Below are 72,089 nucleotides of genomic sequence, written 5' to 3'. Positions count from 1 at the left end.
ATCCTGTGAAATTCACTAACCTAGTACCATTTACTGACCTAGTACCACTTATAATCCCACTTTAGTATGCTGTTTTATCATATGCTCAATTGTCTTTAAATGTTGAAAGAAGGTATATACTGTGCTCGACTAAGTATAAGAAAATATACTTTTAATAAGTTCAGCATGAATGTGATGAGTTCTTTTGGTCCAACTTTTAGTGTTTTGGAGCTGGTGGATGCTGCAATCCCAGGAAAACATCTGGAATCTATTAAACAAACAATACTTCAAACTGAGGGTGTCAAGGTAAGTTTCAAATATGATTTGCTGGAAAAGTTGTTGGTATTCCTTGATCTTTAACCTTAATTTGGTTATTTGTTTTGTATGGGCTATAATTGTATATTTGTGGGTTTTATTATTATTATTATTATTATTATTATTATTATTATTATAGAGCACCACTACTCGCCAAATTAGTTGTTTGTTACCTGATTTGTGGTTACACTTTTACTGGTGGGCATTTTGTATTACTACATATGTTTGAGGTTAGAAATATGGTTGATTCTTTAGTAAGTGTTCACATCATATTGGATTAGCTTCCTCTATTTGCTTATGAAACTTTCAAATCTATCTAAATTTAGATTGAGCCTAATTGGATGATAAGGCAATTTGAATTGTCACTAGGCACCCTTAGTATGCCAGCTTTGTCCCTAGCTTGGTTCAATGAACTGGTTGGTGCAATGTAATTGTAAGGTTGAATTTAATCAACCATTTTATTGGCTTTATTCCGTGCCAAATTTGCTTGTATTTCAGCATTTAGTAACCCTGTATTTAGGTGGGTTTGTTGTAAGGGTAGTGAGTGAGATAGAGTGTTGATTGATTAAGAGTGTGCAAGAAAACAGAGACTCGCGGCTTGTTCTCGCAGGTGGCTCGCGGCTTCAAGCCACCAGACGCAGCACACGTGCCAAGCGTGCCAGAAGGTAAACAGTCATGCTAGCTGGAGCACTACAGGATAAAATAGGACAACTGGCCATACGGTTATCTCGCGACTGGATCTCGCGACTCAGTCAAATCGCGAGGTCAAGCTGCGAGCCACCCCTGTTTTGTGAATCCTGACGTTTCACATTCCTCTCTCACTCCAGTATAAATACCCCTTATACCTACAATTAAAAGAGAGCTTCCAGAGAGAATTTTGAGAGAGAAACCCTAAAGAAAAACAAGATTGATTCACCTACAATCTATACATTAGAGTCTCGTCAAATTCCTCAACTCTCTTCCTCTCCATTGTCAAATCCTTGAGAGGCATTTTACCAAACCTTGTTCTCACCATATTCATCACTGTGAGAAGGCTATTTGGATTTTTGGGAAGCAGTTAGGAAGGAACCAATCTTCATTGGTTGATGCTATGGTCTAGTAGCGGAATCCGGGAAGCTAGAAAAGAAAAAGGTTCGGCGCAACCTCGTTGGAGCAAGAAGCTTGGAGGGCTTAGGTGCACTGGGTAGATTAGGCTTGGAGGGTCTATTGCTGTCCTTGAATCCCAATTACATTTTCTAGTGGATTGTTTACCGCTTGGAGGGCGGCGGAGAGGTTTTACGCCGAGGGCTTCGGTTTCCTCTTCAATAACACATCGCGTGTTGTCTTTGTGTTTGCATCTTCCTTCCCTTTTATCTTTGCCTTTTATTATCTGCTGTGGGTTGTGATTTTAATTTGGCTTAGATAGTTTATCAAATTCTATATTATAGGTTATGTTCATTTTCCGCACACTAGTTGTTTGACATAAAGCTTGAATTGGTTAATTTGTAAATTGGGGGGCTAAACGTTCAAGGGTGTTTATACACATATTTGAACTTTCAGTAATGGTGGCCGGATGGTTATAATAATGTTTGAATGGATTTGTCTGCTCTCTCTCTGCTCTCTCTCTCTCTCTCTCTCTCTCTCTCTCTCGTTGAGGATTCTCTGTAATAGTTTCTTCAAAATATAACGAAACATATGGAAATCTATGATATTTTGGAGCAAATAAAAGCCTTGTTATTTAGATGTCACTTTAGAACTCTTTGAACACACATGTGAAATAATTTCTTAACTCTTTGTTTAAAGTTGTATGTATAAAAAATTGTATGAAGTTCTGAGGAGTAATCGAACTCTTACAAGCTGACTACAAGTTCCAAAGAATGGTACTGGAGATTATATTTTTCCAACATAATACTATTAATATTGATCACAGTTTGAATTGGAATGGCCTCTAGAATTCCTACCATACCTTTTGAGGATTAATTTCTTTTGCTTACTGAACTTACTTTGCCATCAGTTTGCCCATTTCTGTTGATATTTTCAGTTAGGATCATGCTTTTCTGAATATGTGCTGACATTGTTTATAGGGATGCCATCGGATGAGGGGAAGGAGGGCTGGTTCATATCTGTATCTTGATGTACATATTGAGGTTGGTTCTCCTAATTATTACAATCTTTCATGCTTTATAGTTTATAAAGCTGGAAGTTTGAACACAAAAACTACATGTATGATATTGGCAATCATATTAAGTGCTACTTTTGCTTGCAGGTTGACCCTCTTTGTAGTGTTAGTGCTGGACATTACATTGGTGAAAATGTTCGTCATCACATTCACAAATCCCACCCTGAAGTAGCTGAAGTTTTCATACACAGGTATACTGATTGGTTTTTTTCTTTTTCCTAAATTCTCCCAGACAAACTATACAGGCTGGTGTCAGTGGTCTGTAAGTTCTGCAGTAGCAAAGAGATTTTGGAATGAAGAATAGATGGATGTTAATGTCACCCAACTGATCATTCTTATTCGGAGATGTATTCTAGCTAGGTGGTCACCCAAGTGTTTTTCCCCCCTCTTTATATGCCAAATGATTATAGAGGTCATTGGTGGTGATTGCATCATGGTCAAAATTTTTATTTTTATTGTATAGAAAATAGAATTAGTACTCTAGTTCCTCTTCTCATTTTTATGTTGCCATACTGTAAATATCATATAACAACCAGAAACAATAGAGAAAAGATGCAAATCCACAGCTAATTAAGAGCAACGTCTAATGTTTGATCCGCCATATGCCACAACCAATCAAGGTAGACAACTACATTGAAGAAGACATAATATCTATTTAAGTATGCTTGCATATCTGGCTAATAAAAATTTGTCATTTTATCCTTTTTTTTTTTTTAATTCTCATATATCTTTTTACTGTCATGTTATGTCCTCATCACTTGTTCTAATTCCTTGTGGATCCTGCAATTTCACAAATCTCTGCGAGTATAGCTGACCAGCAAGAAAGTTCTATGGGAACCATGCAAAATATAAATATTCCTGCAAAGGATAAAGACATTGAAGTAGTTGTTTCCAACGTCATCTTGTCAAGGTTTCCTCACTTCATGCAAAATAAGTTTCTTGTCAACTATGCTTTACTTTGTAATGATGTGATGATAGATGAATTCATTGGAGACCTATGGGCTCCACTCTCTGTGGTTTTTGAGCATTTCATACTAGCATGTTCTACGTCTATGAAGTTAGTAAATTAAGCTAAAAACTATCAGGTGGCCCTTTACTTTTGTTTAGCTCCTTTGTTTCCTTTCAAAAAGAGTTGACAACATTTTTATATAGTTTGAGTTATATTGAACATGAATAGTACAATTTGAACTTTCTTTGAATGGTTTTTGAGTCTCATGCCCAGTTATAGGTGCAAGATATAGTGATGCACTGATGCTGCTTCAACCCTTGTCTGAGCTAGAGGCTTTGGTGCAGGGTGTTTCCAAAACCCATGGTTACATAGTTGGAAGTTGGTGTCGAGATCGTAGAGTAAATCAGGGTTATGTTATGACTTATGAGCATTAGATGATAATTGGGTTCTATTTGTCGCCCCACATCAAATGTGCTTTAGTAGGGAAAAGTACTAGTAAAAGACAGCTGCACTTGCCGTTACACCAAATATGTTACATGAAAATGACAATTGTGACTGGGTTTCAGAAAATGGTTGTTGAGCGCGTAACTCACCACTTGTTGCAAGGCAAGCTTTTACTCCAAATTGAGGTCTCTATGCCACCAGAAATGTCGATACGGTAAAGCTTGTAGTAATCCAACCTTATTGATTTTCTTCAAAATGATGTTATAGTCACAAACTCCAAAATATTTGATCCTTACTTTTCCTTAATCCCAGGGATGCAAAGGAGATGGCAGAAGAAGCAGAGAATGAGATTTTGAAGGCAGCCTCAAATATCATTCATGTAAGCATTCAGCTACGTTTGGGGCATCCAATTCCACAGTTGAACCTTTGAATAGCAAAAGTGTCACAAAGTGGAAAAAAGACACAATATCTAACCTAAATAGTTAGGGTCAAGTAACAAATAAGAATGCTGAAGCACTAACATACTATTATAGGCATCTATTCCTCAGGACAAAAGGGGTATAGTGGGGAAGAAAATTATGCCAAAATGAGGCGTGACAATCCAGAGAGATTTAGTTTATTTGGAATTGTTTATTTTGATAAATATTTTGCCCTGTTGAGGCAATTTTACATGTAATCTGTTCATTTCTTTCACATACTGTAGAGATCCAATTCCTGTACTGTGGGGACGTTGTGAGATTTGTTCACCTCCAAGCTTGTTAATAGTCCATTTTTAACAGGTTAAAATGAAATTTTAAGTTTTTGGTTACATGTAATGACTAGTTTTGTTCAAATTGTGCATTTTCTGCTTGATGGGTTCGTGTTTTTAAAAAATTGTACATAAGAGCTAAAGGCTGAGTCATTTTGTACATTTAGTAAATAAAATTACTTGCTCATAAAAATACAAATATATATATATATATATATATTCATAAGGAAAAAGGTTTTATCCGTCTAGTTTTAACTTATGAGCGTGGTGCAATTTACTATTTTTCTATGCATTCTTTTCTTTCTAGATATTAAAGATGTATAAAGCCAGGCTTTGAAATCTAATTTGAGGTATGACAGTAACTAGTTCTTGATCTAGTGTCTTTTTAATCTTCTACATTCTTTAGTTTACTTTTTACCACTTTAATTAGCAATAATCAACTTACATTCTCCAATCCACTAAATTTTGAGACTTTTCTCTCTTTAATCTTCTACACTTTTTTTGTTTGTTTGTTTACTTTTTACTACTTCAGCAATTATCATATTTCATTCTCCAATCCACTAATTTTGATTCAAAGAGAAACCTCAGTCCGCTACAAAGTCATAGATTAGTGGTTTTTTTTACTGTAGCATAACGCCTAAAATATTCAGTAATCATGTTTTTCAATTGGTTTCCCGACAAATTATAATTTACAATTAATCTTCCACCTTTAATCTTTAATATATACTTATTTCAAACACAAAATAGAAAAGTCCTGGCTTTCGTTCTGTTATACTATTTGCATTAGCAGCCCATAGATTTCACTCGCAGACAACCTTTGTCTTCTACTCTGCCTGTTCTAGATTATTAATAATAGAGAAAACAAGTTTTATCCTCTCAATCCCCAAATCAAAAAGGCAAAGCATGCCTTTTTAGCATAATGATAGAAGTTCTATAATTACATTGCAAACTATAAAAACTGTTACGCTCTCTGCATAAACATAGTTTTACAATGCAAATGCACTTACATTGCAGCAAAAGCTGCAGCTCAATATATCAACATTCTAAACATGCCCAACCACGCTTAATTTGCAGTTCTAACCATACTACTTAAATCACAGTCTTCATAGAGGTACATTGGATAGAGAATTACAAGTACATTCAACAAAAACCAAAAAGTTCACATAGAGCCAATACAACATAGTCACTTTTCCTAAGATCGGCAGTCCGCACGACAAAAATGTCATCCATGGAAGCATGCCTGAAAAATGTAGAGTAATCACGTTAGGAGACAAGATAGTAAACATTAGGTAAACATCAAATGAACAACAATTATTTAACCGATGCATAACTTTTTGCCATCTACCTACCTAGTGTGGAACATGACCGCTTGTGGAAGCGCCAAGGGACTGCGGACATTTTTTTCAGTTATGCCCGGAAGCATGACACAATCCATATGTCTGCTTGGGTTGACTCTCTATCAAATCTGCGTCCTCCCTCCGCCATCCCAGTTCTCAATCCTTATTCCTTACTCCATCCATCTCATTTCTTATTCTTGACTTCACTAGTCGACCTTTGGCCCACAACAATGCTAGATTAGGCAACCACTTTGGCCCCATGGGATCCCTCCACAATGACTGTGACTTAGGAACCACATATGCATGCTCATAAGTGTTAAGGGCATTGTTCAAACCTTAACATGGGTGAATATATGTGGTTGAATCAATATGTAAATAGTCACATACTCTAATTGCATGTGAACACGGGATCCCTATGTTTTGCCATTTCCTACAACTGCATGTTCTTTCCCGTAACTAAACTTCATAACTGTGGTTTCCCCCTCCTGCGCTACATGTGTTGAGTTGGGTAACTACTTGAAATATCAGTTTTTCATTGCTAAATGGCTTGAGATAGTGTTTCTCAGATTTATGCTTATTTTCATCCCACATGGATAAGGCATATTCACTCCATTTCTTACCCTCTGACAACTCATAATAGTATTCTTTACGCCGGTCGTGGAAATATTGAACAAGTTTGTTCCAAGTGAACTCAACCAACGTGGCAATAGGAAGGCCCCATGCACCTTTCAGTACAACATTGAAGCACTTTGATATATTGATTGTCATTGCCCCAAAACGTCTCCCACCATCATGTGCCTGGGTCCACATACCCACAGACTCGCTCATTAGGTATGTGTATGGAAGATAATCTTGATTCTTTTCCTTGCCATCCTTCCTCGTCACCTTCTTCTTATTCCTAATGGCCTCAATTTCCACTTGCTTAATGGACTCCATTATGGTATCAAATTTAACTACCTGACTAGCATATCCCGCTTTCAACGCTGCTGACTTTAAAGTTGAGTTCTGAAAATGGGTGTTAAAGTTGCTAGCAACATGTCGAAGGCAATATCTATGAAATACCCGTGTTCTTCCATCATCCCCTCTAGTCTAGTTTGCAATGGCGTTTTTGATATCGAGATGTCGGTCAGAAATTATGCAAATGTCTTCGTCAGGTATCACGTGGCCAATCATTTCTCTGAGGCACTGTAAAAACCACCTCCAATTGGACCCTGACTCACAATCCACAACAACAAAGGCAAGAGGGAATACCTTGTTGTTAGCGTCGGTTGCCATTGTGACTAACAACTTTCCCTGATATTTACCATACAGATGGGTCCCATCAATACTGATAACTGGCTTGTAGTATTTGAATCCTGATATGCATAGACTGAAAGACCAAAACACATAATGCAACAATACAGTGTCATCTTCATCGATGGATGTGATACGATAGAACACCTGGGTGGTCGGGTCCTGATCAATATATGCCATTAGTAACTTTTGCAACCTTTGGTAAGACTCTTCCCAAATTCCAAACATCTTCGTAATCGCCTTTTGTTTTGCATCCCATACCTTGTAGTAAGAAGGCTTATGGCCATTATATTTCATCTCCATCATAGATTTGAGATGCTTAACTGGGGTAGTGTGATCCTCACATAACTTCTGATGGATGTCTGATGCAATAAAATTACAACTCATCATTCTACCATCATTTCGCACCCCAATCGGTATACACGTGTGAGGACTCACATACACGGTGACCATCCATAGTTCGTGGAGATTGGGCTTTATAATTGCGTAGACATACCACTTGCATGACTCATGCACGCATTTTGCACAAAGTTTTTTTGTCGTCGACCTAGTGATCGTAAAATGTTTGTTTTCCTTGAGGGCACAAATTATTAATACGCGCTTCACCTCCTCTTTATTGGCAAAAGTCAACCCTTTGCACAAATTCATCCCCTTTCTCCAAGTAGACACAAATGACATCTCAATATGTGAAGGATCAACCATATTTTCCCAAGTATTTGCAGAGAATGACAATGCAGGAGGTGTGTAGGCAGGGATTGTGGTCATAATGTTTTGGACACTAATAACATTGTTTGCATAAGGTTCACTATTGTCCAATGTCTCATCGTCATCAATGTCCCTCTCAAAGTCCCCAAAGTCCCCTCTGTCAATCATGTCTTCATACTCATCTCTATCATTAAAATCTTCACCGTTAATGGCAATATTCTCATCAACATAGTCGTCATCATCATCGTCATCATCATTGTTAATGGCAGTAGTCTCATCAACATAGTCGTCGTCATCATCATCATCATCATCATCATCATCATCATCACCATTGGCATGAACATCATCATCCTCTACATATGTAGAATACTCATATTTTTTGAGCATCCGGAACCGTAACCTATAAACTTGTGGTTGTTTGTTGGATATCCTCTTGCCAGACTGCACGCGGCTCCAATTGTATGTACAACTCAATGTTAGTTACTTCAGGTATTCTCTCTAACTTGTCAAACATGATCTTTACATGTTTGTCTATTTCTATCGCCATATACTTGTAATTAATCCAGTGCTTCAGGATTCCATTTGGCATACAATAAGTAATTTGTATGTTGTGTACAACAAGATTCTCACACAACTCTTCTATGACAATCATCTTCAATTCGTCAAGGGTCTTCAACCTACGATCAATTTGGGTATAATAGGTCTTTATACTCGGCCCTTCAAATGGCAATCCCTTGTTCGCATTGATATTCTTAAGCGAACCACCGTGGTATAGGATTATATCAATTTCAGGCATTGTGAACCTGTTCAAGTCAAGTTACTATGTTAGTTAAATCACATAGTTGTAAAATGGGGGAAAAAAAGTAATGTAATCTTAAGGCTGAACATATTCAAGCCAGAATTTTCATAGGTAATTACTAGTTTTATAGCCATTATGTAACTTGTGGTACCCATGGTTCTAAGTTTGGCTTCAGAAGCAAATTTGAAACATATCTAGTGGAAAAACCCCGAAAAATAAAAGGTAAGGAAAATATATATATTTAAAGAATACATAGAACAAGAGGAGACTTTACAAAGATGATGTAGCATTAACAAAACATATTAAATTAACAAGACTAGAGTATTCCATATCCTTAAGGCTTAAATGTCATTACCAAATACCAAATTGTTTCCAAAATGACCAATTCTTATACTTTTTTTTTTTTTTTTTAATTTTATATAATGATCATTTCCTTATACAGTCATGTATTGTAGGTCAGTGCATTTTAAGAATTACTTTCAGGAGTTTGATTATGATACCCATTCATTACATTCATTCACTACCTATTTCATACCCAAAACAATGATGAATAAAGTCAAAAAAAACTTGTAAGATCATGATAAAATAAATGCCTAGAAATGATGAATAAAATTTTGATAACAAAAACCATGCAAATAAATACTCAAAAAATTGACACTAACAAAACAAAGTTCTATAATTCACAATATTGGTAAATTAACTAAGTTATGTTAACTATCTACAAAATAAATAGTCAAACTCTTTAACCCACACCCATAGACAACTAATACCCAACTACAATGACAATCAAATTATGCAAACCCTTACCTGAGGTATGAATTTGTTGAGAGGGAAGAGCAGTGAGAGAGGCAGTGTGGTGAGTGAGAGTGAGAGGCAATGTGGTGTGAGAGTTATGGGTGAGTGAGAGTGAGAGGCAATATGGTGTGAGAGTTATGGGTGAGTGAGAGTTAGTGAGGGTGAGAGTTAGTGAGGATGCTCTGTTTTTGGGTGAGAAGGCTGTGTAGAGGATAGCTGTGTTATTATATACAAGCTGAGTGTTATGCACTTTTTTATTATTTTGCCCAGTGGAACTTGAGTCCATAAGACTTGAGTTCTATGCAAATTTTAATTAAATAATGTGAGTTGATGGAGGCACGTTTTTTCCTAAGAAAATCAAGTCTTAAAGACTCGATTTTTATTTTGTACAAATCGAGTCTTTAAGACTCGAGATCCAGCTGGCATTTTGTCCAGTTCAGCAGGCACAAAGCGAGTCTCTGAGACTCGATTTTTAATGTAGATCTTGAGTTTCTAAAACTCGAGATACTACTTTCCATTATTCTTTCAAACATTGCCTAACTTACTACATAGAAGCCCCTCACAATGGTAGTCTGCCCATTCCCCCCAAAAACTCCTAAACCAACCACAAAAGTCAAAACATACCAACAGAGAGAGATACAACAGAGGGCCAGCAACACTTTCGTTGAGTCCGCCTATAGTACAACCAGTGAGTTGAGGTGCAAAATAATGACTTGTGGGGGCAAAGTGTTGCGATATTGCAGCGTCTAGGTGTTAGAATTTTTTTGTGAATTTTTTTTTTCTTTTTCTTTTCAAGTAACATTAGATTTGTATATATGTGTTAGAATTTTTGTTCATTTTTTGTATTTGGATGGGTCCTTATTCTTGATTTACATGGAAGAGGAATCCTAATTTGGAAGGGATTATTTTTCCTAGGCAAATTGTATTTTATATGGGTTGTTTCAATTGAATATTTTTTCTAAATATTTTCTTATCTCAGATTCTGGGGGGCTAGTAAGTTAATTTCCCTAACAATTATAAAAATTTCCCATTTTATCATATTATAAATGGAAAATTTGAAAATTCAGGGGGGACCATGGCCCCCGGCCCCTTCTAACTCCGCCCCTAGTGTGACCCTTCAATAGGCACCTTTAGTGAGACACCTTGGTTTGTTTTAAACACCATAACAAGCTCTTGGAACTTTATTTGCCGTTTGAAACGTTTTAGAACCGTTATTTGAAAATTCAGTGAAAATTGTTTTCCCAGGTCTTGACCAATCGAGCTCATTCTTCGACTGGTCGAACTAAAAAACTAGATTGATTGAACTACAATCAAGAAAACATAAATGTTAGAATGCCAATCCACTAAGGATTCAATCAGTTGACTAAATGAGATTAAAAAAAAAAAAAAAAATCAGTTGACTAAAGGTTCTATTGATGGAGACCTTCCTTCAACATCTCTTCTGAAGGATTCGCACAAAATCTTTAATTTAATTCTCAGGGTAATTATATTTTTCCATTCTAAATTATACTCCATTTTACACTTTTCCCCCCTAAGTATCAAAATGCACTATTGATCTTCTAAAGTTATAACCTTGTAACACATAACCCTTGGCTGTTTGTTTTGGTGTTAAGTCCAATAGAATGTAGCATTTAATGACCAATTTACCTTCCATCGCCTCTTTTGGAGGGAGGAGTAAATTGGTCTTTCAATGTTAAATTCTATCAAACTTAACTCCAAAATAGAGAGTGAGGATTAAGTGTTACGGTATTATAACTCTGGAAGGTTGATCGTGCATTTCGATAATTAAGGATGGCAAAGTGTAAAATGTGGCATAGTTTAATTTGATGCTTAAAGTCACAATCTTGTATTAGATAAATATTGTTTTTATCTTAAGTTGGTAGCTCATAAAAATGTAAATATTCTTTGACAGGAAATATTGGATGGTTTCTAAAATATAACATTTTGGTGTAAAAGATAGTGGAGCATTCTTGGGACAAAATGGGCTTCTGCCCTTTTCTACAAAACTAATTAGCCTTTTGCCCTTCTTCCCAAACTAAATAGGGAAATGCCCCTCTTTTGAAACTCGACTTTTTCAAAATCGAGTTAAACCCTATAGTGACGTTTTTAAGGACCTATAGTGACGTTTTTAAGGACCTATAGTGGCGTTTCGTAACTTGATATCCATAAAATCGAGTTATAGGCAATTTTATTGCCTATAACTCGATTTTGTGAATATCAAGTTATAAAACGTTACTATAGGTTCTTAAAACGTCACTATAGGTCCTTAAAAACGTCACTATAGGGCTTTAGAATTTTTTTTTTTTTAACTCGATTTTGAGAAAGTCGAGTTTCAAAAGAGAGGCATTTCCCTATTTAGTTTGGGAAGAAGGGCAAAAGGCTAATTAGTTTTGTGGAAAAGGGCAAAAGCCCATTTTGTCCAGCATTCTTGAGAAGAAACTCCGTTCAGACTCATTCTAACTCAACGAAACTAATAGAAATGTTGGTTGCTAATTTTATATGTTCCTTTAAGTGGCCTCTCTGAGAAGCAAAGTACACGCATGAAGTGACGTGAAGAATGAGAATCATATTTAAATATTCTACTTCTTTTAGGTTTGAAACTTTGAATGCATGCAAGGGGAGAATGAGAAGTATGTTTAATGTCAAATGCAGAGTTTAATAGATGTGATAGCATATGTTGGTAATTCTTTTTCCTCTCTTTTGCTTACTTAGTATTGGTGGTACTAAAAAGTTAAATTGCTATTTTTAACACCACAAACTACAAAATTAGAGTTGCATTAGTGGAGTCAAAGCAATAATTTTTTGTGTGCACAAATATCTTTGCCTGTGCACTGTAACTCAAATGTTATAAAAAAAAAAAATTATTGTGATCACACTGTAGGTCAAATTATTTATTGCGTTCACACTGTGAATATATTATTTTATTGTGTTGTTTATATTATTTTATTTTGTTGAAAGCTAAAATAAAACTATTGATATTGAGTGTTTTGAAAGATTAGATGTTGAAATAGATAAAGGGTCTGTTTGGATTGAACTTATTTTTGCTGAAACTGAAAGCTAAAAACACTGTAGCAAAATAATTTTTAAATGTGTAAATAGTGTCCGCAGGACCCGTGAACAGTGCATGAACAGTGTTTTCTTTCCCCTGCACAATAAAATCACATGATTTTACTGTTCACGTGCAGAAGAAAAAAAGAAAAAAAAAGGACTGAAAACGTAAACGCAAAACATAAACACCAAATTCAATGCAATCCAAACGGGTACAAAGTAGCTTTTTGTGGTGCAAAATGGCTAAATTTTTGGTGTTGCCAATCCTTATACTCTAAGGAGTTAGGTCTACCACCATTGATCAGCTATGTGTTACAAACGTTGTGTGGTGTATTTCCACTAATGGCGAAATTAGAGGAGTGGGTATGAAACCTCAAAGCAGAGAGTTGCAAGTGATAATGTGATTCAAATTGGGGTATTAACTAAATCTGTTGGTAGAGATGCAACTTCTCTTTAGATAATTCCCTTTTGTGCTCTACCTTAAATTTAAGAAGTTTTTATATTTACGGGAAGAGTGTCCCTTTGCATCTTTGAAATAAGAAAAGAAAAGAAAGGGAGGGAATTTGTAGAGTAGCTGTTAATAGAGATTCAAAGTAGTAAGTTAGGAACCATTTCAAAGTTTTAAGAAAAGTAACATCTCGAGTTTTAAAAACTCGAGATTCAATTAAAAATTGAGTTTTATAAACTCGCTTTGCAGTTGTTGTAAACTGCTGAGTTGGCTAAAAATTGCTATGTAGATCTCGAGTCTTAAAGACTCGATTTTTACATAGCAAAAACCGAGTCTTTAAGACTCGAGATTCAATTAAACACATGCCTATTGCTTAATTAAAATTTGAATTGAACTCAAGTCTATAAGACTCGAGTTTCTCTGAGACTAAATCAATAAAACACGTGTTCTACAAAAAATGATATAGTCCTACACTCAGCCTCACTAACCTCTCACCCAAAAACAGAGCATCCTCAACTCTCACCCATACACTCAGCCTTACTAACTCTCACACCTCTCACTCTCACTCACCACATTGCCTCTCTCACTGCTCTTCCCTCTCAACAATTTCACATCTCAGGTAAGGGTTTTTTGATTTGATTGTTATTGTAGTTGGGTATTAGTTGTCTATGGGTTTTGCCACTAAGAAAACTTTCCAATGGTTCTTAGTTTCTTTCGATCCATGGGTATTAGTTGTAGTTTTCTACCAGATGGTTCTTTGTATTTGATTAATGGGTTAAACATGCTGCCAGCATTTTCCATAGCAGTTGCAAACTTGGTATCGTTATTTTTTTGATATCGTTATTTATTTCTAAAATTTTAATTTGTTAAATCTTTTTGGGCTGGAGAGGTGATGCTAAAAGAACAACATGAAGTGCAAAATATATGGGGTTAGCATATTGGAAAACTTTTGATTGTTTTTTCTTAGTGAGTCAGCCCTTAGCATATTGGAAATTCCTCTTAAGATCAACTTTAACTTGCTTTCAAGCATGTAAGAAGTAAATATTTGTCCAATAGCAAGGTTAGAAATTAGACTTTAAGGTAATCAGGGTTCTAGTATCTTCCTTTTGTTCAATAATAAGCTCTCTACTTCTTTTTGATAAAAGGTTAGAAAATAAGCTATCTACTTCTAGTACAAGTTAATATAGATGTGTATGTGTGAAAAAAATATTATGGACTTTAATCTTGTAACGACTTTTCATGGAATCATTACCAAAGTGCTCTGTACAGAATAGCAGAGGTCCTCTTATTCTTTTTCGAAAGGGCTTTTGTTGAGAACAGTCACAATCTTGAAGCATATTTAATTTGTAATGAGTGTGTACCGTGTGTTCATTAGGCTAAAAGGTCCACTCTGATGTGGTTATTAAAGCTAGTCTTGGAATCTAATAAAATGGTTGACTAGGATTTCAGTTGATACTAATGTCTTAAGCATGAAATATGTTGGAAATACTAAAAAGGTCTTGATTCTTTTTTTGGGGGGGGGGGGGGGGGTTGTATGTGTTACAAAAAATTTTGGCTGTGTATGTGTTACAAAATTATATGATATATCTTTTGCAATTATTTAGTCCTCCATTATCTTTTGCAATTTTGTATGTGTTACAAAAAATTGTGTTTGCAATTATCTTTTGCTTTACATGTCTTTCCCTTTCATACCATCCTGCTATAACTAGCTTCTTGTATATAGGAAGGACATATGGATTTGTATATGTCCAATTGTTAAATATAGTCGTACTACAGCCAAAATTTTAGGAAAAAATGTTCAGTTTGTATCATGAAAGCAAATTAAAAAAATTTCTTGGCCGCTTCTTTTTATTAGAAAGCTAAAGACTTGCTTCAAGTTTCTTTTAGATCAGGGAACTTGAAAATGTTTTTTAACTAACATAGTAACTTGACTTTAACATGTTCACAATGCTTGAAATTGATATAATTCTATACCATGGTGGTCCGTTGAAGAATGCCAATGCGAACAAGGGATTGCCATTTGAAGGGTCGGGTATAAAGACCTATTATACCTAAATTAATCATATGTTGAAGACCCTTGACGAATTGAAAATGATGGTTATGGAAAAGTTGTGTGAGAATCTTGTTGTGCACAACATACAAATTACTTATCATATGCCAAATGAAATCCTGAAGCACCGGATTAATTACAAGTATATGGCGATAGAAGCAGACAAACATGTGAAGATCATGTTTGACAAGTTGGAGAGAATACCTGAAGTAATTAACATTGAGTTGTACATACAGTTGGAGCCACATGCAGAAGTTGGTATCGAGGAAATCCAACAAACACAAACAAGTTTACAAGTTAAAGTTTCGGATGCTCAATATGAGTATTTTACACATGTAGATCATGATGATGTTCATGCCGATGATGATGATGATGATGAGGATGAGGATGAGGATGATGACGAGGATGAGGATGATGATGATGATGATGATGATGATGATGATGATGACGACTATGTTGATGAGAGTATTGCCATTGACGGTGAAGATTTTGTCGATAGAGATGAGATTGAAGACAGGATTGAACAAGGGGACTTTAGGGACTTTGAGAGGGACATTGATGATGATGAGACATTGGACGGTAGTGAACCTAATGCAGACAATGTTCTTAGTGTCCGAAACATTACGGACACAATCCCTACCTACTCACCACCTGCCTTGTCATTTTCTAAAAATACTTGAGAAAATATGGTTGATCCTTCACATATTGAGACACCATTTATGTCTACTTGGAGAGAGGGGATGAATTTGTGCAAAGGCTTGACTTTTGCCAATAAAGTGGAGGTATAGCGCGTATTAACAAAGTGTGCCCTCAAGGAAAACAAACACTTTATGATCAGTAGGTCAACCACGACAAAACTTTGTGCGAAATGCATGGATGAGTCATGCAAGTGGTATGTCTGCGCAGTCATGAAGCCCAAGTTCCACAGACTATGGATGGTCACCATGTACAAGGGTCCTCACACGTGTATACGGATTAGGGTGCGAAATGATGGTAGAATGATGAGTTGTAATTTTATTGTAGGTGACATCCTTGAGAAGTTATGTGAGGATCACACTACCCCAATTAAGCATCTCAGATCTATGATAGAGTCGAAATATGAGGGTCATAAGCCTTCTTACTACAATGTATGGGATGCGAAACAAAAGGCGATTGGGAAGATGTTTGGGAATTGGGAAGAGTCTTACCAAAGGTTGTAAAAGTTGCTAATGGCATATATTGATCAGGATTCGACTACCAGGTGTTCTATCGTATCACATCCACCGGTGAAGATGACATAATATTTTTGAATTATGTGTTTTGGTCTTTCAGTCCAAGTATTAATGGATTCAAATATTGCAAGCCGGTTATCAGTATTGATAGGACCCATCTGTATGGTAAATATCAGGGAAAGTTGTTGGTTGCAATGGCAACCGACGCTAACAACAAGGTACTCCCTCTCGCCTTTGCTATTGTGGATTTTGAGTCAAGGTCCAGTTGGAGGTGGTTTTTACAATGCCTCAGAGATGCGATTGGCCATGTGATACCTAACGAAGGCATTTGCATAATTCCTGACCGACATCTCGGTATCAAAAATGCCATTACAAACTGGCGTAGAAGGGATGATGGAAGACCACGGGTATTTCATAGATATTGCTTTCGACATATTGCTAGCAACTTCAACACACATTTTCAGAACTCGACTCTAAAGTCAACGACATTGAAAGTGGGATATGCTACTCAGGTAGTTAAATTTGATACCATAATGGAGACCATTAAGCAAGTGGAAATTAAGGCCATTAGAAATAAGAAGAAGGTGACGGGGAAGGATAGCAAGGAAAAGAATGAAGATTATCTTCCATGCACATACCTAATGAGGGAGTCTGTGGATATGTGGACCTAGTCGCGTGATGGTGGGAGACGTTTTGGGGCAATGACAACCAATATATCAGAGTGCTTCAATGGTGTATTGAAAGGTGCATGGGGCCTTCCTATTGCTGCGTTGGTTGAGTTCACTTGAAACAAACTTGTTCAATATTTCCACGACTGGCACAAAGAATATCATTATGAGTTGTCAGAGGGTAAGAAATGGAGTGAATATGCGTTCTCCACGTGGGATGGAAATAAGCGTAAATCTGAGAAACACTATCTCAAGCCATTTAGCAATGAAAAGCTGATATTTCAAGTAGTTACCCAACTCAACACGTGTAGCGCAGGAGGGGGAAACCATAGTTATGAAATTCGGTTTCAGGAAAGGACATGCAGTTGTGGGAAATGGCAAAACATAGGGATCCCATGTTCACATGCAATTAGAGTATGTGACTATTTAGATATTGATTCGACCACATATATTCACCCATGCTATGGTTTGAACAATACCCTTAACACTTATGAGCATGCATTTGTGGTTCCTAAGTTGCAGTCATTGTGGAGAGATCCTATGGGGCCAAAGGTCGACCAGCGAAGTCGAGAATAAGGAATGAGATGGATGGAGTGAGGAATAAGGATCGAGAACCGGGATGACGGAGGGAGGACGTAGATCTGATAGAGAGTCAAACCCAAGCAGACATGTGGACTGTGTCATGCTTTCGGACATAACCGCAGAAAATGTCCGCAATCTCATGGCGCTTCCACAAGCGGTCATGTTCCACACTAGGTAGGTATATCGCAAAAAGTTATGCATCGGTTAAATAATTGTTGTTCATTCGATGTTTATCTAATGTTTACTATCTTGTCTCCTAACGTGATTACTCTACATGTTTCAGGCATGCTTCCATGGACGACGTTTTTGTCATGCGGACCGCTGATCTTAGGAAAAGTGACTACGTTGTATTGGCTCTATGTGAACTTTTTGGTTTTTGTTGAATGTAATTGTAATTCTCTATCCAATGTACCTCTATGAAGATTGTGATTTCAGTAGTATGGCTAGAACTACAAATTAGGTTTGGTTGGGCATGTTTGGAATGTTGATATATTGAGATTGCCTTTTGCTGCGATGTAAGTGCATTTGCATTGTAAATCTATGTTTATGCAGAGTAACAGTTTCTATAGTTTGGTGCCTATTGAAAGCGCCTTTTGATGTAATTTAAGTACATTTACATTCTCAGCTTCTCTGCCTCTCAATGAGTGTTTATGGATTACATTCTTAGCAATTTCCCAGTTTCTGGTTTGCCTATTGAGTAGTTTTGTATGTCCAAGGGATTTAAAAAAAAAAAAAATTTCCCCAGTGGAACTCGAGTATTTGAAACTTGAGTTCCATTGAGAAAAACAGAGCAAAACACATTGGACTCTCGGCCTAAACAGAGCATTGAGGGAAAAGAATTTCCCCAGTAGAACTCGAGTAGCATTGAGTGAAAAAAAATTTCCCCAGTAGAACTCAAGTTTCAAAAACTCGAGTTCTACTGGGGAAATTTTTTTCCCTCAATGCTCTATTTAGGCCAAGAGTCTACCAAAATAGAGCATTGAGGGAAAAAAATTTCCCTAGTGGAACTAAAGTTTCAAAGACTCGAGTTCCACTGGGGAAATTTTTTTTTCCTCCATTCTCTCTTTAGGAAAAAAATTTTGCCAGCGGAACTCGAGTGTTTGAAACATAGATAACAAGAAGATGGTTCATAGTGAACATATATTGCACAACAAAATTCTTCGAAATCCATTTTCTGTATTGACTAGAACTAATCTGTAACATGTACTAGTAGATAATCAGCCACCATTCTTATCAGTACATATTTTTTTAGGAAATAAATTAATTAAATTAAGGAAATCAGTAGTAACAAACTTATGATTTTTTTACAGCATTACCATGTTGGCATAATCTAGGGCCCAAGAATTCTTCATTGCATCAGTGGAGTTCTTTACCATACCCTGCTAAATCCACCAATATTTATAATGGCTCCATAGAGTATTAAAATAAGAAAATATAAGATTGGGAAAAGAGCTGACCGACTTAAAGTTCTGCATGGAGATGAATCCATTTTTGTTAGGACCTAATAATGTGAATTGTTCCCGCACACTTGCAAGCTAAGCTACAGTTAATGTCTTTGCAAGAGTTTGTTCAATTCTTTGCTCCATGAATCAAGTCTCCTCTTCTTGGTCTCCAAGAGTTTTTCTTGTTCTTCAAATATCCTATGAACATTATCACGAGGAAGCCTGTCTTTCTCTTCAAGCATCCTACTTAAGGACATGGCCTTTTCATTGTATTTATACTGTAGCTCATTCAGATTTTCATTTGTAATATCGATTTCATTGGCTAGGTCTGCCATAACATTGATTCTGCTTTGTGCTGCTTCCTTGTCAATGTCAGAAACTGTTCTTAATTGCCCTTTACTGCGAAGGAAATCACCAATTGGCCCTTCAGCATCATAGTCATCAGCGCGTGCACGCCACCCATAGCAGTTAGGGCCAAGATTTGTTTTTTGAGCATTCCACTCCTTTTTGCCATGATGCTCAATTTCAAACAATTTCTCAAATTCAGCACAATTCATGAAACCTCTCCAATCATTACTAAAATTTACAATGGGTTGTCCCATGAGGTCCTTCTCATCTGGGAATACTACAATTTCCACCGGTTAAAATTTCTTGAACCTTGTCAACCAGTGTTAAGAACCAAGTAAACTGTCTTTATTCTCATTGGTACATACAATGTTAACAACAATGCCCATCCAAGGCCATACGTATAGATCATCAAGCTTTGGAAGCAGAGCAACAAGTTGTGGCAAAACTAGACGTTGCTAAGGTCCAGTTCACCTGCTAGATCAGTCTCCAAATACTTTGCCAGGGCAAGGTGGTTTGCATTTTGTTTTGTAGATCTGTTGGCAGAACCCTTACCCACTCCTGAAGCATGTTGAAGCAAGTCCTTGTACTTGTAATCTTGCTTCTTCTTCCCAACACGAAATGGACATCTAAGGTTGCCATTCAAACCTTTGACTTTAAACTTTCCAGCTGTCAGCTCCTCATATGGTTTATCGATGTAATCATTGATCTGAGATTCACTGATATCTGACTATTCAGAACTGTAGTCTATTTGAATTTTATAAATAAATCCAAAATCAGTGTTAGAAGAAGAAAGAGTTTCGAAGTGAAAATAAAAACACTAGAAATCACACTGGCACAACTCTCGCATAATTTATTGTAAGGACCCAAGGAAAAGCGCTAGCCACATCTGCGCTATACCTCAAAAAACCTAGTCACAACTGAGGCTCCTTGTAGTTGTTAATAAAGCCCAGTTCAACCCAGTAAATACCCGACGTAGGACTCATCACACACCCACACACATCACACAATCAATCAAATTGAGGCATCACAATCTCCTCCACTTAAATCCTTAACGTCCTCGTTAGGGCCCACTTTGTGGGGTAGTGTCTCTGAGCTCACATGAGATTGCTGGGCTGGCTCTGATACCATATGTAATGACCCAAGAAAAAAAGCTAGCCACATTTGCGCTATATCTCAAAAGGACTAGTCACAACTGAGGCTCCTTGTAGCTGTTAATAAAGCCCAATTCAACCTAGTAAATATCTGATGTAGGACTCATCACACACCCACACACATCACACAATCAATCAAATTGGGGCATCACACTTATAGTCTGCCAAGCCATGATGGAAGGTGCCAGCCCATGATCAAACTTGCTCAGCCAATGATATGCTTCCTTCCTTCAGAAATTTATCTGTTCCTTCATTGTACATCATACAAATTTGAATATTTTAAAATAAAAATTTTTTTTCTTCACATAATCCTTTTTTATTATTAGTTATCAATGTTACACTCCAGTTTGTGTAACCCTTTCCTGGAATATAATATGCAGAAAATGGTATTGACACAAGCTAGAGTTTTATGGGCTATGTAGATTGCAAGAGAAGGGAGGGAGAGTAAATTTGAGTTGGCTAGATATTAATTGGTGAACTGGATTAAGCTTGCACTGAACATCTATTTTGATAGAAAATACGATGTTTTATCTATTATTTTTCTTAGCCAAACCAATGTTTGATTGATTTCAATTAATCTCACTAATGCTTAGAATAATTTGGAAAATACCTCCCCATATATGTGAAAGCCCCATCCATATAATTTCTTCTTCTTTTTTCTTTGTTTTTTTTCCTTTTTAATAACAGTCCCCACAGTACAGGAAGAAATTGCGTAGTTTCCAGTGTAGATGCAGAAACACATTGGACCACGTACAATTGGTGGGAATATAACAGCAATCAAACACTATGATGGCATAGACATTTACTCAAATGATTCCAAGGCCACATTTCCAAAGATATTTTTATAAATTTGTTGTGACTTAATTTGAAAAATGGATGAGAATCCAAGGTGACACCAACCAATTTAGCTCCAAAAAAAGAGTTGCACACCCAACAAGACTAATAGGTATCACTAGCAAAGATCTAGCCGGAATACATTTTATATCTTTTCCGGCATTGATAAATCAATTTACAATCATTTTTTAGAAATCTAAAATGTTTAATTACAAACAAATTTTGAAATTGACTAACTACAAAGAATTTTGTGCATGACAACAAATTTGGAAGGAAATAGAACACTATTTAGTAGAGCCTTATTCTGGTTTCAATTTTCCTCCTATATCTTGGGCATATCTCAAGGTCTTCTCCACAATCGCAACATGTCTGCATACAAAGACATTTATAGAAGAAATTTGTTAAATGTTAATACATTTCCCTCACTTATCTCTTCTAAAGAGAATGAGCAAATGGAAGAGGAAAATTTACCTGGTGTCCACAACCATAGGCCATGTCCTTGTACGCTGACCACTAGATAGGTGTCGGTTCATATATTCACAACCGACTTGAACAAGCCCCCCCCCCCCCCCCTCCTTTTCTTCCATAGCTGTCCATACCACCAATATTGCAGTTACTTCTCTCTTTTTATAATCTCATCATAACATAAACATAAATATTAATGGAAAATTGAGGTGGCAAGAATATACTAAATTATCTATGGGTTAATGCTAATTAAATGATAGAAATCATAAATGGAATTCACCCTTCTAATTGAACAATAAAAAAAATACACACTGATAATGTCACATCATATTCAACAAGAAAATAATGTCACGCCAAATTTAATTTAATTAATTAAGGAAAAGTAATTTGAAGATTCAGAAAGAAATAAGCATTAAAATTTATCTACGAATGTTCAGTTGTATGTTTTGTGTGTAACCATTCTCCTGTTCAATAATGCAGTCATTTTTTATGACAGTAATCTATTAAATTATATTCCTGATCTATAACATGTAACTAATCTCAGTTAAATATAGCGATATCCAACAATTTTGAATTGGCTATACATATATCCTAAAAAGCACGTCAAAATCCAGAAAGCTAATATCTGACTTACTGAACAATCCAAACTAATCTGCAACTCCAACTGGTCTGTCACAGAGCTCTCAAAAGGAAAATATGCGCATCCATGATCCCTTAGCACCAAGAGGAACCTAACAATATTTATTATTTTAAGAAAGGGTTTAAGAAAAATTTGACCAAGTACATGCTCTGTAGAAGCCATTGCACAATATAACTTAGCAGATACCTGCAACGTCCTTCCCATTACTACTTCAACCTCTTGTGGACTAGCTGTGTGCTCCCCAATCAGTTGCTGGAACTTTTGCCTGAGAAAGCCAGATATGTCTTTGCCAATGAAGTATGACGGTTTTTAGACCCCTTAAAACCAATTGATTTAACCTAGGTAATTGGCCAAGTTGTTACTTAGTCCAATTTAACAAGTATAGATAATCACAATAATAAAGATCAAATCAAGCAAAGCAGCAGAAAATAAATAACAAAAGATATGATCACCCAGGAAATCAAACCAGTAAAAATCTGGAGAGGATTTAACCTAGCTATCCTCAAGGTAAAAAGCAAATCCACTAAAAAGAATCGAAGTTCATAGAATAAGACTTACAAGCCCTCACGCTCGACTTCTTATTGCTACCAACCAGTAGAACTTACTGACACGACCACGTGTAAGCTCCGAATCCACGGACTTCTTCTTTCTTTGGCCTTTGCAAAACACAAACACCCCCGTTTGTGACTTTGAGATCTCACTCAAAGGTTTAGCAACACAAACTCTCCTATTTGTGACTCCAAGACCACCCTTGAAGGTTTAGATCATCAACACCTTTGATGACTAGAGAAGGCAGCAACTTCTACAATACCGGATCTTGAGATTCTTCAAGGAATAGCACCGGTAGAAGACATAAGAGAGCTTTTTAGGAACAAAACCCTAAATACAAAAGAGGCACACTATTTTCTCTCTGAAAAGTCTAATAAAAATGTGCTTAGGGTTTCCTTTATATACTGGGAGAAGTAGATTAGAAACCCTAATCCTAAATGATCTTGAACCGCTGTTTGGGTTTAATTAAAATTCTGCAGATACGACTTTCGATCGATCGAGCCTGTCTTTCGATTGATTGAACCAGACAGATTATGAAATCTTCTTCCTGCAGCTTGTATGTTCTTGAATTTTGACTTGAATCACATTGAGCATTGTCTAATAAAACCTATAGACTCTAAGATCTATATCTAGACAAGTTTGTATTCACGATTTGCCAATTGTTCTAAACATTTAGAACCTAACAAAGTAGAATCCTTGGTCTACCTGCAATTCAAGGCAAACATGAAAAGTTAGAAATCTATAGTAAATAGGAATTAGTGGCTGAATATGTAGACAAAACTTTATATATACATACAACCGAGCTGATATCATACCAAAGTCATCTTCCGATAGTCTATTGATGAACCAATTTGATGAAATATACATCGTTCCTACACAATAGAATTTTAAAATTTAGCATGTTAATACTAAAACAACAACAAGCAAGCCCCATTCCCGAAACTTTGGAGAAATGCTACTCTTTCGAGTCTTTGCTTTCTCATATATATAAACAAATGCATCATCAGACCATCGCTTCCTTAAAAATCACATGCATAAGTGGGGAATAGCACACACAAACTCAAAAGAAAACTTTTGGTCACAAAACAAGTGGCTTGGCATAGAGGTTATTAGGAGCACAATTTGAGGTGAAGACAAGAATCTATACTTACCTTCCACCAGAAACACAAACATACGATTGTTATGTTCTCTTTCAGAATAAATGTACAAGTTCAAAATTGTAGAGCAAAGAACGCAAGAAAACAGAGGCAATTAAACTACTTACAACACCATTGCTGAATAGATGTCTAAACAAACTGTTTAGTATCAATGCATCAACGACGTCAGTCACCTATGGGGAGCCACATTACAAAGGAAATCAGGATTTTTATAAAATTACAAAGCAATTGGCTGTGATATACAGAGGCAACTTTTTTATGATAAGTATGATATACAGAGGGAACTATATGACAACTAGTAGTATTTTACCATAAATTCATCAAGACATAATAAAATTGCTTCATCAGTGTAACGCCCCAAAATCATAGGCAATAAAAATCTATTTAATCTGAATAATCCATAAAAATATTAAATAAAAGAAACTAGCAACCTTGAAACTGATTACAAAAGTCAGAGCTCTAATTCACCAAATACAAAACATCCTCAAAATAATTCTCCAATACAAAGTTTAATGCCATAAAATAATAATAAAATCCTCAATTCCACAAAAATAGTTTGTAACATCTGTCTCCCAAGAATCTTTACTCCAGTAATCCACCTAATGTATCTGTAATGGGAAATAAAGGGGGATGAGATAACTCAATAAGTGGAATTCACTAACATTGGGGTGTGGGAACAAACCTTTCAAATAAATAATTCTTTCAACAGATTCACAACTTATAACTCACCAATATTTTGTCATCAACTATTTCATGTAAAAGAAAATAATATCTTTATATTGTGAGCCATCATAATATATATATTGATACCATCACATAAACAATTCCCTAGGCTTTTCTCGTGGTCAACGTTTACGCCCCGTTGACAGGATTGTGCTGTCCCCTTTTTGGGACTGGAACCTCCTTTCATCCCACTTCTCAAGGATGGCTCCTTTGGAACCTAAAGGTACACTCCCTTGCTAAGGAGCTTCCTTTTGGATCCTCAATAGTATGCTCTCTTGCTAAGGAGCTATCAAATGTGCACTGTCCCCTTTTGGGACCGTCCCTTGCTAAGGACTAGCTGCAGCATGATTGTCCCTTGCTAAGGACTAAATATCATACTGAGCTTCTAATCACGACTTGCCATAGGTTTTCAAAACATATTCAATATGCTCACAAAATAATCCATTCATACTTCTCAAAATATAAAGACATATTCACACATACAAGTTTAAATAAAATTAGGTTGTCCCACAAGTTTTTCATAAAACGAATAGCCAATGTGCACATCAAACATTTGTAAAATATTCATTTATATATAGAATATCAACATATTCTTTCATATAAAATAGTTTAATAATTAACACTGTTTTGGGAAAACCCCCAAAATTAGTAAACACCACTTACCTCTTTAGCTGCAAAAATAAAGGAAATCAACCTCCCTTGAATCACAACAATTCACTAGAATTAGAACCTAGCAATACCAAAAATAAGTTCATCAATACGCAATTTCCCACTTCAAAATTTATTTTTACACTTAAACGGTTTTATCCTAATCAATTTTAATATATCCAAAATCCTCAATTTATTCACTTAACTATCAAATTTACTATTGGAAGCCACATATTGTCTTAATTTATTGCTTAGCATTCCCTCTTGATGCCACTAGATGTCCATTGACTCTAACCATTATGTATATAACTATATATATTCAACTTAACATTGAAGGCCACGCGAGATTGCTTTAATCCATCAATCTAGTGCTAGAATGCTCCCTTGATGCCGCTAGGCATCTACTGACCTTAATATTACATATATATATATATATATATATATATATTAAACCAAAGTGAAAGCTACGTAAACAATCAAGCTTGGACCATGCTTAGTAGGGAAAAGCATGGCAATACTTGAGGTAGCATGTGTAGCATGGCAAACGGTCAGAGTTTATTTATTATTCTTAGTTTTTCAGCCGCAATGTTGGACTTAGAACTACTAGATCAGTGCAGCTATGTAAACAATTGCTAATATAATATTGAACCATCACTACAAGGACCCAAAATCTATTACACGTTGAACTAGTGTGAATGCAAAATAACCGGTCAACAATTGTGGCTTAGTGTGAATGCAATAACATAAGCAATCTTTTCACTTTAACATGGTGACCAAGTCCACACTTATTACTCTATTTGGCTCAATTTCAAGTCTGTATCTCTGCCTGACATATTGACCAAGTCTTTATCTAATATAATACAATTATAGGAAACCCTTTTCTATTAGTATAATGATAGTCTAGGTTCCAATCAATTGCAAGCTATTGACCATACAAACTTTTTAAATCTTGAGCTTGAGAAAAATCATACCTGAAGACTCCCACCAACGCCACAGTGGAGAAAGGCAGAAATTCAATTGTCGGCTGAAGCAAAAAGAAATCCCATCAGAAAAACACGTGTGACCTAAGAGGAAAAAGGCTAGGGTTTTCAAGGCCCATATATGTACTTATGTCACCTCACTTGGGCTTCATATTTCATAGAATTTATCTTCTTTTTTAATACATTAGGCCCAAATTTATTTAATCCATTTTAATTTTAGGCCTCCATTAAAAATTAACGTATAGTCATTTAATTGGTATCAAATTATGGGGTGTTACATCCTTCCCCCCTAAAAAAAATTTCGTCCTCGAAATCGTACAGGCCTTCGTTAATGAACAACTCTGGATACTTTGATTTCATCTCATCTTCTCGCTCCCAAGATGCCTCCTCCACTGTGTGATTCTTCCAAAGAACCTTAACCAATGTTATGGTCTTGGTGCGTAGCACATGGTCCTTACGGTCAAGAATTTGGATTGGAACTTCCTCATAAGTCAAGTTGTCTTTGATCTTGAGTGGCTCATAGTTCAAGACATGTGAAGGATCCGGGATGTACTTTCTCAGCATGGAAACATGAAACACATTATGCACTCCTGCAAGTGTAGGCGGTAAGGCCAACTCATAGGTAACTTTACCAATACGTTTCAGGATCTCAAATGGACCAACAAATCTGGGACTCAACTTCCCTTTCTTCCCAAATCTCATCACACCCTTCATTGGGGAGACTTTCAAAAATACCATATCTCCAACTTCAAATTCTACTTTCTTCCTTGAGTGGTCATAATAACTCTTCTGTCGACTTTGTGCTGTTTGCAATCTTTTATGAATCAAATCAATCTTCTCAGATGTCATCTGAATGATTTCTGGTCCCAACAATTTCCTCTCACCAACCTCTTCCCAACACAATGGGGACCTGCATTTTCTACCATACAAAGCCTCATAGGGAGCTATCTCAATACTAGAGTGGTAGCTATTATTATAGGCAAATTCCACTAAAGACAAGTATTTTTCCCAATTCCCTTTGAAATCCAATACACAAGCCCTTAACATATCCTCCAGAGTACGAATAGTCCTTTCTGATAATCCATCAGTTTGTGGGTGGAAGGCAGTACTAAAGCTAAGATTAGTACCCAAAGCTTTATGTAGGCTTTCCCAAAACCTTGAGGTGAATCTTGGGTCTCGATCGGACACAATTGATGCTGGAACTCCGTGAAGACTCACAATCTCATCAATATATATATGTGCTAGCTGATCAAGTGAGTAAGTCATCTTAACAGGAATAAAATGTGCTGTCTTTGTCATTCTGTCCACAATTACCCAAATGGCCTCATGTCCCTTAGGAGATCTTGGCAAACCAGTCACAAAATCCATACATATACACTCCCACTTCCACTCAGGAATGGGAAGTGGTTGCAGCAATCCTGAAGGTTTCTGGTGTATTGCCTTAATTTGCTGACAAGTCAAGCATTGTTCCACAAACTGAGCTATCTCCCTCTTCATGTTATTCCACCAATACGTTTCTTGAATGTCATGATACATTTTAGTGCTACCAGGATGCACTGAGTATGGGGTACGATGAGCTTCTTCCATAATCTCCTTCTTTATTGCAAAATCATTTGGCACACAAAGTCTTTTTCCAAACCGCAAGACACCATCATTAGACACATTAAATTCTGGTCTCTTCCCTTCTTGTACTTCTTCTATGATCTTTATAACTTGTGCATCATCAACCTGTGAACTCTTAATCTTCTCAATCAAAGTGGGTTGTATTGTCAAACTAGCCATAAAGACTTGGGAATCACCCACGACAATTTCAATTCCCAACCTCTCCAAGTCCTTAATAATCTCCTTTTGAGTAGTTAACAAGGCAGCTGAGAAACCAGAAGACTTCCGACTAAGCGCATCAGCTACCACATTAGCCTTGCCTGGATGGTAATTGATTGAGCAATCATAATCTTTAATCAACTCAAGCCACCTTCGTTGCCTCATATTCAATTCTTTCTGAGTAAAGAAGTACTTCAAGCTCTTATGATCTGTATAAATCTCACACCTTTCACCATACAAATAATGTCTCCAAATCTTCAATGCAAACACCACTGCAGCCAACTCCAAATCATGAGTGGGATAATTTTGTTCATAACTTTTTAATTGGCGGGATGCATAAGCTATGACTTTACCATGCTGCATCAACACACAACCAAGCCCTTTTCTTGAGGCATCACTATAAATAACAAAGCCCCCCATGTTGCTGGGGATGGTTAGTACTGGTGCGGTGACCAACCTTTGCTTAAGTTCTTGAAAACTCTTCTCACATTCATCTGTCCACTCAAACTTGGCATTCTTACGAGTTAGGTGAGTCAAAGGGGCTGCAATACGGGAAAATCCCTCTACAAACCTTCTATAATAGCCAGCAAGGCCCAAAAAGCTTCTAATCTCACTCACATTCGTCGGTCTTGCCCAATCAACCACAGCTTCAACCTTACTAGGGTCTACAGAAATCCCTGCCTTAGATATCACATGCCCTAGGAACACCACTTGGTCAAGCCAAAATTCACACTTCTTAAACTTGGCATATAGCTTCTTCTCCCTTAAAATTTGAAAAACAATTCTCAAGTGCTCTTCATGTTCTTCCATGCTTTTGGAGAAGATTAGAATGTCATCAATAAAGACAATAACAAAGTGGTCTAAGTACTCATGAAACACCCTATTCATCAAGTCCATAAACGCAGCAGGAGCATTGGTCAATCCAAAAGGCATTACCAAGAATTCATAGTGCCCATACCTAGTCCTGAAAGCTGTCTTGGGTATGTCTTCACCCTTGATCTTCAACTGGTGATACCCAGAACGAAGGTCAATCTTAGAGAAGACTTGTGCCCCTTGCAATTGATCAAACAGGTCATCAATACGAGGGAGAGGGTATTTGTTTCTCACAGTAACCCGGTTCAACTCACGGTAGTTAATACACAACCTCATAGTCCCATCCTTCTTCTTCACAAATAAAACTGGTGCACCCCAAGGAGATGCACTTGGTCTGATGAACCCCTTATCAAGAAGTTCTTGTAACTGTTCCTTGAGCTCCTTAAGTTCAGTTGGTGCCATCCGATATGGTGCTTTCGAAATAGGAGAAGTTCCAGGGAGCAAATCAATAGAGAATTCAATCTCCCTATCTATAGGTATCCCTGGTAGGTCTTCAGGAAAGACATCAGGGAACTCCCTTACAACAGGGATATCATCCAACTTCAATACATCTTTCCTAGTGTCCGCCACATGAGCTAGGTACCCTTGGCATCCTTTCCGTAAAAGATGCTTAGCTCGAAGGGCTGATATCACCCTAGGTAAAGCATGCATCCTAGAGCCCTTAAACCGAAATTCATGTTCTCCTAGAGGCCGAAACACCACTTCTTTTCTAAAACAATCTACACTAGCATGATAAGCCGCCAGCCAGTCCATGCCCAAAATTACATCATAGTCATACATGTCCATCACAATCAAATCTGCTAACATTTCCCTATCCTCAATTTGGATGACACAAGACTTAAGCATAAAATTACACACCAAAGAATCACCCATAGGGGTGGCCACAGACAAATCATAATCCATAAGTCCAGGTTTCTTATCACATAACTTAGCATATTGAGAGGAGATGAAAGAGTGTGTAGATCCAGAATCAAATAGAGTTTTAGCAAAGTTTGAGAATAAAGGGAGGATACCTGTAACCACAGTATCCGAAGCTTGGACATCTTGTGGTGTGAGTGCAAACACTCTCCCTTGTGCTTTCCTCCTCTGATCATTCTTTCCAGGTTGTGCCATTGAGTTTTGTTGAGGAGAAGTACAACTTCTAGCTAAGTGTCCTGTCTTTCCACAGTTATAACAAGCCTTTCCTTCAAAGAAACACGGCTTATCTCCATGAAACCTTCCACATGTAGGGAAAGCATTCAAACTTCTACCTTGAGCATTCTGGGGTGGATTCTTATTTTCTGGCTTATTTGATGATGAATTACTCCCAGACCTCCCAAAAGATCCTTTCTTGTTCCAATGACCTTGAGCATTGCCTTGATGAAAGCCTATCTGTCCAGTGTTTCTAGGTGGGTTCTCCTTCCTAACATTGTTCTTGAAATCTTCCTCCAGTCTCATAGCTCTCTTCACTGACTCTGCATAGTTATCAACCCCTGCTGCAATCAAATGGTGTCGAAGTCTCTCATTCAACTCCTTTTGAAATCTGCTTGCTTTCTTCGCCTCAGTAAGGATTAAGTGGGGTCCAAAGCGAGATAACTCGATGAATTTAGCAGCATACTGCTCAACAGTCATACTTCCTTGCACCAAATCAGCAAATTCCATCTCTTTTCGTTCTCGAACCACCTCAGGGAAGTAGTTATCATAGAAACCCCCTTTAAATTTCTCCCAAGTGATGGGATTTCTCTCAGTGTCCATTCCCTCCAAAATGGCTTTAGTAGATCTCCACCAACGCTCAGCTTCTCCTATCAACTTGAAAGTTGCAAACCGCACCTTCTAAGAGTCAGTGCAATCTAAAGCTTCTAACAATTTCTCCATTTGCAAGAACCAATTCTCAGCTTCTGTAGGATCTGGCTTCCCATCAAAGGAAGGGGGATTCTGCTTCATAAAAGTCTCAAAAGAGCAACCAGCCCTTGCCTCTACTCTACCTACGCCTCTACTAGCAACATGGGCCAACCTGTCCAACAGTCGGGCAGCAGCTTCATCCAAAGGATCAGTGCGTGTCACCCTAGGACGTTCATTATTTCTCATGTCTTGAGTGACTTCAGCCTCAGTATTAACCCTTGCTTTGGTTGGCCTTCGCAAATTAACAATAGGTTCCTCGCTATTGGAATTAGCTACTCTCTTCTTTTTGGGTGGCATGATACCTAGTTAACAAAGAATCAAGAAATATAGATGGTGCAACAATTATTATTACTACAAATAAGAAGTACACTGCTAAAATTATTTAAAATATCTCATCAAACATAACCCAAAATCCAAATGCTCTAACAAAAATCAAGATCATAGCCTAGTTTCAAGTGTCTATAAAATCATAACCTAGTTTTCAAGTGTCTACAGAATCATATCCTAAGCTCTGATACCACAAATGTAACGCCCCAAAATCATAGGCAATAAAAATCTATTTAATCTGAATAATCCATAAAAATATTAAATGAAAGAAACTAGCAACCTTGAAACTGATTACAAAAGTCAGAGCTCTAATTCACCAAATACAAAACATCCTCAAAATAATTCTCCAATACAAAGTTTAATGCCATAAAATAATAATAAAATCCTCAATTCCACAAAAATAGTTTGTAACATCTGTCTCCCAAGAATCTTTACTCCAGTAATCCACCTAATGTATCTGTAATGGGAAATAAAGGGGGATGAGATAACTCAATAAGTGGAATTCACTAACATTGGGGTGTGGGAACAAACCTTTCAAATAAATAATTCTTTCAACAGATTCACAACTTATAACTCACCAATATTTTGTCATCAACTATTTCATGTAAAAGAAAATAATATCTTTATATTGTGAGCCATCATAATATATATATTGATACCATCACATAAACAATTCCCTAGGCTTTTCTCGTGGTCAACGTTTACGCCCCGTTGACAGGATTGTGCTGTCCCCTTTTTGGGACTGGAACCTCCTTTCATCCCACTTCTCAAGGATGGCTCCTTTGGAACCTAAAGGTACACTCCCTTGCTAAGGAGCTTCCTTTTGGATCCTCAATAGTATGCTCTCTTGCTAAGGAGCTATCAAATGTGCACTGTCCCCTTTTGGGACCGTCCCTTGCTAAGGACTAGCTGCAGCATGATTGTCCCTTGCTAAGGACTAAATATCATACTGAGCTTCTAATCACGACTTGCCATAGGTTTTCAAAACATATTCTATATGCTCACAAAATAATCCATTCATACTTCTCAAAATATAAAGACATATTCACACATACAAGTTTAAATAAAATTAGGTTGTCCCACAAGTTTTTCATAAAACGAATAGCCAATGTGCACATCAAACATTTGTAAAATATTCATTTATATATAGAATATCAACATATTCTTTCATATAAAATAGTTTAATAATTAACACTGTTTTGGGAAAACCCCCAAAATTAGTAAACACCACTTACCTCTTTAGCTGCAAAAATAAAGGAAATCAACCTCCCTTGAATCACAACAATTCACTAGAATTAGAACCTAGCAATACCAAAAATAAGTTCATCAATACGCAATTTCCCACTTCAAAATTTATTTTTACACTTAAACGGTTTTATCCTAATCAATTTTAATATATCCAAAATCCTCCATTTATTCACTTAACTATCAAATTTACTATTGGAAGCCACATATTGTCTTAATTTGTTGCTTAGCATTCCCTCTTGATGCCACTAGATGTCCATTGACTCTAACCATTATGTATATAACTATATATATTCAACTTAACATTGAAGGCCACGCGAGATTGCTTTAATCCATCAATCTAGTGCTAGAATGCTCCCTTGATGCCGCTAGGCATCTACTGACCTTAATATTACATATATATATATATATATATTAAACCAAAGTGAAAGCTACGTAAACAATCAAGCTTGGACCATGCTTAGTAGGGAAAAGCATGGCAATACTTGAGGTAGCATGTGTAGCATGGCAAACGGTCAGAGTTTATTTATTATTCTTAGTTTTTCAGCCGCAATGTTGGACTTAGAACTACTAGATCAGTGCAGCTATGTAAACAATTGCTAATATAATATTGAACCATCACTACAAGGACCCAAAATCTATTACACGTTGAACTAGTGTGAATGCAAAATAACCGGTCAACAATTGTGGCTTAGTGTGAATGCAATAACATAAGCATTCTTTTCACTTTAACATGGTGACCAAGTCCACACTTATTACTCTATTTGGCTCAATTTCAAGTCTGTATCTCTGCCTGACATATTGACCAAGTCTTTATCTAATATAATACAATTATAGGAAACCCTTTTCTATTAGTATAATGATAGTCTAGGTTCCAATCAATTGCAAGCTATTGACCATACAAACTTTTTAAATCTTGAGCTTGAGAAAAATCATACCTGAAGACTCCCACCAACGCCACAGTGGAGAAAGGCAGAAATTCAATTGTCGGCTGAAGCAAAAAGAAATCCCATCAGAAAAACACGTGTGACCTAAGAGGAAAAAGGCTAGGGTTTTCAAGGCCCATATATGTACTTATGTCACCTCACTTGGGCTTCATATTCCATAGAATTTATCTTCTTTTTTAATACATTAGGCCCAAATTTATTTAATCCATTTTAATTTTAGGCCTCCATTAAAAATTAACGTATAGTCATTTAATTGGTATCAAATTATGGGGTGTTACAATCAGATATTTCATCGGTAACAGCTTCAACTGAATCTGCCACACCCCTGTGCTTCTGCAAAAAAAAAAAGAAAAAAGAAATAAAAAATCCATGACAAACTTCAAAATCTGCATAAGACTAGGTGCCACGTAAAAACTAGAGTGAATGAGATGAACTCTGGACCGGGAAGTGATAACAAATTTCACAATGTGTTCGTAAGAGACAAAATTTGTGGGTCTAACTAAACTGAAACATTTAGCTTTCTAGACCAATTTCTCAAACTACCAATAAGATAAGGCTGGAAGGACCAAAGAAGAAAAATAGTTCATCAATATGCATGCCAGTTAGAGGTTTAAAACAGCCTGGTCTGTAAGCCTATTGATATTAACCATCCAAGAGATTGCTCACTAACCCATTGTATGTTTTGCCATTTTTGAAAATTATCTAAACTAGTCGCGGACCCGCACGTTGCGCGTGATAAATTTTTTATGATAATGATATATATATACATATATATATATATATATATTTCAGGATTCATGGTGATTGGAGGTTTTGGTCTTTGAATTAATTTTGTATTATTAAAGATTAGTATTCGGAATAGAATGAGGAAATTTTATTGTAGATTTCATTTTTGAAACATAATTTCTGCCATTGTCTAATTTGTACATTTCCAAGTCAATTGAGCACATTTTGCATGTTACATGTAATTCTTCATTTCCATAAGGGTAAGGGCATTCACGATCCCAATGACCCACTCCATTTTTCTTGCATGCTTGGTTATTTGGGATGCAAAATGTGTTTGTTCCAAAAGTTGTATGTCGAAGGATTTGTTGATAGTTTTGCGGCAATAGTTTTCCATCTGGTTGGTTTAGAATTGATAACAGTAATTGTATTCCCTCATCATTTGATTTGCATAACAGCGCAATTGCCAATCTGTATTTTGCATTTTTGTCTCCTTCTATGTTGGCTTGAAAAAGATTTCTTTTCCCGCTTTAGTTTGATCTTGTACAAAATATTTGTGAGCTTCGACTCAAAATAGTGCTTGCTTGTTTCCAGCCCTAAAGCATTGATGAATGAGTTTTCCTTCCTCCTTTCGAAGGAATAGAGAATTTTGGAGCAATCCAGTTAGATTGATGTCATGAAGAACTTTTTTTTTTGGCTAGCCAATTGAATAGCTTGCTGCAGCTGTTTTTTGTAAACATAAACACATTAAGAAGCTGATGTGCTTAAAAAAAAATCAACTGATGACAAAACATTTCATTTATCATATACTAAGGATGACACATGAACATTGTTATCATCACAATTGCAATATTGGATCTATGAAGTCAAAAAAAAATTTTTTCAAAAATATATCAATGACTCTAAAATTGTGCATGACTTCATTGTATAAAGTTTATAAAAAGGGAAAATATAAGACTACAATATTTTGTGCCACAATTTTGGACGTTGTAGATTGTGATTAGTAGAGAAAAAGTGCAAAGTTGACGTTGCTTTAAAATTTTGGCTATTGTCTTCCCACACTGAATAATATTTTGACCAATAATTCTGTAGGTAATTCATGTTACATGCGCATTTTTGTGATTGTGTAAAGAGTATTTTTGATATTTTTGGTTTGTATTTTTGAAGTTGTTTAGGATTGTAATTTATAGTATTTTTCTAGCTTTATGATGAGTGAACAGTTTTAATTATTTTATTCATAATTTTCATCGTTTAGTTATAAATATGTAAATTAAAGCATAAGAATACGTAAATGCAAAGTTAAACATAAATTTATAACCATCCATGATAAATATATATAGACAATTTTTGCTTTTTTTTATTGTTGCATAAATTATTATTTAATTGTCTAGTTATAAATATCTAAATTAAGTAGATGAACTTTTTCCAAAAAAAATAAATAAATAAATAAATAGATGAATATGTAAAATCCTCTCACACGTTATTCTTACAACCAAAGAAGGTGCCATTTCACTCATTTGTTTACTTCATGACTGATGATCAATATTCTGATCAAAGAATCATAGATCAACCATTTCAACCAACTAACATATAAATGAGAGATCCAAATCCACATCTCAGTCTTTCTGATTAATATATACATATAAAAGGCAAAAAAAAAAAAAACCATCATAGCAAAGTCTAATACATACCAGAAGCAAAGCCTCTCTAGAACACAGGGATCCTGAGGTATGAGGCAGCCCTTGAAGCTATGTTTGAATGAATAATAAATTGGTAGAAACCAAAAGATAATGTAAAAATATAAAAATATTTTAACATGGCCTTTTCATTTTATTTATAATTGGGAGTTTGACATACTTGAAAAAACAATCCAGCTTTTGAACTTGCAATTTAATAGATAGTTCGTAATCAATTTGTAAAAATTATGAACAACCTACACAACCAAAAGATAATATAAAAAATATTATAGTAAGTTCACACAAGTAACATGAAGAGCATTTTTCTAAAACTATTTGGAGATTCTTGCCTTTATGCAGTTCCATTAATAATGAAAACATCATAGGGTAAGACCCAACCCAAATGCTTAATCCAACCTCGTTTTTTTATTTTTTATCTCCCTTTATTTTTACTCTTTCACTTTGTGTTAAAAGCTTCTACTGCCTATTTTAGCACTACCCTGAATTCTCACCTACATGCTATATATGCTTTTTTTTTTTCTTTTCTTTTTTTACCGTTCATAATTTATGAACCCAACAAAGACAACTGGAGAACCCTTATTCCCCTTAACTTTTATTCTCTCCTAACCTATCCATTTCACTGATCAATGACATATATTCAACCTCATAGAAATTCAAGCTCTGATTGGTGCCTTATAAACAATTCCAGAAGTAGCAACATCTCTTCATCGAATGTTTTGGCTTAATTATCATTTTTCAGTCAAATTATAGAAAGCCATTTGATTACACCCACCTAAAAATCAATTTCTAACTAATATTTAGAGATACTTGACTATATATTCCAGCTTTTGAACTTGCAATTTAATAGATAATCCATATTAAATTGGTAGCAAATATGAACAACCTATACAACCAAAAGATAATATAAAAAAATCTTAGCATAGCATGTTCATTTTATTTATAATTGAGAGTTGGACACATTTGAAGAAACAATCTAGCTCTATTTACAATGGGATTTCCCAGCAAAGCAGCTCATTCAACAATGTCCTATTTCTTTTGGTTACATAAATTGTTCGGGCAACAATGGAATTTCCCAAAAGGCATATGATGCATGGCTGATGCACTTCGGTTATTTATTGTGAGCTACAAAAGAGAATTTGTAAAATCACATCCCAAAAGGAATATGAGATACTATGGAAGGACTCTGATGTTGCACCTACATCACAGCTTGTGGCAAGATACACTGGTTCGAATGAAAGTTTACAGGTATAAATGCCGTATTGGGAAATTTTCTTCAGACAATCTTGAAAATTTTGAGCAATTGTGCTATGTATTTCATTTAACTTTACATCAATCTGGGGTAATCTTATAGATCTACTAACAATCTCAAATTTGATGGCCTACGATATTATTTTACTGAGTTTCACATATATGGAAAATGATGCAAACGTTTTGACTCCAAATATTCATGGCCATTTAAGCGTATATTTTCGTGAATACATCCCTGAAGTGGACTCAGTTAAAGTCAAGTTTAAGGTAAGTACTCGATTTCCTTCAAAGACAATATACTGATATAGGGAAAGTAACCTATCATAGAAACCACACTCACATAGTTCTCCAAAATGCAAATATGATCAGAATCTTGATGTATTAAACCATGCTTTGTAACAAAACCTGTATTTAGCAAGTTGTTCAATGCAGATAATAATAATAAAAATATCCAATAGGAAAAAAAGAAACCTGAACATTTCAAGCAAAGAGTAACATGGCAATCAGTACATATTTCATCAAAATACATGCTTAAATATATATAGCTCAATTGGCACTTCTTTCTCCTATAATAATTAGTTGAAAGGTGAGGTCAAGAGTTTAAAACCTGCTAGGTACATCTGTAACTTACCAATAAAACAAAATGGAACAGGTGAAATGTATTGGTTGTAAATTGTAATATGTGATTCCCATATTTATTGGGATGCCTTGTGAGGATATTTTGTGTTCTTAATGTTTCTTAGATTTGTTTCAATGAATTACCTGCCTGAAAAAGAAAAATGAATAAGTAAAAAAATATGCAGATAGTAGAAGTGTTTAGGATGGGGCCATGAAGGTATCAATTCTACATATAGTAGGATCACTACTTATCAAGAGGCATATTTTCTACTTACCAAATTCTATAGTCATATTGATTGTCCATGATTTAAAGTTGTCCACTGGGTGGAGGAGATTTAATCCAAGACATTGGAATACCTTTCAGAAGATCCAACAATTAACAATTATGCAAATCTCTAATATCTATGGAGTGGCTTATATGAGAATTCTTTGTATTTTTTGCATTACGAATATGAAATTTGCTCACACACCTACACAATAACATGTTCCATATGACTATGGCTTTACAATTACATAACCTATACATTAGGTTGAACAATAACATCCATATTAGATTAAGTTCCTTAGCTGGAGAGCAAAATATATTTCCCACTCACATAGATATTTTGTAACATATTGTAAATGTGAAGAATCTTACATTTTTTTCTTTATTGAAATTTCAACATAGATAGAAAAAGAAAGATATATGAGCAGATGGTGGCCAAAAAAAAAGAAGAGCTAAGAGGATTTCAGAAATATCTTTAGTAACATCGTAGCCTATGATTCATAGGAAAGAGAAATAGGATTCAAATTCTTTTCTTTTAAATTAATTATTATAGTGGAGTACAAAAGGACGAATTTGAAGGGCTTAAATAGTCAGTTGTTTAAGGCGGCACATAAATATTGGAGAACCATCCAAATTAGTGAAAAAACTTCACAATGGATCTCATAAAAAAGAAAACACAAACTCTATACTAATTTAATGGCCACCATTTCATACAGCCATGAGCTGTACAATTTACAAAGCACACAGCATCCCTCATGTCTTTCATTAAGAGAACATTCTCTTCGATATTCCTTCCCATGACAAGTGTGGTTTGGTGCTGACCAATCAATATACTTAAGCCAAGGCTTAAATCCTATCGGCCCAGACTGTAGTAATGCATATATATATATTATGTTACAACATAGATAGGTCTACAATCACCCATTTTAGATGGCTTGGGAACCTTAGTAATTCATGAGAAGATGGTGGTGTTTACCTCCTTAATAATTAGTACCTGACCTGAAAAACAATTGAATGGCACTTGTAACATCTTGCACAACACTCTACGCCTATTTAAAAAGGGGACTGAGAAACCATATGGAGTTATACCAGAGGGTTTTATCTCCATCCATGCAAATGTCAAACCTTTTAAAAGGTCTAACTCACAAGGAAAATGTAAAAACAGGTCTAGTCCAATTCACACATGGCCAAAATCGAGTTAGAATCCTAAAGACTCTTCACCTCAAATTGGATTATTTGAATCCTGGGGTAAGTTTTCTCTTTAAACAATAGAATCAATAGAAAGAAAGGATATATAAAATTTTAAACCTTTTTTTACATCGATAGTTGGGGTGGGGGCATTTGAATTCTAGAATATGATTTCTATAAAATTAAAATTTTCTCCTTGACCCCAATTAAATTTGTAATCAATTTCTTAATCCAATTTATTTATTTTGGGTATCAAAAGATAAGGCATTGTTTGAAAGTTAATCCGGTGCATTGGTGTAAAATTCATTTTCAATGAAGTCCTCACTCTTTTCTTAAGCCACCACTTGGTTAATCAGAAACTTTTTCTGGAACCTTTTTAGTGGAGAAAAAGTAAGTACTTCACCATTCTTGAAATAAGATGTCCAGGGAGTTCTATAATATATATTGAAAAGAAATCCTTCAAAGTAAAGGTGGAGGAAGCGGGATTAGTCTTTATGATGAGGATTATTGAAAGAAGTGATGATTTTCTACGATCAGTTTGTTCTGGGAAAAGGTACAAGAGGGTTATTAGCATCTGTGGAGGATTTAGCCAAAGCAGAACCATCACAGTGTTTTTTCTTAAGGAAGATTGATGTGCAGTAAGATAGCAAGTGAGACATGAAATGGATAATATGTAAGATGCAATATTGTTAGGCTATGAAATTGCAGTACTGTCAGGCTATGAAACAATCTTTCTTTCATGGGACAACTATCAAAGATGATTAGATGATGGTGATTTGAAACTCCAAATTTTGATTACCAAGTGTGAGCAACTTTTTGACATGATACTTGAACTAAATGCCAAAAGTTTCAACAAAAATAATAAAACACAACAATTAAGATAATGTAATCCTCTCATCCAGGTTCATCTCACCATGTAGAAGAAAGTTGAGTTGAATTGACATTCATAATAGGGGGAACCATGCTTTATTTTGTTGGAGGAATCATTCAGAGAGTGGTAAAGAAAAAGAGAGAGACAGAGAAGAATCCACAAAAATGTATTTCTGAAATTAGCATATGCAGGTTTCTACTCTATCTGTACTGAAGAATCCACAAAAAAAGTATCTCAAGTACTGAAGAATATTAAAATAGATATATACAGAATGATTCTTTTAGGGGTCACAACTCAAACAAGGGAAAGCTACTAAAATCATGACATTCCAAGTCACTTGGTTCTATAATATAACTGCACATTCTCTCGCATGATTAAAAATCCTGGATGTGACTCAAGAGGTTTCAAAGAAACCCACGCCAATTGTTTGACCAATTCTAGTAAAAGATGATAGAGTTAATATATAGATTCAATATAGTTAGAAAATCAGAATGAACATACCCAAAAGAAGCAGTGCTCCAATTAAATAACCCAGCAGTAACAAATTCAACACCTTAGGCAGAGACAAACGTAGAAAGGAAAAAAAAAACCATCAAGCAAAAGAATAGAGCACAACACGAAATAGTAAAAGGTGACAGATTCAATATATAGATTCAATAGAAAATCATAATGAACATACCCAAAAGAAGAAGTGCTCCAATTAAATAACCCAGCAGAAACAAATTCAACACCCTAGCCAGAAACAAATGTAGAAAGGGAAAAAAACCATCAAGCAAAAGAATAATGCACAAAAGAAATTGGGATGTAGGGATACCTCAACTGAACCACCCACTTACGTCAGTATTTATGTAGATGTGAGGAGAGGAAGGAAGGAAGGAAGAAAGAGGGGTTGCCGTTAGAAGCCGAAACAGAAGCTGAAACTGTAGAACAGGAAGATGAAACCGTGAGTGAAACAGTAGAACAGAAGCTGAAACCGTGAGAATCAAAAGGTGGGGAAGGGGAAGGGACTAAGCCTGAAACAATGAATCAAAACGTGGGGGACAGGAATTTCAATCGTGTAACAGAAGGAAAGGGAATAGTAACTGTGAAAAAACATCAGGTTTGACAAAGGGATGTAGTTGAAAAGGTTTTGGGCGTGGGCGGCTTGGGCTCTATTGTGGGATTCAATGTATAAAAATTGTACTTTAAAGTAGAGATAAGGCTGGAAATAAATTTAGTTTTGTTAGTATTTTAAAATTAGTAAAATCTATTTTAAAATTAAATTGAAAATTCAAAAAAGAAGATGGGAATGACATGGCTGCTGATGTGGCTTAATGTGATCGTAGCAACATTAAATGCTACGCTTCAACTTTTAGTAATATATTGACTACTAGTGGCGGGACTACCTGACAGTTTACTAATAAAATATATATATCAGCTTCAGGAAACATAGAGCTAAGCATGAAAAATATATATATATATTTTTTTTATTTTTATATAAGTACCGAAAGTGACCTTCTCAGATTCCTGACCAATCATTACATTATTAAGTACAACTCCAAGATTTACAAAAGCTTCCTGATTCTTGAGGCGACAGCAAGATGTATGTGTCCCACACACTAAGTAACACACACACTAACTCATGCTTATGCATATCTACATTACTAGTATGAGTTAATAATTTTATGAAGCTAAAATAGAAAATTTGGATAGCCAAAAGCCTTATAACTCAACTGACACCTATTGGTGTTTCTATCAAAGATGTTTAGGGTTCAAATCCCCCAACCCCAGCTATCAAATTATAGGGAAAAAAAAAATAGAAACAAAAAATTCTGGATGGAGCATACCCTGCAGTGCCAAGGACAACATCCTTTTGACTATATCAGTTGAAGAATCTTCTACAAGTGTGAGAAAATGATTTCCAGTTGCTTTATCAACAGCAAGACCAGTTAACTCTGCAATCTTTGTATTCCACCCATTTATCAGCCCATCAACATCAACTGCTCGAATTGGCACTGTGGCTGTTTCAATTAAATGGACCATCTCACTTGTCACTGCTTCCAATTCTTGCATCCCTTCAATTTTGAGGTCACTAAGCTTCATGTTAATTGCATTGTTACTTATACCCGTTGCTTCAACATCATTAAATGCATTCCTCAAGATAAGCTGTAAAGAATGGATTGCATCCATTTCATAGTCATTCCAGGGTAAACTCCTTGTCTTGACAACATCAAGGAAAGCCTTGAAGAAGACATTCTCACCCAAACTAAATTCCCAAAAAAAAGAAAAAAAGAACCCATGAATGAGAACATATCAAAAGGGCTGCCAAAATTTATTCTAGTAAATAATTATATAGTTATTATTGTGATCATTGTCATTGTCATGATATCCATCATCATCATCGTCACAGTAGCATTAGTATTACCAGTAAGAATAACAATAGCGTCTCACTAGCACAGGAAGTATTATGAATATGCTCTAAAAACATCAAAATTTTCTAAATATCTTCCTCAATCATTCAATATAGGGAAACTGTGTATACAGATAAGGGAAAAATCTGTTCAAAACTAAATCAATAGTACAAGTCTTTCTCCTTAAGATTAGTAAAACAAGGATGCCTTTTGATTGTATGAAGCATATTTCCATTAGTTACAGCAACATAATAAAGAGTAGGAACAACAAAGATTCCTTGTGATTATCTTTGATTCTTTGACGCATATTTGCATCAGTGACAAGAACACAGTTAACAATTTACAGTATCAACAGATGACAATAGAATGTAATATTGCTTTTGTAAAGCACACCATTTATTGATCAAGTATAAAGCCACATATATAAAACGTTGACAGACACTAATTTTTAAACCACACACTAAAGAGTAGTTGCAGTTCAGCAAAAACAAAAGTCAAGAAAGATAAGGGGTACTAGTACAACAACTGATAAATTAAATTGAGAAAACGAAAAGTTTAACGCATACATGGGCTATGACTGACAACAATTTCCAAAGTAGATGCTCAATCCGAGTAAAGAAGTAAGTTTTTATAGAAGATGTAAAAGAAAGAAATGGAAAAAACTCTAACCTCGTTTTTTAAAGCTTCAGGAAACAAAACCCAGATGTCTGAGAATCAGTCTGGCTCAAACTGAGATACAAAGCAGGTTGGAGAAAGTTCTATTAGAGAATCCAAAGTGTGTCCAGTAAATCCCAACCCCATTTCATGGAAAAAATCACCTCATCTCGATCACCACCTCCACTGTCTGTGCTTTGCCTTCAATCCCAGCACTTAGCAGGGACCACCTGTAGCATCTGCATGAGAAGGCCTATAAGCCGTTGACATTTCACTGTAATCCTGAAAATTTTATAAGGAAATGCCAAAAATATGTTAACCCTCCAAAGCAGTTGTTTATCTTCATAAACATTTCCTCCTCACACCCATTATGACTTAATTATCTACCATCAAATACTCACGTGTCCTCTCTGATCAGTATTGGGCACAAATTCAGATATTGGTGTGCCAGTAGTTACTTCTGCAGTTGACAAATCATGTGTACAACCAAAAAAACAAGAATCTTAGCCGAGCACCATGACTCTGACCAAATTTATCTGAATAATAACCAAAACAAAAATCTTAACCTGGCCTCCTCGACACAACAACTTCTACAATTTAATCCTCAAAAAGAAAATTTCCATCATCAAAAGATATCAGTACCTCAGTAACCATAACTACTTCCAACACGCAACAAAGGCATCTCATATAAGTAAAGGACACATTATCATCAGCAATGAATAGAGCAAAGCTAAGTCTACAACAACCAATACCTTCTGTCAAGTTTAACTTGCATATCAGCTTCTGATAAGGGAAGTCTAGGAGGGCATCCATCAATGATGCAACCAACACCACCTCCATGATATTCTCCATAAGTTGTTACACGAAAATAGTTTCCATATGTACTACCAGCAGCCTGAATCTCTGTGATTCAGCAATAACCATGTCAAAATCCAAAATTTCAACTTTTAATCCTATTCTCCAACCCCAATATTGTTAAATTAAAAAACCCAAATCTGTCATATCAAACTCCTATCTCCTCTCTAATTTTGCAGCAACTGAATAAAGCATAAACCTTCTCCTATTTTTCATTCACAATCATGAAATGTATTTAATTGTCTCAACAGCCTATATGGTCCTACCATGATGGTAAACTGTTACAGATCAGTACTGAATTATAGACAGCAGCACTTAGCCATATTATTGGCTACATTTTTGAAGTCTCTCTTAACCCAAACAAAAGAAAAACTTAAGATCAAAAAGGCATGCAATATAAAACTTTCATCCAATGCCATGTACAGTGGCAAATTCATCTAGAGCTTACCATCTCTATGGCATTACTAACAACACATTAAATGCACCAGAAGTTATTAAAATGTCTATGAAAAATTTCTCCATAGTGGATATCACATGACACTATCTATAATCAACAATCAGTTCAAAGTGCATTTCAGGAATTGATAAAATAAATTTCAGCCTAGAAGGATATGCTTGATTCATCACTATGATAATAAATTCTCAGAATCTAATCTAGACACTCTGTACAACTCTTAAGTTCCCTCGACTGATTTTGGGGGTGCAATCGTTCATTCCAGAAAAATATGATTAGCAGCTAAACTACTTCATTTTCACCCAATTAACATACAAAAAAAAAAAAAAAAAAAAAGCAATTGTGTATTCCACCAAAAGCTAAAATTCTACAAAAACAGGTAACCATGCTAGTCTTCATCAGAAAGCTTTTGCTTTTTCCACTTATAGGTAGCTTCCAAGATTTTAAGATTAGTCGTCTGAGTTTCCTCAGGGAACATATAATCGATGTATTCCTCATGCCTACCAATTTAAACTTGTTAGTACTGCCAAATAAGGAAAAGCCTAAAGAATGTAAGGAACACAATAAATGCAAACCTTAATAAGACTTTTATAAGTTAATTAACATACCCAGCCAGATCATCCTCATACACCATCTGCCTCCTCTTTTTCAGCTTCTTTGGCAGCTTATCCTGGACTAAACTAATATCACCAAGCTCCCCAAAACTGCTCTCCATGTTCAGCCACCATTCTAGTAGCATTGCTCTTTCCTCTTTTTACCCAGGTGCAGATGTTCTGTAGTAGTTAATGGCTTTCTCAAAAACCCTTGATTCATAGAAAACAAAAGAAAAGGGATAGAGCTTGTTTTATTTGTGATGGAATTTAAACACAATCAAATTATAAATTAAAAGAAGTAAAAAACAATAACATTTTGCCAAAAAAAATAAATGTATTATTACCAATTATCTAAAAATCAAGTTAGTCAACAAGCTTTAAAAAGGTATGCCAGGTGCATTTACAATCAAGTCAAATTGCTACACTAGTAACCAAAAAAGTGAACATCACATCCGCAGAATTATGGGATATGAAGTGGCAAAATAAATCAGACTATACGACAAAATTGACCCAATTTTGAAAACAAAAAGAAATGAATGAACTCCATTTATTTATCAGATAGGGCCCCTTTTTCATTATTTCTGGAATAGCAGGATTAAGAATCAAGAAACAATAACTTCTTTCATTTTTATGAGTAACAGAAAATTTACTGAAAAACTATTGCATGTACCTTCCACAATAACACTGGCATATCCAGTGCTGGTTGGGCAATTGCAAGCTCAAAGATTGCCCTAGCTCGCTCAGTCGCACACAAAGATCTCTCTAACTCCGCATACTTGCTCCATGCATAACAGTTTTCAGGCGCCCACTCCAAATACTTCTCACAAAGCTTTCGGCCACAGTCTATATTTCCAACCTGAAGCTCTATCTCAATATACTTGTTGAATATCTATTGGGTTAAAAAGCAAAATCAAAAGTGTAAGAATATGTGGAATATGCCAAATATAGTACATATTTAAATTCAATCAGTAAATGACCTTATCTTTAGGAACTTTGCCAATTGCATTTCCCAGGATTTGTCGTGCAGCCTTGAGATGTAGCTGCCAGATCTCAAATTGAGCAACTAGAAGCCATAATTTTGTAAAAGAGAATCTCTCATGAGGAATTTGCTTCAGACACTCCCTGGAAAAATTAACAGTAAGTGAGCAATCTCTTCAAAGTCACTTGGGTTTGTCCACTCGTGTGAATCATACATAAGAAAACCAGTTAGAAGTGCTGTTGTGAATGACTGTTTTTTTTTTTTTTTTATAGGTCAAAAACATGTATATTCAATAAACTGCTAAATGCAAAGAAGCACTAGCATATCAAACATACAAGAAAAGAAAGAGAAGTACAAACATAAGAGAAGAAGAACGCTAAGAACAAAGAAGAAGAGAGCATTAACAGATTTCATATAGTAATTTTTATAATGAATGTACATCAGAGAGATTTCCAAGTTGTAAACACTTACAATTCCTTATTAATTGGTCATAGGAACCAAAAAGCCATTCCCTCACTCAAGACCTTTATTTTCTTTGATAAGTATATTCAATAAACTGCATGTTTACACCCCAAAAAAGAAAACACTTCAAACAAATCTCTCCCGGTGCTGCAGTTGGGGCAGGAGGTTGAGAAGCAAGTGGTGGTTGTGTCACGGTAGGAGGGGAAGTATTTGTCACAGTAGGAGGGGAATTACTTGCAAGTTGAGCCTACACATTTAAGTGGCTCAATTAGATCAACTTAAAATGGCAACATTGACTATGATGCTGACGCTAACCATATAGGCAGAATAGACATCAACAACATCATCCATAATTACCTGGCTTGTGGGTGCAGCTGCTGTAGTTGAGGTTCCACTTGATGAGACCTTACTCTAAAATTGTTTCAACAAGTATTCATTAGCACAAACATTAAAGCAACCAGCAAACCAAATGTCTCTAAGAAGAAGCAACTTCAAGAACATCAAAAGCCTTAAGACATCCCCATAACTCTTTTCTAAGTACATCTTGTGATACAGAAAACCACCATATATGAAGAGTAGATATAAATACACTTGTAAATGACACCATGAAAGTATGGTTTCCAGTTCTTTTTAAGTGAACTTGATAACTACAAATTTGTACACCAGAGACATAAATGGCTGTCAAAGGGTAAGACCACATCCAAGTCACCCCTCCTCCAAGGACCCCATTGAAGTGGGACCAACAAAATGACCATTTATTCTAGAGACAAACTATGCCTAGGTTGCATATAATCTTTTGCAGGAACAATTCCAGCACAAATAGAGAATAAAGCCTGTAATAACTAATAAGGCACGCAGCCAATAAACTAGAATTTGAAATTTGTATACTAATAACACTGCCTAGAGTGTATAAAATGTCTTATCTTTTACACAGCCAACCCCAACCAGATAATGTTGTAATTAAATAGGCCCCTAAAATCAGACTCGGACACTCTATGAATACAGTAAAAACATTATGGCTAAGAACTTAGGAAAACACATGCATCTAGCAAAAACTAGTTCCAACCGGAGTAGTCCTTTTCTTTTCCTTTTCTAGAGAAAATTGAAGCCTAAGAACGACTTTGACTGCACACCAACGTTTGAATCTAACAAAAGGTTCTGTTGAGTTAACAAAGTTATAAAATGGATAAAAGAATCATATGAGAATGTTTTAGATGGTTCTCTGAAAAATTAAAATAACAAATCGACATGAGGCCTACTGATTGATAGGCCAATAGTGAGCCTACTGATAGGCAAATTGACATGCAAATAAGATAGAAGATTAAAGAAAACACTCTTGCAGCCATTATTTTAATTACTATAACTGAATCCTAAATGGAAACAACAGTTTTCTTGTATCCATTTGTTCTTTTTACCTACATCTTTCACATCTAAACATAAATCCAGAATTTCCCTTCTTTTGTCAATATAACGTGAATTCTATAACCCCCCTATAAAAAAAAAAAGGAATTCTATATACCCACCTCCCCCACACAGAGAGAAAAGAGAAATGAAGAAAATAGAAGTTTTAGTTTATATATTTTTTAATCATAGTCAAGACCAGAAGAATTTATTCATTTGCCAACTTGAATGGTCTGAAGATTTCTTTGAATAAGTTAAAACTATAATTCTCCACAACTTTCTTTCCTTCCATTTCTACAATGAGAAGGACAAACCCATAGAACATAATCAAATTAACCTTGGTTAACATGATGACAACAAACCTGTTCTCCGCAACTTTATTTTCTTCTAGCGTTGTGCCATCCTTAGGAGTGTTTCACCATTTGTTGAAGCTCTCTTTATGCCTGTGATGATAAAAGTTACAACACAGAACAGAAGGTTTAGTCACCCAAGACATGAACTTTATAGCATTCACTGAAAGAACATTCACCAAAAGACTGATCTAGTTTCATGTCCAGTGCAAGTGACAGTAAGGAGATATATATAATTAGATGAATCCTAGATCTTCTGAGCTACTCTTCTCTATCTTCCCATAAGCTGTCTTTATACAACATGACCTAGACTTGGAATTAGCTTCATTAAAAGAGTAATTTACATTTCCCACCGGGATGGTTTTTGAAATTAAAGTTCTTAATGGGGGGGTAAATTATGGAGTTTTTTCTTTTTACACTTAGTTTACTCAGGTTATATAGTCTTTATAGTCTTTATTTGTGAAAGTTCAAAAACGTGTACAAAACACCTTTGAACGTTTAGACCCCCAAATTACAACTTAACCAATACAAGCAATATGTCAAACAACTAGTATGCGGAAACTTAACACATGCTATAATACGAAATTGGTTAAAGACTATCTAAGCCATAACAAAATAAAACCACAGCAGATAATAAGAAGGTAAAGATAGAGAGGAAGGAAGATGCAAACACAAAGACAACACGCGATGTGTTATCGAAGAGGAAACCGAAGCCCTCGGCGTAAAACCTCTCCGCCGCCCTCCAAGCGGTAAACAATCCACAAGAAAATACAGTTGGGATACAAGGACAGCAATAGACCCTCCAAGCCTAATCTACCCAGTGCACCTAAGCCCTCCAAGCTTCTTGCTCCAACGAGGTTGCGCCGAACCTTTTTCTTTTCTAGCTTCCCGGATTCCGCTACTAGACCGTAGCATCAACCAATGAAGATTGGTTCCTTCCTAACTGCTTCCCAGAAATCCAAACAACTGTCTCACAGTGATGATGATGGTGAGAACCAGGTTTGGTATAATGCCTCTCAAGGATTTGACAATGGAGAGGAAGAGAGTAGAGGAATTTGAAGAGACTCTAAGGTATAGATTGTGGATGAAACAATCTTGTTTTTCTTTAGGGTTTCTCTCTCAAAATTCTCTCTGGAAGCTCACTTTCAATCGTGGGTAAAAGGGGTATTTATACTGGAGTGGGAGAGGAATGTGAAACGTCAGGTTTTACAAAACAGGGGTGGCTCGCGGCTTGACCTCGCGGCTTGACTAAGTCACGAGATCCAGTCGCGAGTTAACCGAATGGCCAGTTGTCCTGTTTTGTCCTGTAGTGCTCCAGCTAGCATGACTGTTCATCTTCTAGCATGCTTGGCACGTGTGCTGCTTCTGGCGGCTTGCAGCCGCGAGTCACCCGCGAGTCTCTGTTTTCTTGCACACTCTTGAGCAATCTTCACTCTATCTCACTCACTACCCTTACAACAAACCCACCTAAATACAGGGTTACTAAATGCTGAATTACAAGCAAATTTGGCACGGAATAAAGCCAATTAGATGGTTGAATAAATTCAACCTTACAATCTCCCCCTTTGGCTATTCCGTGACAAAACCCTAAAACAGACTCTAGACTTAACATGTGAGTTGGGAACAGTTGAACAAAACTCACTCACACCTAACTCTAGAAGCTGTGAAGCACTTGAATCATATGAACATAATACTCCTGAAACACAACAATACACCATGATCATTGTAAGCAGAAAATTATAAATGCATATGAAACAGGCAATATGTGATCAAGCAAAGATGGAGTTAAGAAACAAACCATGGCTTGATCAACCAAGTGAACACCACAAGGTAGTGATCACAGTGCTCATTCACACTTGGAATGAACACAAGGACATACAAGTTAACAAGCACAAGGCAAGACACTTGTATGCTCAACACTCAACCAATGCATAACACACAAGGCATATGCATCTAGGAACAATCCTACAAGGGCACAAGAGTGACAGTACATAAACCAAAATACAGAACATTTAGATTAAAGTACTGATTTCAACATAGCATAAAGGCTGCATTAAGCAAGGTACATACCATAAAGCCTACAAACTATGCATAAAACATTAACCCTAAAAGCTTACAAAAGCACATGGGTACAAACCACAATATAACTGAAAATAAACTTAAACAATATAAACTAAAAGTGTATAAAGTTTCTCCCGTTCAAAGTGATGATAAGCTGTGATGCACTTGGAACATATATACTTGTAACCTGAAACACTTGCACAAAACACATTAGACCCTCAAGGTAAAGCAAGTAATAGAAGGACAAGTATAATGTAACAAGTAAATTGCGATCAAGTAAACATGATGTGAAACATGTGAGCAACTTGATCATACACCAAAACAATCATAAAAATGACTACAATGATCACATAGCAAAGCAAAAGATCATCCGAACAAGCATTTAATGAAGCACAATAGCATAGGGATATATGCATGTCCAAAACACAAACACGATGCAATATAAGAAAACAAACATAAAGAGAATGTCTTCTCCCCCTTGGTATATGCATCTCCCCTATGGAATATCTCTCCCCCTACAAATGTGCATGAGAAATAGAATTTATCCCCCTAAGGATGTGCACAAGAGTCATATAGAAATGACAAAACACTCCGACATACTCTTTAGAGTATACTCTCTCCCTTTTTGTCAGGAATAGACAAAGGGTCAAGGAGAAACGAGGGTAAGAGATGAAGGTAAGAACAAAGAGAATGATGCAGGAGGGAAAAATGAAAATTTTTTGAAAACAACTTTGAAAATAACCCTCAATATGCAAAACACGCGATTTTCGCGACTGAGTGAGTCGCCACAAAGTCGCCAGTTCAAGCCGCCAAAACACTCAAAGACAAAAGATTGAAAATTTTTCTAAGTGTTTTTCGCGACTGGAAGGTCTACCCGCAAGAGAGTCGCGAGCTGAGCCGCCAAAATCTCTGAGTAACCCTCGCGACTGGACCTTCCACTTGCGAACAAGTTGCCAAAAATGACCCGCGAAGACGCGACTGAGTCTCGCGACTTGACTTACCTGCGACTGAGTCGCCAAAACAGGGCAAAACTGGGTTTCTTGAAAAAATTCAGATTTTTTAACAAAATACTTTCCAAAAACACCTAAAACACTCAAAAATGTTTTTGCGCTTGAATTAACAAAGATTGAGCATGTGAAAACACATTTCATCAAGTACAATCACACAAATGAATATGGCATTTATTGAACATAAACTTGTGTGTTATGTGTGGATATCAACAATGAGATAGTCCTTAGTCTAATGTGAAGCTTCAATGATCAATTCAACCAAGGCATACACAATTAGCACTAGATCAAGTGATCCATCTCAATTATAGAAATATGTATATATGACCTCCCACAAAACTTGATAACATATCTTGGAGCTTTAAATTTGACTCCATAACATTTGATCATTTTGATCTCTTGAGACAATCACCTCTCATTGTGAGAGTGATATTTGATATTTCACTTTAATGAACAAGCCTTTGGCTTTTTGAATAAACATTCTCTTTAATATAAGGTCGCTTACCCTTTTTCCTAGTCGAATACTAGAATGTGCGATAGGCTTTTGCAGCTCAATATCTCTTTTCATTTGGAGATTTACATTTGGTGAGCTCTTCTTAGCAAAAACAAAAATAAAGAGTGGGAAGATATATAGACACAAATCTATGCAAGTTTCAAGATCAACATAACCATTTACTAATCATTCATGACAAGTTTGAAGATCTATTTACAACAATCACATAGATTTCAAGATTTCTCCCACAGTGATATGAGTGCAAAGAAACAAGCAATGCTCGAAAATGCACAAAGCCATTAGCACAAAGGTACAAGGCAAAACAAGTTTTGAGACAAAACTCAACAACGTCGATCAAACTTTTTGATTTTCTACTTTTTATGTGGTTTTGGATTTTTACACACACAAACCAAAGACATAAAAGTAAGATCAAAACAAAAACAAAACAATGCATATAAAGATATGCATGATGCACAAATGCATGACAATGAAGCATCTAATGCATGAAGGGTCCTACAAAGATCGAAAGAATTAGATCAAGGACCAAAGGAACAAAAGCTCAACCATAGGAACCCTTCCTCATCCAAACAGAACAATTGTTTGGAATGAGTGTCTCATGAGAAGTGAGACGAGGGTTGAAAGAATGAGAACCGGAGATGCACATAGACAAGGAGTTAAGAGCATTAAACACTTTCTTTAACAACATGCTATTATCACTAAAATCCGGTTTATCCTTTTTAGCACAACTTCCAAGAAGCTCAAGTTTTTCTTTTCTTTTGATTCTTTTAAAAGCATGAAACTTAGAGCATTGAGGTCTTAGATGACCAAAGGCACCACAATGGTGACACACAATGTGTTTAGGTCCACTAGGCCTTTTGGGAAGGGATCTAGCAATATGATTTTGTTCCATTTTCAACTTATGACATTGAGGTCTTATATGACCAATCACACCACAATGGTGGCAAGTTGGAACAAACTTAGATCCATTCAAAACCTTAGGTTGAGACCTAAACGAAGGCTTTGACTTAACAGCCTTTCTCTCCACATTTTGATTTCTTTTGTGTGGAGGAACGTACACCGATTTGTCCTTAGAGGTAGAATACACATTAGGCACAAGATCGGGTACCACAACATGATTGCAACACATATTATCATCTATTTTATCAATGGGTTCAGCAATCAAACACTTGGCATGCATCTTAAGAGATTCATTTTCACATTTTAACTCATCAACAAGTTTATTAGACAAAACAAGTTTAGCATCCAAGTCCATATTCAAACATTCAAACTCTTTTAGCTTTTCAAGAGAATCTTCAGCAAGTTTTTTATATTTCACAACCAATTTGTTGGATTCATTGAGCTTAGCAATCAAATCATCCTTTTCACAAAATAACTTGCTTAAATTCTTTTGAAACTTCTTAGCATTTTTCTTCAAGAGTTTGTCAACAACACCCATAGATTCAAATAACATGTCATCACACTTATGAGGATTAACACTCACAAAGGCATTTTCACAAACACGTGACATGTTACATTCATCACCAACCAAATCATGCAAAGAGGCATACAAAGCACAATCCATGGCAAATAAACACAAGGGGTCAAGGATCACACTTAGGTATTTAAACCACAACAAGTGTACCTGCACTGATACCAATTGAAAGTTCAAAAACGTGTACAAAACACCTTTGAACGTTTAGACCCCCAAATTACAACTTAACCAATACAAGCAATATGTCAAACAACTAGTGTGCGGAAACTTAACACATGCTATAATACGAAATTGGTTAAAGACTATCTAAGCCATAACAAAATAAAACCACAGCAGATAATAAAATGGCAAAGATAGAGAGGAAGGAAGATGCAAACACAAAGACAACACGCGATGTGTTATCGAAGAGGAAACCGAAGCCCTCGGCATAAAACCTCTCCGCCGCCCTCCAAGCAGTAAACAATCCACTAGAAAATACAGTTGGGATACAAGGACAGCAATAGACCCTCCAAGCCTAATCTACCCAGTGCACCTAAGCCCTCCAAGCTTCTTGCTCCAACGAGGTTGCGCCGAACCTTTTTCTTTTCTAGCTTCCCGGATTCCGCTACTAGACCGTAGCATCAACCAATGAAGATTGGTTCCTTCCTAACTGCTTCCCAGAAATCCAAACAACTGTCTCACAGTGATGATGATGGTGAGAACCAGGTTTGGTATAATGCCTCTCAAGGATTTGACAATGGAGAGGAAGAGAGTAGAGGAATTTGAAGAGACTCTAAGGTATAGATTGTGGGTGAAACAATCTTGTTTTTCTTTAGGGTTTCTCTCTCAAAATTCTCTCTGGAAGCTCACTTTCAATCGTGGGTAAAAGGGGTATTTATACTGGAGTGGGAGAGGAATGTGAAACGTCAGGTTTTACAAAACAGGGGTGGCTCACGGCTTGACCTCGCGGCTTGACTAAGTCGCGAGATCCAGTCGCGAGTTAACCGTATGGCCAGTTGTCCTGTTTTGTCCTGTAGTGCTCTAGCTAGCATGATTGTTCATCTTCCAGCATGCTTGGCACGTGTGCTGCTTCTGGCGGCTTGCAGCCGCGAGTCACCCGCGAGTCCCAGCCGCGAGTCTCTGTTTTCTTGCACACTCTTGAGCAATCTTCACTCTATCTCACTCACTACCCTTACAACAAACCCACCTAAATACAGGGTTACTAATGCTGAATTACAAGCAAATTTGGCACGGAATAAAGCCAATTAAATGGTTGAATAAATTCAACCTTACAATTTGACACATAGATTTTCATGTTATCAGAACCAATTCCTAAAACTACAAGCCACATCATTTATTTTTTGCTATATTACAAGCCACATCTTTAAGGCATTAAAACGCCACAAATTTGTGAAACTCAGAATCTAGTACTACCTCTTTAACAAACCTCTTTTTCATAAGTAGCTAGTTGGAGAATATCAAGTCCAGTGATTCATCAGAAATTTACCTATTTTTCAAGGTTCACCAATTTTGCGTTTTTTAACCCTCATGTAATGTTTGGGCGGGGGAGGAGGCTGCGGGGCATCATCCTTAGGCTGATCATCGTGCTGCAAAGACATTAGATGCATACAATAAATATTTGGTGTACTGATAAGAATAAAGTGAACTGCAAAATAGGCCTATACATCGTAATTAATGTTATCATACCATAGAGCTGCCTTTGTGTCTACCTGTCCCATAAGTGGGTGCTCTTCTAGCACGTTGCAATCTACCTCGTAGGAGTGAAGGCTGATGAGGGGGATGCTCGTCTGGTACGTCAGTATCTGGCAGTAGAGTGTCAATCCCAACCAGAGGTCTTAGAGGGTCAGATGAGGATGAGGTAGGTGGGTAATGATGCTCGGTGTAGAGGCCAGGAGTGGGGATCATTGTCATGGGTTCAGTACAGGGTGGGTCTATGGGCAAAGTGGGTGCACTGGAGCTGGTGGGTGGGTATGAGGGTGTCTCAGGGTGCGTAGGAGGGGTCAATTGAGAATGAATACCGAGATCGAAACTGGGCTACGAAGGTGGGGTGGGTGAAGGGACCTCGGGCTGAGGAGATGCATCTAGGATGGGTGGAGGGACCTCGGGCTAAGGAGATGCGCGCGAGATGAGTGCAAGCATCTCAGGACTAGTTACAACCCAAGGGGTTGTTGCATGCCGACCACGGCCCCTGGCTTCACTTGTGCTTAGGCTTACTGTAGTAGGCCGACCATAGCCCCTAGCTACACTTGTGCTTGTTATAGCAAGTCGACCACGGCCCCTAGCTGCATTTGTGCTTGGGCTTGCTGTAGCAGGCCGACCACGGCCCCTAACTACGCTTGTGCTTGGGCTTGCAGTAGCACGCTGACCATGGGTCGGTGTACTTATAGGTGCTGCACTTGTGCTTGGGGTTGCAGTAGTTGCTAGTTCAGTCTCATGCCCATTGTTTACTTGCCCATTTGCTACAGGACCACCACCAAGGCCAGCCACATTATTTAGGACACGCCGGACATGGTTGTGAGCTTGGCTGCCTTCAGGAAGCATCTCCAACAGTGCTAAATGGCTTTGAATCTGAAATGGAGAAAGAACCAATACAATCAGATTTGAGACATTTATGTATCAATTAATGAATGGATAATATCGTACTTATTAATCTACTCAAATACTCAACTAAGAACTAACAGTTTTATTAGAATACTATATGTAACAGAAACTCTTTAATTGGATGTCAGTCAAATCAAACCAAATTTGCTGAAAAATTCATAGAAATTGATTTTACGTTCATACATGTACTCAAGTAAAATGAAGTAGGCAATAAAATCTAATTAGAACACATTACCATTATATCTAATTTAGCGTTGTTGTGGTCGACATACTTTCGAGTGACTGGACGATAACAGAGGTAATAGGCATGATCGCAGGGCATCTCACCAATCTGAGGAGGTGCATGACAAACTTGTTGTCATCTCATATCCCATGAAATGATATACGGTCCATGCTCCTCCCTCCAATTCTTTTCCACCTTCCCACGTAAGTCGATTCTATACAATCTATCATCGTAGACAACATCGTCAAGCGGCTCCTGCACCAACCCAAACTATCAAAGGACACGGTCAGGGTAGTGTCTCTCTACTATGCAAAAACAAATAAGCAGCACCCTTGCTATCCACGTATCCCTCCCTGCAACGCAGAACTCAGGAAGGTGGTCGAAGTCTGCCTCATATGGCTACCACACAATCTACAATAGAAACAAAAAACAATTATCATAGCATCTTGAAATGTGAAACAAGGGAGAATGCATAGATAAAGGGAAAAACAAAAATTAAAACAAAAGATAAGTTAAAGGATGAAGCAATCATATTCTTAAGGAAAATTAACATAACCAAACAGAATTTTTGAATATTATTACCTGGTCTAGCTGCATTGTAACTAATTGCTTGCGATAGTGGATCAAGGCCGTGCTGGATGGCCTACTCTTCAGGCTTGGCACCCGCACCCACCTACAGTTACGAGCCAATAACATAAGAACGATAATACCATTTAGTTATTAAGAAGAGTACATTGCATAACACACTAAATATCAGGAAAATACTTACTAAATGCAAGTGGAGCATATGGCCATAGGCCATAATCACATCCAGGTGGGGGCTCTATCCTCGGGGATAAAATGGCAACCTTGCCCATGCCTAATACTGGACCAAGGTGCATGCCCCACCAATCTGCGATGCCCCTTTCTCGCTTGCCCGACACAACTCCCTGTACAACCAGGCCAGGCAACCACTACCCCAACTATACTGTGGCGGATCACAAAGGTTCCGCATGAACTCTAAGAACATCAGATGCACCCTATCTCCTAACTTGTCCATAAAAAGTTTATCCCCTAGTAGCGCTAAAATATAGCACCAGGCATACTGGTGTATCTGAATCTCTGTTGCGTCATGAGGCAATGGCGCTGCAATGGCCTCAACAAGGCGGCTGATGAGAATTCTTTGCCCCACCAAAGTTTTATTGTCATTCGTTGGAGTAAAACCAAGCAACTCCCTACACAGTTGACTCCAATCCCCATCCACCACAGCATTTGGCCCAACCAAGACCTCACTGTCTATAGGAAGTCTGAAAATGACCTCCACATCTTTTAGGGTGGTTGACATCTCACTATGTGGAAGATAGAATGTATGAGTCTCTGGCCGCCATTGCTCAACTAGGGCCGATATTAGGCAATGATCTATCTCTCTAGAAGGGGTTCCAAACAATCCTTCCAGCCTTAGCAATTTGATAATGTCAATCACCCGATTATCTTGCATTTGAACGTTTGCCATCTCCTTAGTGCGACCACGGCACGTAAGTGGGCCTGGGTCCTACAAAATCGATAAAAATTATAGCGGTTGTTAGAATTAGAAATACAATTTTGAAAGAACTTGCTAACTAAAAGTCAAAGATAACGTAAAAATTAAAGCGGTTGTTAGAACTAGAAATTTCACCTCGCCATTCCAAATGGCCTCTGATTGATGATATGGTTGTCGCGTCAACAATGACGTCTGAAGCGGACCAGGGTGCAAGATCTCTAGCTCCTCATCGATCCGAGGCTTTATACTGCAAAGAGTGCTACTGTGAGATCATTAATAGTGTGGGGGCAAATGAATGCTATTCTACATGCAAGGAAAATCTATACTAAAGAACAGCTTATTGGCATTATTTAAAAAAGGATGCTAAAAGAATGGAAAGCAAGAAGAAGTACATCTATAACTCGTGATTAAATAGAGTACTTTGCTGTAATTGGGGATTCAATCCAGCCTTGATCTTTTCTGTTCCTATGTAATTGCTAAGTTATTTTTAAAAATAATACCTCAATCCAAGTGGAATCCTTTATTTCTCTAGCCTTTTCTGACACACACATACACATGTAATATGCTTTAATGGATTTGACCAAGAGTCTTTATATATCTCTCACACACACATACACATATAAATATCTACATGAGAGATGAATTTGAAATTTCACAGCTAAATCATGAAGAAAAAGCATTTAAAATAGTAAAAAAAGAAAACAAAAGAAAAAAAAATCATAAGGATAATAATTTCCAAACAATTCAAGAAATAAGCTAATCCTACATAAAGCACATTATTTTTCTCCATTAACAAATCCTACATAAAGCACATTATTTTTCTCCATTGACATTTGGAGTAGATAAAGGCATAAACTATTATACAAGCAGTCTCCATGCTAAAAGCAATTAAAAACTTTTACAATTGGATGATTTCCATCCCAATTTGGGAAGCAATACAGATTATTTAAACAATAATCAGGCAACAAATTGTTCTTTAAAGAGTGGTGAATGACACAACATAAAAATATCAAAGTATCTTAAGTAATTTAGTTGAACACATAAGTGAAAAAATGAGATGCTGACTTGGTCTTGAAGCAAAGCACGAAGGTACAGAGTAAGAATCTTGCATGCAAATATTTCACTCTTTATAATGCATCCTTGCGATATAGGTAATAAATTTGCAAGGCATGGCTCTTGAAATGCTTGTTTGCTAGAATGTTTTGGTATTGGTTGTTTAAAGGGCAGGGCAAACAAAGAATATGCAGCATGAAGGTAACAATACTTCTCTTTCAAGCTGTTAGGCTTCTTAGATCTTACTGAACAACTTAGTCAACCATTATCTATTTCACAAGTACCTAAAGATAGCACTATTAAAGTATGAAGGATAAGCTTTCTTCTCCTTAACAAGGAAAAACCTCCTTTCAAAGAGACTTATTCCTTTGAAACTTATTTTAAATTATTTGGACTTCCATCCATTATGTATGAGATTAGAAAATAAAATGATATTCATCCCCACAAGTGCAAGGGTTAGCTTGCAAAAAACAAGATATTGTGGGAATATCCATCAGTGTGTTACACATATATGTGCACTTGCCTTTTTATGTATCATTTTAGGGATAATATTTGAATTATATTGGATGTATATAGCATAAGGAGAATATAAAGCAAAATAAGTAACCCATAGTACACTCAGCCCTAGAACATGCTTCACAAACCAGAGGTGACTAGTTTGACTCTCCCCTTTTTCCCTTCCCTTTAGGCCACTCACTTATCCAAAAGAAAGGCAATCTCTTCGGAACACTCGCACAAAAAAAAAAAAAAAAAAAAACATAAAAAGGATAGAGTTAAAGAAAACAAAGTAAGGATAAAAGTATAAGGAAGCTTATCCATAAACAAAACTATAGATTTGTAATGGGCTCCCTTAAAAGGAAGCTTATCCATAAACAAGTCTAAGGAATTTAAAGTAAAGGGCACCCTCATTGGAATTGAAGAATGAAACTTTGTGTTGTCTAATCAAGTGGGCCTCATATTTTTCAACATATTTACAAAAGAGTCGTTGAGCAATATTGTTTAAAAACTAAAAACTGGTAGGATGAGTTTTCTAAATTTAGTGTTTAAACACCTTAAAATGAGCAATGTAATTCAAACACTCCAAAAAAACACATTTACCAAACACGTTGTTTTTTGTTACAACCACAGTTTTCAGTATTTAAACGTTGAAAACTATTGCTTAATGCGGCAGTATGTGCTTCACCTGCAGGGGCGCTTGGGCCATGGGGTGTGCTGAAGGGCTTGAAAGTAAGTTAGCTAACCACTTGCTACAGTTTCATTCTCAGCAGTAACATTATCTATTTCTAACTAGTTATCATTGTTGATGGTTATGCTTGCTTAGAATGACTTAAGTTGGAAGGTTTGGGTATGTTGGTTTTGATAGGCAACCTGTTATCCATCATTTATGGAGCAATTAGCTCCTACTGCAACTGCTGTTGAATCAAGAGTGCAAGTGGATGGCAGAGTTGTAACAAGTTGGGGACCTGGCACTACCATGGAGTTTGCTGTTGCATTGGTTGAGCAATTGTATGGGGAAGAGGAAGCTAAAGAAGTTTCTGTGCCATTGGTATTTACTTTTTCTCCAGTACATACATTTTTCTTAGTTAATATCTCCCTCCTTTTTCTTTAATGAAAAGGGAATGTATTGATTTTTATTCAAAAACAGTTGACTAGGGTAGCTGATCAAAGTTTGATATGCTCCGCATTTATTGTAATGGAGACTTATCCCTGTCATAAATTTACTCTTGAGACATTTGCATTAGCTAGTTATTTTTCTTCTGGGTTTAAATGTAATGAGATTGAATAAAGGTTGATTATAAAAATAAATAAATAAAGGTTGATGACTGTCCTCTTGTTGAGGTGGAGTTGAGACAGAGGAAAAGTAATACCCTTTGAGATCAAAAGGAATAATCATGAAGAATGAGGATGGCATTATCTGGAGCAAAGTCTTCGGATCCATTTTAAAGAATGGCTAAAGAGATTATTGCGGAAACTGACAAAAAGATTATTTGCGGTATCAACTTCATGGAGGAGCACTAAAATTTGAGTGCCATTAGCAAGTGGCCTAGAATGCTGGATTCAGATTTGATGCGGAAAATATCAAGTCCGAATTTTTGGTTAAAGAATCTCTTATATATTTAAAGAAAGCTGATGAGTGGAGCATAAGGCCTGATGGTTTGTGATTTATAGCTACATGTTGGTACTCGAGGAAACTATCAATTAAGAGTTGGGGCAAAACACTATATTAGTTTGTAGTGAGGGAAACTCCATTAATATTAATGATAATTAGTTTATTGATGGACTAACAGATCTGGATGGGTTATTAACCAAGACATAAGGCAAGCAGAAGAGAATGGATATGGATCCCCCCCCCCCCCCCCCCCCCCCCCCCCCCCCAAACAAAAAAAAAAGAAGAGAATAAACAATGGATTCTTGAATTTATCCATGTCTCTGTTCTATACTTTTTAGTGTAGTAGGGTCCCCTTGATGATTTCTTTACTAACATGACAAGCACATAAATATTTTGGGTAGAAGAAAGCCTAGTACATTTAATGTTACATGACTGAAAGATATCTTTGAGTTAGCTGAATCACAAACTTAGTTGTGATCTTTACATATGCTCTGTACTCTTCTTCTTTCAGTTACTCTTTTATCAATCTGAGTGGCTTATTTTCTTAAGCTACATGATTAGTGTTTTTATTTAATGAATATAAGTCTCAGTTTCCATCCTTACTTACAGTCATATTTATTTCAATATGTTATCCAAAGAGGATCCAAGAGGTTGGCTACAGCTGCATTTTGCTTATAGGTTGATGAATTTGTGATCAAGTAAAACATATATGGTTGAGTTATGTGGACCACGTCGTCATGGTCCACGTCGTCATAATATTAGTTTATTATTTATTCCTAGAATAAAGACAGGTCACTTAAGTGTTACCTGCATGCTATAACAGTAATCAACTCAAAATACAGCCTTTATGGGATGGAAAATTGGCAGGACAAAATCAAAATTTGATGCAACACGAAAATTAAAGAACAAAAACAATATAACATCACCTAGGGCTAGGAATCGGCACTTAGGATTGCTTGGAGTCAGCACCTAGTGGGATTGAAAATCTAGGAGTTTGGGATCCAATGGGTCATGCCAGGCTTTGTGGAAAGCTTGGTGTATTGTTGGAGCAATTGGCTAGGAAAATTTAATTCAGACATATGGAATATGGTTCTTGGTTGTTTGATGTGGATTGTTTGGACAGAAAAAAACCGGCGTTCTTTTGAGGATACTGAGAAATTTGAGGTTCAATTACAAGCTCTATGCCAGAAGACCTTATTTGATTGGTCTAAGTGTTGGGGCTTCTCGAATTGTTCTAGTATCTTGGAATTTATTTCTTCTCTTAGTTGTGCACTTTAAGTTTCTTTTTGTTGTTTGATGTTGTTTGTTTGTTTGTTGCATTCCCTTGTTCTCACCATCATGAACACCTTGTATTTGCTTTCGTTAGTGTTAAAGTTTGTTTAATAATATTCGTATTACCTATCAAAAAAAAAGGAGTCAACCTAGGTAGGTTGGACTTCACACCATATCATTGGAAAATTTTAAGAGAAATTTTATTAGCCAATCAAACTGTAAACTATCTCCATAGGAGTACAATATTGTGCTTATATAAACTATGACTTAATCCTAATTAACTTGAGAAATTCTAATTATTGAATTACAAAAATAACTTGAATCTAGGAAATAAAATAAAATATTGATTAACCAAATTAACTAATAAGGCCTAGAATAAAATACAGTGGACTTCCAACTTTTTTAATAAGTAATAGCTGACTTCCAAAATTAAAATAAATATTTCTTTATGTGTCACCCATAAAAATGCTTCCCATTTTCCTTCTTTTTTTCATGCAGCAAAAATTTCTTAGTTGTTGACACTTGTAAATTTTGAAAAATGCTATGGTGCTCGTGCATTTTTTGAACTTCATGCTTCGGCTGTTTTAAAGAACTTCTTGTTTTAGTTCTCTTTTTGCATTATGATACCCCTCCCTCTCTTTTTCCTTCTTTGGGCTTGTGTTTCACTGTTCTCTCACATTCAGGTTATGCGTTCCAACAATGGGGATGAATATGCCTAGTTCATACAAAGCTTTTATTACACATAGTCACTACTTAGCATAGCGCCAGAGCAGCTCATAGGCTCAGGCAGCACCAGATCAAAGCAAACAGCACCACAGCAGTACCTCTAGGATCTAGACAACACCAGATCACAGCACGCATATGAAACAAACATAATATGAGATTCCTAAGAAGCATTAAGTTTTGGTATAACCATGTAGGACTTGCTAACTTCAAAGGAGCTTCTGGGAGCATAGATATGTACAGTCTCTGGATGAGATAGTCTTCCTAAACCTTGAAAGGCCAATATAAACCAAATTGACTAAGCCAGGTAATTATGTAAAAAAGGTTTTAACCAAATATTGTCAGCCAATCATCCAATAGCCTAATAGTTTTGGTCAAAATTGTGTAAGATCAATTCCCAAGCTCTGCACAGTTTGAACTAATCCACGCCCAATAAGCTTAGTAAACAGTATTTCAGCAAAGTATTTGTCTCAAAAGTGAATCAAAGTTCCAAAATGCCATCTTTGAATCAAATCTAAAAATGGGTAATTGGGTTTCCTTGAAATACAACATTTAATTTTTTTTTTTTTTCAATTCTAACAATCACATAAAAACTAATGTCATTGCCAAAACATAACCATATTCCCAAAAAGATCCGAAATTGAAAAACGAAAAACCCTAGGTCACATCGTCAAATTCCAAAATCTAAAATTGGAGAAAGAGTGAGAGAGACAGAGGAATCTAAGAAGCAAAAATGACAAAGTATTGAGAAGAAAGAGAGAGTACCTTTGGCACGGTGGGCTACGAACAGCGTTGACAATGGGCTACGATTGCTTGAGAGTGAATGAGGGAGTGAGTGAGTGAGTGACTGATCGATGCAAAACTGCAAGTACACAGTATCGTAGTTTTATAGTTAAGTGATGAGAAGAGTATCGTCCTCAGGGATTGGTAATTTACTTTTGACAAATACCAAAATTATGCTAATCTTGATTTTATCTAGAGAAGTCACTAAGGTTTTTGTAATTGGAATTGAAAATAAAATCAATTTAAATAAAAGATATGCAAAGGAAAAGAAAGATGTTGCTTGAAAATCAACTTAATGAGAAAGAAACTTCTAGGAAATCGATTTCACCTAATGCCTCACTATGCTTTACTCATCTAGCTAATTGAATTTAATTCTCTCTGTTTGTTAGCAATCTCCAAACTCTTCCAAAAGCCTCTTTCGACAGTCAATTGGAAACATTCTTGTTCATCAATTTACACAAGAGTATGCAATTTAATAAAGTAAGAAAGCATTAAGACCAATTATTTTAATACTACATAGGTTCATACAAGTCTTTCGATCTCTATATTTACCTATGCTGAAATATTCAAGATTTATCCTATAATTTCCTCTTTCGACAACAAATCACAAGATTAAAATCATCTAATTAATGGCCAGTTAATTATAAGCAATAAGCTTAGAATAAATCAGACAAACATAAAGAGAAATTGTTCAAATTAACATAGAAAAGTAAGCATAGTTGGGAACTAGATTACATCGTTTTTCTAGAATAAAGAAAATTTAGTTCATGCTAAAAATTAAATTCAACATAAATGAATTCACCATAATTTTTCTAAGAAGATTTGAAGGAAAAAATAAACGCAAAAGAATCTTTTTCAGTATCTTTTCTGCTTCAGCCCTCTTTATCTGTTCAGCCCTCTTTCTTTCTTTTCTGTTTCAGCACCACTTTCTTGTTTCTCTGTTCAGCGCCACTTTTTTCTTTTTCTTTTTAGTTTCGGCGCTCTCTTCTGCTTCAACGTACCTTACTTTCTATTCAGCCCTTCTTTTCTTGTTAAGCGCCCCTTTTTCTCCTTTCTTTACCTACGTTTTTTCTCCTTTTTTTAGCCCTACGTTTTTAAAGGCCAGCCCAAAATTTGTTGCAGCCCAAAAAGCCCAAAACGTTTTGCTTCAAAAGCCCCAACATGTTGCTCCTTTTAGTTCAGCCCCTCTTTTCTGTACCAGCCCTTTTTCTTTTCAGTTTTTTTTTTTTTTTTTTTGGCCAACTTCTAAGGCCATAAAGAAATCTTTCTTTGGTTCCATTTATCCAAGACCCAATATTCTCTCTAGCTATTTCACATCTCTTTTATTTGAGTAAATCTTTATTTTCTTCAAATCTAGAATAAAATTTAAATAACAAAAATCAAGTCTAAAATCAACAAAATAAATAAAATTAGACTAAAGTTTAAAGTTGAGAAGTGATAAATTACACTCAATTATGTAAGTCATCGGTGACTGAGTTTGAGAGGGCGGAGCAAAAGGGTGTTCGACTGAGTGAGTTTGAACTTTGAGGATTTTGTTTTGAGGATTTTGTAATGACCGTTTGAAAGTGCTATGGATTTGTTTTTATTCTACATATTTCCAGTTTTATAAACTCGATTTCAACGTGGTTCCACATGGCAATTTTGTCCAGCTAAGGGTAGTACAAAAACATTGAACTCGAGCTTTAGAAACTCAAGTTCTAATTAAATCTCGAGTTTTTAAAACATTGAACTCGAGCTTTAGAAACTCGAGTTCTAATTAAATCTCGAGTTTTAAAAACTCAAGATGCTAGTTTCATACATACTTTCTAAACCGGGCAACTAACAAAATTGTTGGAATTTTATTGTTATTTGGAAAGGCTTTTCAAAAGAAAGGATTAAAAACAAGAGAGTTAGATTGTTGAAAATATCAAATATTTAAAGAACCATTTTTTATTAATTTTTTTCCCACTCCAAAAAGAACCATATACATATGTACATATATTTTATTAATAGAATTTGGATACCTTTGTTAGGATATTTCCAGCAGCTTCTCTAAATTTTTGTACTGTTTGGAGAATGAACAGTGACATTTAGCTTTTACCTACTCACTTTTTCAAATACATTTTCCAACAGATTCTCTATTCTATTCTCTATCTTATTTAAATACTATTTCTTCATTCATTGTTTATTCTTTTTTTAACAACTATATTTTTCAATGAAAAGTGTTATGTTCATAACATTTTATGCAATACTTTCACAACAAAATTTGTGTGGAAAGTTGTTACTAGTTTTAATTTGAACCCACTACTGAAATTATTTTTTTACTCGCCAATATTAACTAATAACAATCTATTACTTAAAATTTATTGTGAAAATATTGTGGTAATATTTTTCAATTAGGATTTTTTATATTATTTTTCTTCCTTTCATTTCATTTTCATCCATATCATTTTTTTTTCTTTTTTCTTTTTCTTGTTTTTCTCCTCCACACAAGTGTCCAACCCCCCTTCTTTCTCTCCAAAAAATAGAGATACAGTGACTGTTGGATATGCTCTGTCTTTCAGAAGAATAGTATTATTCAAATAGTTTTTTTTTTTTTTTTTAATGAGATGTTGCACATAAAATTAATACACCCACAAATGCATAAATCTCATTACACACCTTCGCATTTTCATGACTAAAAAAAGCATAAACCTTGAATTTGAATGACTAAAAAGTATTAATATTCGGAAAAAAAGGGCTTATGAGCACATGCCTACGAATATGACATTATACCTACACTCATGTGATTTTTTTTAAAGTCCAAAAAAATACTTAATAGCAACAAGAGATAAACACTAATAGTTCCTTTTAGAAACGCATAAATCTCATTACACTCCTACACATTTTCATGAATATAAAATGCATAACCTTGAATTTGAATGACAAAAAAGTATTAACATTCGGAAAAAAAAAAAAAAAAAAGCTTATGAGCACATGCCTATGAATATGACAGTATAGACACTCGTGAATTTTTTTTTTTTTTTTAAGTCCAAAAAAATACTTATAGCAACAAGAGATAAAACACGCACTAGGTACTTTTAGGGTCTATTTGGTTGGAGAAGTGGAAAAGTAGGAGGATGAAAAATTAGTGGGAGGATGGAAAAGTGAGAGGATAGAAAATATTTAGTTTTTCCTCCTATGTGTTTGGTTGGAGGGATGGAAAAGCGGGAGGGTGGAAAACTCTTTTATTTGGTTGAAAAGAAAAGTGAGAGGATAGAAGATGTAGTTTATATAAATTGACTATTATACCCTTGTTACATAATAGGTAAGAAATAGATTTATTTGTACTCATTAAATAATATAAAATTTACCAACAATTATATTTTTCAATGAGAATTGTTATGTCCACAACATTTTTCGTAATACTTTTACAATAAATTATATATGGTAAGTTATTACTGATTTTTATTTGAATACATCACTTAAATATTTTTTTCATCCGTATTAGTTAGTAACAACCCACCACTTAAGAATTATTGTAAAAATATTGTAGTAGCATTTCTCAATTTCTTATCCTCTATTTTATTTTTCCCTTATCTCTTTTTTTTTTTTTTCATCCGCACGTTCCTTTTCTTTTCTTTTTTCCTCTTTTTTTCTCCTCCACACCTTTCCCTTGTCTCTATCTTCACTTTTCTTTTTTTCTTTTTATCTTCACTTGTCTAGAGCTTTATCCTCTTATCTTCACTTTTCTTTTTTCTTTTCTTCTCTAGCACTTCGTCTGGAGCTCTATCTTCAATCTTCACTTTTCTTTTTTCTTCTCTTCTCTAGCACTACGTCTACTCCAGAGCATTCAAGAAGCACCACTGCATGTCCTCTTCCCACTGAGGCTCAGATGGGTCAGTTTTGCTGTTTTTTTTTTTTTTTTTTTTTGGTTCTAATTTGATTAGATTTAAAGTTTTGATTTGAGTTTGTATTTTGATTGAGAGCTCCATCAATTTTGTGCTTCACCGTCATGCTCTTTTTTTTTTTTTTTTTTGTTCTAATTTGATTAGTTTTAAAATTTTGATTTGAGTTTGTATTTTGATTGAAAGCTTCATCAATTTTGTGCTTCATCGTCGTGCTCTCTGTTTTTTTTTTTTTTTTTTTACTTGATTCCAGAGGGCATCATGGTAAAAGTGCCAGGAGAGCATTTTCTGTTCAGGCTTTTCCTCCCGATTTGGGAGGAAAAAATTTGTGGGCCTGAGAGAGAAAATTTTCTCCTGAGTTTTCCTTCCTCTCTATTTTCTCTCGTTTGCCAAACAGTGGAAAAAACTGTTTTCCACTCTATTTTCCTCCCTATGTTTTCCATCCTTCCTAAATTCACCCTAACCAAACACAGTGTTAGGAAAAAAAGTTGTACAGCTTACAAGGTCAAGGAAGTAAACAAACATGAAACTCTAGAAATTTTTAGTCAACATGCCTTCCATGAAAACAAACCCAAGGAAGATTAGTTAGAAGTTAGGTCTTGCAAACCAAGTAAAACATTTTGTAAGGTTGAATTTAATCAACCATCTTGTTGGCTTTATTCCGTGCTAAATTTGCTTGTATTTCAGCATTTAGTAACCCTATATTTAGGTGGGTTTGTTATAAGGGTAGCGAGTGAGATAGAGTGTTGAATGCTCAAGAGTGTGCAAGAAAACAGAGACTCGTGGCTAGATCTCGTGGGTGACTCGCAGCTGCAAGCCGCCAGACGCAACACATGTGCCAAGCATACTAGAAGTTGAACAGTCATGCTAGCTGGAGCACTACTGGACAAAATAAGACAACTGGCCATTCGGTTATCTCGCGACTAGATCTCGCGACTCAGTCAAGTCGCGAGACCAAGCCGCGAGCCACCCCTGTTTTGAAAAACCTGACGTTTCACATTCTCTTCTCACCCCAATACAAATACCCCTCATACCCACAAATGAAAGAGAGCTTCCAGAAAGAATTTTGAGAGAGAAACCCTAGAGTAAAACAAGATTGATTTATCTACAATCTTTACATAAGAGTCTCTTCAAATTCCTCAACTCTCTTCCTCTCCATTGTCAAATCCTTGAAAGGCATTTTTACCAAAACCTTTTCCTCACCATTTCCATTACTGTGAGAGGGTTGTTTGGTGTTCTAGGAAGCAGTTAGGAAGGAACCAATTTACATTGGTTGATGCTATGGTCAAGTAACGGAATCCGGGAAGCTAGAAAAGAAATAGGTTCGGCGCAACCTCGTTGGAGCAAGAAGCTTGGAGGGCTTAGGTGTACTGGGTAGATTAGGCTTAGAGGGTCTATTGCTGTCCATATATCCCAACTACATTTTCTAGTGGATTGTTTACCACTTGGAGGGTGGTGGAGAGGTTTTACGCCGAGGGCTTCGGTTTCCTCTTCGATAACACATCGCGTGTTGTCTTTGTGTTTGCATTTTCCTTCCCTTTTATCTTTGCCTTATATTATCTACTATGAGTTGTGATTTTAATTTGGCTTAGATTGTTTACCAGTTCTGTTTTATAGCTTTTGTTCATTTTTCGCACACTAGTTGTTTGACATAAAGCTTAAATTGGTTAATTTGTAAATTGGGGGTCTAAACGTTCAAGAGTGTTTTTACACTATTTGAACTTTCACATTTGTTGAGGAGAAAATTTTGATGTTCTCAAATAGAATATGGGGTAGTCAAGCTGAAACTCGACGATGGGCTCTTGAAATAAAGCCCAAAGGCTTTCGGTGTCATGTAAGCCCACCTAAGCAAGAGATAGAGGCTGCACCCTAACAAGAAGACAACAACAAAGCACAGTAAACACGTTACTATTGTTAGTTTGTTATATTATTAGTTCTTTTACAGCATCATAGTTCAAATCAGTCCTCCAGCAGTAAGGGTAAAATTACACTTAGTCCAGAAAAAACAGATTTAAACAGTCTATTGGTCAATGATTAAATAAGTTTAGGAATGTGTTAACTCCTGGGGGTCCTTGCATGTCTCGGTTAGGAGAGTTCATTGTACTTTCAGCCATCATTACATAAATGTGAGGGAAAAGTTCAATTGTTACATATATATTATATCATTTAACCGTAAAATAAAAAGTAAAAATTAAAGGTTCCATGGGAAGAGATAGTTTCCAAAACATTATGGCCTTCATAATAATACTAAACAAGGATTTAAAGGCTTCATTGTTACAAATAAAAGAGGAAAACTAGGATGGAATGAAGGGAGAGAGAGCATGTCCATGTCCAGCCGTGTGCATCGGTCGGTTAAGTTTGTCCCTTTAATCATGCACTTAAATGATTTTCCCCATGTAATGCCCTTTTAGTTTTTAGTCAAACATGAGTGAGTTCGTGCTTTTCATAAGAATAGCTTTAAGTATTAGAAATGTATGTCTTCAATGAGAATGATTTTAATATGGAGTCTTTGTGCCTTTTAAGAGAAAGGCCTTAGAATTGATGTTTATATGCCTTTCATGAGAAAGGACTTTTGTAATGTGTTCTTGGAAGAATATTTTGATATGTTTTAAGATGTGTAAAGATAGCAAGAATTATATATATTGTGAGATATGGTGTTTGTAATGTGTATAGGAATTACATGTAGATACTTTTGTTGAACATGGATCTTATATATGTATACTTTGTGAGACATGAAGTTTAAAGATATATGAGAAGTATGTATGGGTATTTTGTGAGGAATGTATTTGTAAAATATATGGAAGTGTGAGATAGATAATATGAAGGTTAAATATAGTGAATACATGAGATTATTTGTGTTACGAGCTATGTTGCTTTCTAAGAAGGGAGATTTTGTATGAGAAATAAAGAATGAGATGAAGATGTGTTTTGGGTAGCAAAAATGATGAAGTTTTAGCATAATGAAGTGTGGGAAAGATGGGTAATGGATAATGGTGTGGTGTGATAGGTGTAGTGTAATGGTGTTATCTAAGAAGACATATTTTTCGTTAGGGAGATGGAGAAGTATGGAGGTGTTTAGAGGTATGTGTAGCAAGGTGAATGAAATTTCAGAATATTGAAGATGAGAGAGGGATGGATGGTGCCCCCTTTAATGTGTAGCTTGGTCCTCTTATATAGAGCCAAGTATGTAACTAGATCAGAGCTTAGTTGAAGGGAAAATTAGCAAATAAGGAAAAATTCTTGGCAAAGTAAGTGGTTTCATTGGTGGGACTTTGTTTTTTAGCCAAAAGAAGAAAGTTAGAGACTTTAAGGCTAATTAACAGCTGTCAATCACAACTGTTACAGTTGAATGATGTTATCCAAATGACATCTTGCTTGGAAGAAAAAATATTTGGCATTAAGTTCATGGTTTGGCTAAAAATGGCAAAATAATCTTTATGGGATCCTCTTGTTTCTGGTAGGCAGCTGCTGGGATTGTGCATTAATGGGCAAATGACATCATTTTAGGACATATGTCAACCTGCTGGAGCTTCTACAACTTCTGCTAGAGCTGTTGCAGCTTGTGCAGAAGCTGCTAGAGCTGTTACAGCTTGTGCAGAAGCTGTTGCAGCTTCCGCTAAAGCTGTTATTGGTATTTTTGGCTAAGTTTCCTCTCTTGAAAAATTATATGTTTAGTCCATATATAATTTTGCTAAGTAATAGACTAGTTGATTGATGTTTGATGAAGTCTTAGAGATGTAAATATGGTCTTTTTGTATTTTAACCAAATCTTGGAGAATAAGGAGAGCATTTAATGCTAGATATGAGATACTAATGTATATTTAGCCATATGCTTGGAATTGATTTATATGAAAATAATAATATAATTAATATGAAATGATATAATTATATTTTAAAACTCATATTATATGATGGACATTAATTTTTATGTAAAGAGCATAGAGAGTTTAATCATTTTAAGTGTTATGTGATACGAGAGGCTTACCAAATGTTACCTATTGCACACTGACTCATCAAAGTTTAAGGAATTAGGGAAGACATGCCAAGCAACATGCTTTTCTTTATTAACTTTGAACCACTGGAGCTTTACTGAACATACTTCTTGGCCCTCCAAACCACGACTCCCAAATTTCCCCTGATGAGACTAATGAGCTTAGATCATGAGCCAAAAATGAGATGTTGTGCCATGAGCTTAAACTATGGGCCTTGATGAGATTATATCACCATGAGTTTTGGACCATGGGTTTCGGCATCATTTTTGTGAATATGGACTCTTTTGGGCTTTAAAATAAATTTTTTCCAAAATCCATGATAGTTTTGACATGGTGTGGGTCACCAATAAAATGAAGCCATGTGGTGTGGAAAATTTGTCCTCCACAACATTATGCCAAAGGTCTTCTACCACTAGCTCTAGCAATAACAAAATATGATTTGTGTGGAAGGAGTAAACTTAAATGCTATAGATAAAAATGAAAAAAAAAAAAAAAAAAAAAACCCAAATAAAATATTTAAGAAATACTTAGAGAAAGTTATGATGGATTGGAAGAAAACCAAAAAGAAATAATGTAGCATTATTTG

At 36.0% G+C, this 72,089-nt stretch overlaps 6 protein-coding genes, 4 long non-coding RNA genes and 1 pseudogene across 10 annotated transcripts in view; 3 read left to right on the top strand and 8 right to left on the bottom strand.

Moving 5' to 3' along the window:
* Positions 1 to 4,323, top strand: part of LOC126722758 (metal tolerance protein 2-like) — a 7,440-nt gene extending 3,117 nt beyond the window's left edge. Inside the window, exons 7-13 of the mRNA XM_050425909.1 lie at positions 201 to 285; positions 2,358 to 2,420; positions 2,540 to 2,643; positions 2,685 to 2,710; positions 3,675 to 3,779; positions 3,885 to 4,059; positions 4,158 to 4,323. Coding sequence (XP_050281866.1) covers positions 201 to 285; positions 2,358 to 2,420; positions 2,540 to 2,643; positions 2,685 to 2,710; positions 3,675 to 3,779; positions 3,885 to 4,059; positions 4,158 to 4,275 — 676 coding nt within the window. The 3' untranslated portion in view covers positions 4,276 to 4,323. The remainder of the gene's footprint in view (positions 1 to 200; positions 286 to 2,357; positions 2,421 to 2,539; positions 2,644 to 2,684; positions 2,711 to 3,674; positions 3,780 to 3,884; positions 4,060 to 4,157) is intronic.
* Positions 4,324 to 15,940: 11,617 nt separating this feature from the next.
* Positions 15,941 to 16,950, top strand: LOC126722757 (uncharacterized). Its single transcript, XM_050425908.1, has 2 exons — positions 15,941 to 16,260; positions 16,380 to 16,950. The coding sequence occupies exons 1-2, from the start codon at positions 15,941 to 15,943 to the stop codon at positions 16,948 to 16,950; spliced, it is 891 nt and encodes a 296-aa protein (XP_050281865.1).
* Positions 16,951 to 19,075: 2,125 nt separating this feature from the next.
* Positions 19,076 to 20,447, bottom strand: LOC126722756 (factor of DNA methylation 5-like; annotated as a pseudogene).
* A 4,069-nt stretch (positions 20,448 to 24,516) lies between these two features.
* Positions 24,517 to 25,570, bottom strand: LOC126723951 (uncharacterized). The gene is made up of 2 exons (XR_007654532.1): positions 25,502 to 25,570; positions 24,517 to 24,723 (listed from the first exon to the last, which is right to left on the bottom strand). It is a non-coding gene; the product is annotated as an uncharacterized LOC126723951 (long non-coding RNA).
* A 5,299-nt stretch (positions 25,571 to 30,869) lies between these two features.
* Positions 30,870 to 31,339, bottom strand: LOC126723949 (uncharacterized). Its single transcript, XM_050427972.1, has one exon. It carries the CDS (start codon positions 31,336 to 31,338, stop codon positions 30,973 to 30,975), a length of 366 nt encoding a protein of 121 aa, XP_050283929.1. The 5' UTR covers position 31,339; the 3' UTR covers positions 30,870 to 30,972.
* Positions 31,340 to 31,647: 308 nt separating this feature from the next.
* LOC126723950 (uncharacterized) lies at positions 31,648 to 33,609 on the bottom strand. Its single transcript, XR_007654531.1, has 3 exons — positions 33,552 to 33,609; positions 32,604 to 32,670; positions 31,648 to 31,825 (listed from the first exon to the last, which is right to left on the bottom strand). It is a non-coding gene; the product is annotated as an uncharacterized LOC126723950 (long non-coding RNA).
* An 8,386-nt stretch (positions 33,610 to 41,995) lies between these two features.
* On the bottom strand, positions 41,996 to 44,183 carry LOC126724573 (uncharacterized). Its single transcript, XR_007655042.1, has 2 exons — positions 43,230 to 44,183; positions 41,996 to 42,415 (listed from the first exon to the last, which is right to left on the bottom strand). It is a non-coding gene; the product is annotated as an uncharacterized LOC126724573 (long non-coding RNA).
* Positions 44,184 to 45,631: 1,448 nt separating this feature from the next.
* Positions 45,632 to 46,604, bottom strand: LOC126722755 (pre-mRNA-splicing factor CLF1-like). Its single transcript, XM_050425906.1, has 3 exons — positions 46,594 to 46,604; positions 46,094 to 46,238; positions 45,632 to 46,005 (listed from the first exon to the last, which is right to left on the bottom strand). The coding sequence occupies exons 1-3, from the start codon at positions 46,602 to 46,604 to the stop codon at positions 45,763 to 45,765; spliced, it is 399 nt and encodes a 132-aa protein (XP_050281863.1). The 3' UTR covers positions 45,632 to 45,762.
* LOC126724572 (uncharacterized) lies at positions 46,589 to 48,384 on the bottom strand. The gene is made up of 3 exons (XM_050429054.1): positions 48,296 to 48,384; positions 46,915 to 46,968; positions 46,589 to 46,804 (listed from the first exon to the last, which is right to left on the bottom strand). Exons 1-3 carry the CDS (start codon positions 48,305 to 48,307, stop codon positions 46,622 to 46,624), a joined length of 249 nt encoding a protein of 82 aa, XP_050285011.1. The 5' UTR covers positions 48,308 to 48,384; the 3' UTR covers positions 46,589 to 46,621.
* Positions 48,385 to 57,044: 8,660 nt separating this feature from the next.
* LOC126722754 (serine/threonine-protein phosphatase 7 long form homolog) lies at positions 57,045 to 57,509 on the bottom strand. Its single transcript, XM_050425905.1, has one exon. The coding sequence runs from the start codon at positions 57,507 to 57,509 to the stop codon at positions 57,045 to 57,047; it is 465 nt and encodes a 154-aa protein (XP_050281862.1).
* Positions 57,510 to 59,914: 2,405 nt separating this feature from the next.
* Positions 59,915 to 62,855, top strand: LOC126724571 (uncharacterized). Its single transcript, XR_007655041.1, has 3 exons — positions 59,915 to 59,984; positions 60,121 to 60,303; positions 62,823 to 62,855. It is a non-coding gene; the product is annotated as an uncharacterized LOC126724571 (long non-coding RNA).
* The last annotated feature ends 9,234 nt before the right edge of the window (positions 62,856 to 72,089 follow it).

The sequence above is a fragment of the Quercus robur genome, chromosome 4 (genome assembly GCF_932294415.1).
Source record: "Quercus robur chromosome 4, dhQueRobu3.1, whole genome shotgun sequence".
Taxonomy (NCBI): domain Eukaryota; kingdom Viridiplantae; phylum Streptophyta; class Magnoliopsida; order Fagales; family Fagaceae; genus Quercus; species Quercus robur.
The sequence above is the reverse complement of the archived record's forward strand: the minus strand, read 5'-3'. Positions and strand labels throughout refer to the sequence as shown.

Excerpts from the sequence above, each read along its gene's own strand:
- LOC126722757 (XM_050425908.1), top strand. The coding sequence starts at position 15,941 with ATGGATGAGTCATGCAAGTGGTATGTCTGCGCAGTCATGAAGCCCAAG. Across the intron at positions 16,261-16,379 it reads TGGGAAGAGTCTTACCAAAG|TCCAAGTATTAATGGATTCA; the intron begins GTTGTAAAAGTT and ends TTGGTCTTTCAG.
- LOC126723949 (XM_050427972.1), bottom strand. The coding sequence starts at position 31,338 with ATGCCACCCAAAAAGAAGAGAGTAGCTAATTCCAATAGCGAGGAACCT.
- LOC126722755 (XM_050425906.1), bottom strand. Across the intron at positions 46,006-46,093 it reads GCAAAGTTCCTAAAGATAAG|ATATTCAACAAGTATATTGA; the intron begins GTCATTTACTGA and ends TTAACCCAATAG.
- LOC126724572 (XM_050429054.1), bottom strand. Across the intron at positions 46,805-46,914 it reads CAGCTGCACCCACAAGCCAG|GCTCAACTTGCAAGTAATTC; the intron begins GTAATTATGGAT and ends TTAAATGTGTAG.
- LOC126722754 (XM_050425905.1), bottom strand. The coding sequence starts at position 57,509 with ATGTCAACCACCCTAAAAGATGTGGAGGTCATTTTCAGACTTCCTATA.